This window comes from Hyperoodon ampullatus, assembly GCF_949752795.1.
Source record: "Hyperoodon ampullatus genome assembly, chromosome: 2".
Taxonomy (NCBI): Eukaryota; Metazoa; Chordata; class Mammalia; order Artiodactyla; family Ziphiidae; genus Hyperoodon; species Hyperoodon ampullatus.
In genome coordinates this window covers 20,934,597-20,991,559 of record NC_136915.1, presented here as the reverse complement: position 1 = coordinate 20,991,559, position 56,963 = coordinate 20,934,597, and the positions used below count along the sequence as shown (strand labels likewise).

The following is a 56,963-nucleotide window of genomic DNA, read 5'->3' as shown; positions in this document are numbered from 1 at the left end:
CTTCCCCTGCACCCCATTACTGCTCCTGAGGGCCTGAGGATGGGGGGGAGAGAGGCCGTCCCTCGCATGGGCAGGCACAGCCCGCTTGGTGCCAGGCCCCAGGTGTCCGTGTTGGGGGAGGGTGGCGGACACAGAAACCCAGCAGAAGCGGTCTCTCCCAGGAGGGGGACTCTGCAAGGGGCAGCAGAAAGGCCAGGCTGCCATGGAGAGTTAGAAAGAATGAGCAAGGGGCCTGGAGCAGGAAGGGCTGGTGGGCAGAACATTTGCTTCAACCACCCAGGCTAAGATGGGGGCTCTGAGGCCCGAGAGGACAGGACGTGGCCCCAAACCCATACCCTTTAGCCTGTTCCTGTCAACTTCCCGGCCCCCGCTCTCTCTGTGCCTCCCCTTTCTCCACCCAGCCAGACAGTGGCCTCCTCCAGGTCCTGCTCCAGGAGCTTTCTTTTCAGCCTTTGCTCGGAGACATGCAGGAAGGGAAAGCCATCCTTGACAGAAGTTTTCAGGAGGAGGGGGAAAATAAGGTCATTTCTTCTTTGTAGCTCATTAATTCCAACCCACTAAATTCATTCATTCAACAAAGATTTATTGTGTGCCTGCTATGTGCCAGGCACTGTTCAGTAAACAAGTGGACCTACTATGATCATGCTTCGTATTGCCCCCGTTTGATTGCAGAGGAAAACTGCAGTCCAGAGAAGTTAGGTGACTTGTCCAAGGTAACACAGCAGCTAAGTAGTAAACTGGGATTAATGTGTCTGATACCTGAGTCCTTGCTCTCTCCACTGTCGACTCTGTAGAGGTATGGGGCACAGAGAATAGAAGGAACTAGTTAGGTAAAGCCCACATAGATTACCAGCAGTCCCCGAGTCATTATAATTTTATCTCCTAAATATCACTGATCATCCACTTTGCTCCCTTTCAATCACTAACCCCCAGCCCCACCCCACTCCCCCGTCCAAACCACCTTCAGCTCTTGCCTCAACACCTGCATTCATCTCCAGGCTGGCTCACCTCTCTAGCTCCCCCTCCAGTCTGTTCCCCACACAGCAGGCAAGGTGATGCATATGAAAGGTAAATGCCATAGTGTCACCTTTCTACCTAAAATCTTTCCGCAGTTTCCCACTGCTTTTAGAATAATAACAAAACTCCTAACCATGGCTTACCAGGCTCCACATAATCTTCTCCAGCTTCATCCCACTTCCTCTTACTCCATCTGCCTGTACACGTCAGTATTTGCGTTATCTATTGCTGCCCCAAAAATCACCCCACATCTTAGTTCTCTCATGATTCTTGGGTTTGACTAGGCTCAGCTGTGTGGTTCTTCTGGGTCTGGAACCATCTGGAGGCATGACCGGGCTGGGCTTCCAAGGTGCTCACTCACATGTCTGGTGGGTGATGCTGGCTGTTGCCTGGGAGTTCAACTAGAACTGTCAAATAGAGGCCACACAGGGCCCTCCATGTGGCTTGGGATTCTCACTGCATGCCAGCTGGATTTGGAGAGAGTCTCTCAAGAGTGAACTTTCCACAGGGAAAAAAGCAAAAACTTCCCCCTCTTAACTTCAAGGCTTGGCCTGGAATTGATAGCGTATCACTTCCACCACTTTCTTTTGGTAAAGAAGTCACAAGCCAGCCCACGCTGAAGGGGAGGGGAAACAAGCTCCATTTCTTGATGGGAAGAGTGTGTGGCCTTCTTTTGTCCACCACAGTCCAGCTCAGCTTCAGATCACAGAAACCACTGCAGTTCATTTAAGCAGAAAGGAATGTAATACAGGGAAACAGTTGTCACACACTACTGGGAGGGCTGGAGAGGTTGGTCCTAGGCTGAGCTTCCAGAAATGATCCCCAGAGTAACACTGCAGCCTCTGTCATGACTGGGAAGCCGGGAATCTGGATGCTGCCACCACCACTGCTGGCTGCAGGACTATACTCTGCCCCGATCCCTGCCAGCAGGAGGGGTGCCCCCAGATCTTCTTCTGCAATCACAAACAAGGGGCTAGACACTGAACCCTCTGCAACAGCAGCTGCAGAAAAAAAAACAACCCAGTACTCCGCTTGACTGAAAATCAGAAAAGTATGACCTCAGCCTTCCAGTGTTAACGTCCATGGTTGATAGAACCTAAATCGCATCTGCATGCTTGGCTTCAGAAGTCTAGCTTCTAGGTCTGTCTAGTACAGGAAGGCACACTACGAAAGATGCTGAGTAAGCCAAGCTAGGGCATCTCCACAGTCCTGGGCCTTCTTTCAGTCCCAGGTAAAGTGCTCTGTTTCCTCTTGCCACAGGGCCTTTGTACATGCTGTTCCCTTCTGCCCACAATTCTTTTCCCTCTCCCCTTCTCCCCCTCTTCCTCAGAGCCCAGCCCAAGGAGCTTCCTATTATTTTATCTCTCCATTTTTGCAGATGAGGAAGCTGAGGCCCAGAGAGATTAAATAATTTGCCAAAGAACACATAACCAGTAAGAAATGCAGGTGGAATTTGCACTCAGGTGGCCTGATTCCAGAGCCTGCTCTTAACAGATGATTCTGTTATGCAAAGAGAGTTTACCTGCGTGAAAAGGCCAGGGGCAGGGCATAAAGCTGACCTGCAAATAAGCAAGGATGACACTTCAGCAAATGTTGACGAGCCCGGAAAACTCTGAGAGTGACAGGAGGCGCAGGTGGAGGGTCTCAGGACAAGGTCGGCGCTGTGGAGCTTGGCCCCGCCCCTAGAGAACGTCGATAGGTGGCATTTCAAATACTGCTGAGCTAGAGGAGTCCACAGAGCCCTGCCACTGCCGCCATCCACTAGGGAGTGGAGAGCAGCACACGCTGTGTGTCAGGGGAGGAAAACATCTCGTGTCTCTCCCAAGAGGGATTATCCGTTTCAGTGGCAAAGTCCACAGTCACAGTGGACAAAGTGTGCTCTGTGCCCATAAGCTTAACAGGCAGAATTTGGTAGAGCAAAGAGATGCTGCTGAGGAGACGGGGGTCATCATAAAAGAGAGGTTGGGGATAAAACTGGTGCCCCTGCTTGCCTCCTCTTGGCAGCCAGTTCCCAGTGAAGGGAGCCAAGGAATCCAGAGGACCACAGTTAATTTTTAAAATATAATATGTCCTCAGTCTATAAGTAGTGATTGGGATCATTTGCCCTCCCTAGGAATTCCTGGGCTAGAAGAATAGTATTCCTTCTTCCCTGGCTGCCACAACTCAGGTCCCTCTAAAGCCAGCAGATGCTCAGCAAAGGAAAAAGACAAGGCCAGGAAACCTGGGTTAGCACACTTGCTCTGCAACTTACCTGCTGTGTGACCTTGAGCAGGAACCTTCTCCTCTCTGAACCTACTTCCTTGTCCATAAAATGAGGGCACTGGTTGAGAACAAAGGGTTTAAACATTTTTTTCCTCTTAGCAGCAAAACCCTTTGCTCAAAAAAAAAAAAAAACCCAAAAAACCCCACATACTCCCATCCTCTAGTTAAGTAGGGCTGTAGGGAATCGGAGACTAGACCACTCACAATACCCACCCTGCGAGGCCCATCTGGAAAACCACTCAGAGATGATGTCTAAGGTTGCTTTGAGCCCTGACTCTTTTTTTTTTTTTGCAGTACGCGGGCCTCTCACTGTTGTGGCCTCTCCTGCCGCGGAGCACAGGCTCCGGACGCGCAGGCTCAGCGGCCATGGCTCACGGGCCCAGCCGCTCCACGGCATGTAGGATCTTCCCGGACCGGGGCACGAACCCGTGTCCCCTGCATCAGCAGGCAGACTCTCAACCACTGTGCCACCAGGGAAGCCCCTGAGCCCTGACATTTTAGAAATGCAGGAGTAGTTTATGGGCACCGGAGGATTTATCTTGAGAAATAAAAAGGTTCCTGATACTGTGACTGGCTCATCCTGTGACCTGCCCACTCTGCTTTCCCATCTAGAAACTGAAAGCTTTCTGCTCAGTGGTCTCTGCTGTCCCTTTCATCTTTGACAATCTAGGACTCTGCCCTGGTAAGGTTATAGGAAAATAAGACCCCTGGTGAGGAGGAGTGTATGAGGGGAAGAGGTCAAGGGCAGCAAGAATAAGGTGATTTTCAGAGATTCCATTTGGGAACAACCCAAAGGGAAGCTCAGGGAGGACTGAAGCTTGTAAGAGGCAATGAACACCCAAATCAGAACTCAGCTAAAGGGGTCATAGCCACGGTTTCTATTTTAGAAGGAATAGGAGAACTAGGGGTCAAGACGCTAAGTGTGGAATGTAATGTATGGGATGGATGGAAGGATGGATGGAAGGATGGATAATAAGTAGATAGGTAGACAGGGGAGTGGATGGGCACTGTTCAGGAAAGCAGTTGTATGGAGGGAATGGGTGCATGTATTTGGCAGGTGAGAAGATACTCAGGTATATGGGCAAGCAGGTGAACAAGTGGGTAAGTAAATGGATTTGTGGTTGGGCAAGCAGATAAACAAAAAGGTGGGTGGGCATATGGGCAGGCTGGTGGATGTCCAGGTGGTGGGTGGGTGGATGGATAGGTTTTACAATGTAAGAGGAGTGAGGGGATACAATTTGATTGATGGGCTTTTTCCATTTTCTTGGCCATCTACCCCATTTTGTCTTCCATACCCTACTTCTGTTCAGTCAAAGACATCTGAAAGGTTTACAGCGAGTCTCTGTGGAAATCGTACCACTGGTCATGTATAAGATTATTTTATGTCATTATGAAATAATCTTAGAAGAAATCCAGATACAGCTGAAGTAACACTGCCTCACACAGTAAGAAAGATATTAATATTTCCTTTGAATCCTCTTTGAATCTTTCTGATGATCTAGTCAAGGAGGAAGTCCCGTTTGGTGCTGTCTCATCTTTAGCACCTTGCCGACATGTTAATCTCTTTTTTTAACAGGAGAAGGTAGACTTCGGAATTAGAACCTTAGCAGGTGGTGAAATGGAACATTATTTCATTTTCATTAGGTTTAGTTTTACTGTTAGTTTGTGTATATGACACAAGTTAGGATAGTTTACAAAGGGTTTCCCTTTTAAATGAATGTATTTAAGTAAAATGAGTCAGTTACATGTAAAGTATTAAGTGAATAGTATTTATCATTGGGTTAAGAGATGCCAGACATGGCAAAGTTCCCAAAGATTATGAATGTTTAGAAAACACTGGTAAGCAGAAACATGATCTGGTCGTGTTACTTCCTGCCTTGTTGTCTGCTCTAGATGCTTTGTGAGCTGACCCCCGCCCACCATCCAGTCTCTTCTGTGCCTCTTCCCCCTCCCCACTCTGATCCAGACACACAAAACTTGTTTACATTCTATCAACTTTCCAGGCTCTCTCTTGCCTTCAGGACTTTAAACCTTTACTTCCCTCTTCTGGAATGCTCTCCTCCTCCCTCCTAGTTGGAGAATTCTGACTCGGTACTCAGGTCTTGGTTTAGATGTGGCCTCATCCAGGAAGCCATCCCTCATCCTCCCAGCACGGTTCTATGCCTTTCCTCGCTGTCCCTCCCCCCCAGCATCCCCCACGCCTTCATCGCATCACTCAGCGCATGACAGAGAAACTGCCCAGTTAGCTGCTAGCGCTGCCTATTAGAAGGGGAGCCCCTTGAGGACAGGGACTCTGTCCAGTTCACCCCCCACTTATTCATTCAGCAGTTTGCTGAGTGCCTACTTAAGGGCCAGGTGCTGTTCTAGGAGATATAGCAGTAAACAGGACAGAAAAATTCCCTGTCTTCATTCTAGAGGGGGGAGTTGGACAAAAATACAAAACAAATAATGTTTTAAAAGGCATATATATTCTATACACAATTTCAGGTTGTAACAAGTCCTCTTAATAAATTAAAACAGAGTTAGGGAATTTGTTTTTAAAGATGGGCAGTGATGGGGGCAGTGGCTGCTCTTTTAGATTGGGGTCAGAAAATGCCTCTCTGAGGAGGTGATGTTTGCACAGAAACCTGAAGGAAGTGAGGGGAAGAGGGACAATAGGAACAGCAAGGGGGAAGACCCCGAGGTACAAACAGGCTTGTAGCTTGGTGTGTTTACGGAACACAGAAGGGGCCAGAGGGGCTGGAGTGGGGTGAGCTTCCAGGAAGCATCTGGGCAGTAGCCCCCACTCAGGATGTAGGGATGAGGCTCCCCCAGGGCTGAGACCAAGCTCTGAGCAAACAGGAGGGAGGATGCCTTCTTTGCCTGCGTGCCAGCCAACCCCGAGCCCTGCCTGAGAGACCGCCAACATTTGCAGAGGTGTTTCCTGTTAACATTTACCTTGGCTGATGTTTATTAATTGAATCTATTAATAGACTTTTTTTTTTTTGGCCTCTCCTAAGGAATAACTTCTAGAAGAAGCCTTTCTCCCCAGTTATCCCCTGCCTCGCATAATGCTTCAGAAGTGTAAATTGCTTTTCCATCCCTTATCTCTTGATCTATTTATTTATTCATTCATAACACACATCCAATTTATTGAGCAGGGAACAAGCCAGACTCAGCTCTTACCCTCACAAAGCATATATTTTTGATGAGAGACAAGTCTGAAGAGCCTTGGAGGCTCATTTTCTTCCCACCTTTGGTAGCTTAGCAGAGAGCTGGCTCGGCTGCACCAGACTAGTCTGCAGGCAACAGCCAACCCCAGCTTTGGTGTGTATCTGTGTTCCTGCCTGCTGACACTCTTCAAGACTCTTCCGCGTCCTTGGGGTGCAGCCCTGGGCCTTGGCAAGCATACTCCCTAGTGTCACTAACACCCAGACATCCCTTGTTATATTTCTTGCTACTTGGAGAAATTACACATTCCCTCTTACCTCTTTGGCCAACAGTCCGGAGTGGGTCTTTTCTCTTGGTGACGGTTGCATGTCCAGCTGGCTGGCTGGGGCAGGCCCCTCTGCAGGAGCACTGGCCCTGTGGAGGACATGCCTGCCATGCTGAGAACCCATGAGGGGGATGATGAGAGCTCAGGGCACTGCAGACCCTACTACGTCTCTGCCTCTGCGTTTTCCCCTGCGATCTCCATATGCACCGTGTGCTGCTAGTGCTGTGTCCATGCCCTCTGCATGACAATTCCAGTACAAGGAGACAGGAAAAAGGAAGGACTCTACATTCTCATAGGTGTTCTAAAGGAGATGACCAAGTGCCATGGGTGTAATTTAGGACTTGGCCTGGGGGTGTCACAGGCTGTGTTCTCTGGAGGCAGCATCTGAGATGGAGGTCAGCATGTAGGTGCTTAGCGGGGAGTGTTCTGAGATCCACACCTGAGGAAGGGAGGGACAGGAAGGGAGGGGCAGGAAGGGAGGGGCAGGAAGGGAGTTGCCTGGAGTTGGTCGGAGCCGGCTGCAAGGTCTTTGATTCTCCTCCTGCCATCAGTGCCTCATCAGTCACTGGATGTGGGCAGCCCTGAAGCGGGTGACCGCTGAAATGTGAAGGCTGCCTGCAGACAGCGCTCCAGACCCAGGGCACCAGATCTTTCACTGAAGGGTGATCAGGGCTCATGTTATGTCCACCACAAAGCACTTCAGGAAGGCTGCCTAGAGGAAGGGGCATTTCGCTTTGGGGATGCAGGAGTGGGCAAGGAAAGAAGAGTGGTCCAGGCCAAGGGTCAGTATATGTAAGAAGACCTAAAGTCAAGATAGACACTACACTCTCAGGGAACTACATGACCCAAGAGGAAAGCAGGTGGATCCTTTTTTTTTTTTTAGCGATTTAAAAAAAAATTAATTTATTTATTTATTATTTATTTTTGGTTGCATTGGGTCGGTTGCTGTGCGCGGGCTTTCTCTAGTTGCGGTGAGCAGGGCCTACTCTTCTTTGCGGTGTGTGGGCTTCTCATTGCGGTGGCTTCTCTTGTTGCGGAGCATGGGCTCTAGGCACGCGGGCTTCAGTAGTTGTGGCTTGCGGGCTCTAGAGTGCAGGCTCAGTCGTTGTGGAACACAGGCTTAGTTGCTCCGTGGCATGTGGGATCTTCCTGGACCAGGGCTTGAACCCCTGTCCCCTGCATTGGCAGGCGTGTTCTTAACCACTGCGCCACCAGGGAAGCCCAGGTGGATCCATTTTAAGATGAAGAAGCAACAACAGAGAGGCCAGCGGCTTCCTCCCAAATTAGGTTACAATAGATGAGGGAGCCTAGCTTAGATCCACAGCTATGGATTCTGAGTCCGGAGCCCTTCCACCCTCTCCCCATTTGGACAGCAGTACTCCCCTGGCCACTCCCTTCTCCTCTTTGAGATGCCATCTCCTTCTCCACTCTCCCCCTCCAGCCTCCGTGCACATAGTCCCCACAGCTCTGCCCAGTGAAGCACTAACGTTCCTTCTAGGTCCAGCACTAATTCTGCTCTGTGAAGGGCTCCCGGGCTCCCACTTGGGTTACATTTCAGGTCAAGGGTTAGTTTGTTGTTTGGAAAGTAGAGATCAGTCTGTGGCCATGGTCACAGTTCAGTCAAGGACTGAGGTCAGGACTGAAATTAGAGCTGGCTCATGATTGAATTTCTGACCAGAGTCAAGTTGATTGGGGGCTAGGTTTAGAGCTTAATCTTTGGTAAGTGCTCAACCTGGAACCAGGGGCAGGGCTCAGTCTGGGACTGTGATCAGGGCTTGGAATGGAGCTGGGGGCAAGTCTCAGTCTAGGGACAGTTTGGGATCTTAGCCTGGAACCTGAGTCAAGGTTAAGCCTTGGGCTGGGGCTCAGGGATGTGAATCTGCATCTGAGACTGGATTAAGGACCGTCAGGTCTCTGTCTTCCCAGCCCCTGAGGCCTGGAGGCAGAGCCCTGCCCAGGAGTGGGCACGAGAGGCCCAGCAAGCCCAGACACAGCCCAAACTGCAACGCCACTGCCATGCTGGGCCCCAGATTCCACCACGTGGTGTATGGGATGCAGGGATCTGGGTATGAGACCTTTGGGAACGCTGTGGCACTGCTGGAGCCTGGTGTCTGTGGGGAACGGTCTGCACACATCGATGCGGCCCCAGGGCAATCGGAGTCAGCTCCCAGACAGGCCCAGAGATGGGTGCAGAGAGGGGAGGTGGCTCAGGCTGCGGTCCCTCCAGCATGACTATCATGGGAACCCCAGTGCCACTCATCTTCAGAAAGCTGGACCTCCGCATCAACTGCCCACTGTGAGTCCCCTGGGACTGGCCCAGCCCAGACCCCTGAGAGGACAAAGGCCAGGGGTAGAGGAAAGAGCCCTGGGCTGGGTGTTGGGGGCCTGGGCGCCACTGCCTTGCCTCCCCTCTCTGGGCCATCTGTAAAATGGGAATAAAATAAATTAAGAAAGGTATTTGACAAATGAGGAAACTGACAATCAGAGAGGGGAGGGGCTGACCCCTCAGGACCCACTAAGAATGCACACACATGCAAGGCGGTGAGCCAGCATTCAGACACCTGCCACGCTGAGGGCACCGGCTGCCAGAAGCATCAATCCACAGAGAGGAGCCCGGCCGTGGGTGGTAACACGGAGCTGTTGCCTGCTGAGCCCTGATTCCCTCAGCCCCTACACCAGAGAGGCTACACCTTAAGAATGGAGAGGGAGGAATGAAACACCGACACCTGCTACCACATAGACGGACATTGAAGCCATTATGCTAACTGAAAAAAGCCAGACACAGAAGGCCACATGGTGTGTGATTCCATTTGTAGGGAACGTCCAGAACAGGCAAATCCATGGAGACAGAACATAGATCAGTAGTTGGCTAAGGTGCGGGGCTGGTGGCGGAGGATGGGGTTGAGGTGTTTCATGGAAGGGAATGTCTTTTTGGATGATGGAATGTTTTCAATTTGATTGTAATACTGGTTGTACAACCCTGTGACTGGACTCAAAACCACTAACGTGTACACTTTAAATGGGTGAATTGTATGTTATGTGAATCATGTCTCAATACAGCTATCATTTTAAAATGAGGGAGATTTACCCTGGGATGATAAAGAAGTTCTGGAGATGGACAGTAGTGGTGGTTGCACGACCGTGTGAATGTACTTAATGCCACTGAGCTGTACACTTAAAAATGGGTAAGATGGTAGATTTTATGTTATGTATATTTTACCACAATTTCTTAAAAATAAAAAATTTCATTTTAAAAAGATGTGGGGGGAAGTATCCCAGAAGAAGACCATGGAACCCCAAATACTCTAAGATACTAGACTCAGCACACCAGGAAAAAACGAGCATCCCTGCTGCCAGCCCCCCCATGCGGGGTAACACACACACACACTTGCGCGTGCATGCACGCACACCCACACACATACACACTACTCTCCAAGTCCCATAAGCCTGGTGGCTGGGGACAAAGGAAGGAAAAGCTTTGAATTGCCTCTGGGACTGGGATTTCAAACAGATGGCCTTGTAATAACAAAGTGACCACAGCACCCTGGGATCTGCCACCGCACAGCTGGGGCCAGAGATTGGAGGAAAATGAAACCGCTTCCTGTGAAGCCCCCTGTATGCCGAGAGCTCCATAAACTGCTACAGATGCTCGATGTCAGCTCTCCAAGGAGCATAAACTACTTGAAGGCCGGGACCGCTGGGTCTGGTTTGTGCTCGGGGCTCCACACAGAGCCGGGCACATTGTGCCCGGGTCCTCAGTCAACATCTGATGAAAGAAGGAAGAGTCTCCCCCATGAGACAGAGAAGAAACTGAGGCCCCGGGAGGCCACGGCCCTAGCCAGGGCCACACAACCAGGTAGAGGTGGAGGCGGGGACCAGGACCCAGATTCCCAGCTCCCTGGCCCAGGCCGGCACCGGGCAGGACTGGATTCCACCCAGAGCCCCTCCTCCAGCTGTGCACATCTGTCGGCCTCCATGGGATGAGGCAATTGCCCAGGAACCTGGCCAAGGATGCAAACATCCAGGACAGAACAACCGGAGGCGTTTCCAAGGGGTGGGGTCGGCAGCCCAGGGCCAAGCCTTGGTCCCCACAGAGCTGCCCCCTCCTGCCTGGCTCTGGGAGCTGCATTCCTAAGGCCACACTTCCCCTGTCATCCCAATTCCTCCTAGCTGGGAGGCAAGAGTCCTAGGCTATTGTCTTGGACAGCTACCCACTGGGGGATGAACTCCGCAGGCCCCTGCCCCTCCCTGGGTCTCAATTCCCCTTCAGTGTAATCAGGTTCCATCCAGCTCTGCTGGTCCTGCTCCTCCAAACTGCATGGCTCTCTCTGACACAGACTTCTTAGAACCCTCAGCCCTGCCTTCAGGTGCCCCTAGTCTGAAGGAAGAGACACTCCTCCCTTAGAAGCTCCAGTCGGAGATGGGGGACATAGCCCTGCACACAGGACCTCCTCATATGTTGGAAGAGATAACACTCCACTCGCAGGAGCCTCGTCTAAGGAGGGAGACTCCCCGCCCCGACTCAGGTTCAGAAACTCCTGGTCTAATGGGGGAGACCTGGGCCACCAGCAGGAGGCTCCTGGGTCAATGCTTGGGCTTTGGCTGGCTTCTCTCTCCCTTTCAGATGCCTTCTCCTCTTCCTAGTCGTGGGGCGATGGGGCTCACGCCTCTGTTTCTCAGAACCCAGCATCTGTTTACATAGCAGTGGGCACCACCTCAGGCTGTTGGCTGCAGCCAGCTTCGTGACAGACGGCCCATGTGCTGAGGTCCACCAGAAAACACACGTTCCTGACACACCGTTTGCTTTTGGTGGCTCAGCTGTGTCTGCCACCGTCCCCAGGATGGTGCCCCCTTGGTCCAGGACCTGTTCCAGGCAGGCCAACAGCAGTAGCATCTAGAATTAGGCAGTGCTCAGGATGGACAGGTTCCTCCCACCTCTGTGATGCCCCATTTAGGGCAACCCCTCCAGAAGCCTGGCTCTGAGGCATCCAGGCTGGTCTTCACAGTACCCCAAAAGTCTGGGGTTATTACCGATAAAGAAGCTCAGAGCTTGTTTCCCTAACTGTAAAGTGAGGTTGATAGAAGTAATACCGCTCAGAAAATAATTGTGAAGATTAAGAGATAATTCAGGCAAAATGTTAGCACGGTGCCTAGCCAAGGTGAATATTTGCTGTTTTATGATTGTGTTTTTTCTCCTGCTCAGCGTTCAAACTCCTTTCTTGTCTGGGGGACTCCCCTGTGGGGTGAATCTTAGAGGAAGGCAGCTCTGCCCTCCCATTTCAGAGGCTGACATGCCCCCGGGTCAGTAGGACCAGGCACGTGACCAGACTCCATCCGTCAGTCAGGAGCCCACCCTGAATTCAGGGACCACTACGGTGCTACAGAGGACAGTCGGGGCGGGGGTCATTCCTGGGGACCAGAGGCCGTGCCCAGGCCGTGATGCCCAGCGAAGGCGGCCCTGGCAGCAGCACCAGAACCAGACGCTGCCTACGCGGGCCCCTTTCCTGTGTCCCGAGCTGCCAGCCTCCTTCACATCCGCCCTTTCCCTGAGCCTCGCTCCCAGTCGATTCTGTGAGCTCCTTGGTGTCCTTCCAATAAATTCCTGTTCTGCTTAAATTAATGAGCGTCAGTTTCCATTGTTTTCAACCAAGAAACTTGACTGGTTTGGAAATTGGTCTGAAGGGGCGGGTTTCAGACAAGACACCCTCAGGGAAAGGAAGGAAATAATCATCTATTCTAGTTGGGGCTGAAGGTGGCGAAAATCCAGTTAGTATCCAGGATGAGAATCTAGCAGCCTGTGGTATGTAGTGGTGAAACAGCTAATTAAGTTAAATTAATTAATTAAATTATGGCCTGTGGCCATCTGGAAAAAAGTGCCATTGAATGCAAAGCTGTGAGGGCCTCAGTGGCCACGGCCACTGAACACAAGAATGGCACGATTTCAAAGATGGGGTGGCTGCTTCTATGACATTAGAAAAGAAATTTCATAATTCTGTGACACAATTAAAAGAAAAAGAATAACAAACGTCAATACCTAAATTCTTGACTCAAGGCATAAACTGGAGCCTAGGAACTTTCTATAACTGGACTAAAAATTCTCTTATCTTTTACTGCAGTAGGATTAAGTCTGTGGAAAACCAGAGGCAAAGCATGATCCTTTGCATTGTCAGACTACAGTGGCAGTTGAGTTCACAGCCTCTTCCTCTGCCCGCTGCCTTCATGCCGGTGGTTCCTTGAGGCTGAGCCTGGGTCCTCTTCTCTTCTTACCCTGCATCCCCACAGCACATGGGATGCATTTGGCTGCAAGCAACAGAAAACTCTGCGACAGTGGAGGTCCAGGGAAGGCAGACTCCTGGAATGCACAGCTCCCAGGGCTGTCAGAGGTGCCCATGCTTTTCTCTCTCAGCTCTGCCATCCTCCCGGTTGACTACACCTAGCGGTGCTGGAGCTGGTTCATGCTGGCTTGCAAGGGGTGATTGTGTGTATCCTAACTCTGTGTTCAGTGGCATCATGTTGGCAGTTTGAAATTGGCTACGGAGGAGATATTTACACCATGGAAATCAGCAAGCGCTACAAATCAGGGTTGTTTTTTTTTTTTTCTTCAGTTGGAGAGGAAAAAACACCAGCACATCACTGGCTTTATCCTAGCTCTCATTCCCTAAGGGGTGGCAATGGAGCCACCTGCTTGTGTAGGCTCCCAGGAGGGAGAGGAAGAGGGAGAGTATGAGGAGACAGGGAGGGAGGGGGAGGGGGGAGATGGGAGAGGCAGGAGGAGGGAGGTGGGGGGAGGGAGAATCTCCCCTGACTCTGGAACCAGGCCGGCTCTCCAGCCTCGCTGAGAACCAGCAGCAGGGGAATGCCATGACCATGCCTGGCTGAGTCTCACCAGAGCCCCTCTGGAGCTGGGGCGTGGGATCAGCTGCCATGAAGAGCAAGGGCTCTGTTGGGGGCAGATCTCTGAACAAACTGGGTCCTTCAGGGAATGAGGAAAGAGGAAGTGGAGGTGATGGGTGGCAGCAGTGCCCACCATTCTCTCTTGAGGTGCCCACCCACACCAGTGGCTTCACTGATGACCATCAGAGCTAGACCCCTGCCCAGACATGTGTAACTGACCACCCCTGAACATCTCACCTTGGAGGAGAAGAAGAAGAATCCTAAGAGCTCGTGCACATAGCATTGACCATGTACCAGCTGCTGGTCCAATGCTGTCCGTGTATCAGCTCATCCACCTACACAAGAGCCCTAGGAGACAGGTTCCGCTGTGGATCTCGTTCACAGGTGAGGAAAATGAGGCTCCGAGGGGTGGGGTAACTTGCTAGAGCCCACAGAGGTGGCGCTGGGATGGGGAACCAGCCCCCTGGATCCAGGTCCTCACTCTGAACCTCCACTCTCCCCTGCCCCCCACAGGAGCCTCCCCCCAAGCCTGCTTGAAGCTCTTCTCTTCCTCATCGTAACTGCAATTCAATGTTCAGGTGTCACCACAGGCAGGCATCAATGTTCTAGAAAGATTTCCACCCCCAGCCCAGGTGAGACACCCGTCTATGGCTGCTGCAGTGAACTCTGCCCCCCCGGGGGGCACTGGGCGCTGTAACTGTCTGGCTTCTTGTCTATTTCCCTTGAGGGCAAGAAACAGGTCCTACTCATCTCCACAGGCCCAGTGTCCTCAGGCCAGGAGCCGGCACATGGAATGGGTGGGTGAGAGCCTGGCCCCAGGCCCTCAGCTCCCTTCTCCCCACTGCCAGATCCCTGGGCCCTGGTGGTCCCAGAACATGCAGACCCCTATCCCCAACCTTCCAGGCAAATGTCCTGGCAGCCCCTCCGCCACTCCACTGCCCAGCTGGGTCTACTTCATACACTCAGCACAGATTTGCTTACCTCTCGCTTCTCAGCCTCCTTCCTGTTTTACTCTTTTATTAAGATTCTAATTAAATAATTCTAATTAAATGTAATGAGCTGAATCGACAAACTTACTGCAATAAAGCTGCAGCATTCAAGACATCCTCTCCCGATCTTTCCTGGGCAGTGGAATTGAGATGACGTTGGGCCTTTTCTGCCTGGGGGTGACTCAGCAGGGCTGGGACTGAATGCCATGCTCACAGGACATCGCCATGGGCCTGAGCCACTGGCAGGACACCCACGGCCCAGCTTAGGCCTCCCCTGACTGAGGCACCCTGCAGCCATGCTTTAGGCAGAAGTCAGTCTGTTCTTAGAGCCCAAATACTGGCCTGGCCACACTGGCCCTCTTCCAGTCTGTGCCTCAGGCCAGCCTGATGCCTCCGCCTGATAACACATGGCCTCCTCCACACCAGGAGGGGCAGGCAAAGGCTCCAGACTTATAACTGGGGTTTGCTAAACACGTGGGTGTCCGCCTCTCCCTTCAGCCCTGCTCTCTGAAGAGGAAGAAAGGCCTGGGCCTGAGGTCCGACCCCTGCCCTTCCATGTGGCCTTAGTCAAGGTCCATCCCCTCTCTGGGCCCCACCCCATTTTCCACCAAATGTCAGGCTGACAGGGTGTGTTGAGTGAGGCCTGGCCTCAAATCCTGGCCCTGCCCCTTCTTGGCTGTGTTACCTGAGGCAAGTCACGTTGCCTCTCTGAGCCTCAGTTTCCTCATCTGTAAAATGGGACCAACATCACCTACTCTGCAGAGAGCTGTTTAAAATTACCTTAAAACAAAAATTAGGCACAGACTAAGTGTTTGATAAATTATAACCATGAATCATCCTAATCCATCTCCCCTTTGCCACAGCAACCCTAGGGGGCTGAGAGAGGACCCAGGTCATGGGAGCTGAAGGGGGGAGGCAGAACTTTTAGAATCTTCCCAAACCTGGCTCACCTTCCTTCCCACTCTGCCTTAAACCAGACCCACCAGCCAGCACTGGGGACACAGTGCCCTGGGGACCCCAGGCAGGACTTTATATCCTCCATTCACAGGCCCTGCCTAGGCAACAGCACCGTCATAGCAGTCTCTGAGCCTCTACCCACACCTGACCTCACTGTACCTTTAGACCACCCTTCAGGGAAGGCAGAATTTCGTTCATGGTCCCATTTCACAGACAGAGAAACTGAGGCTCAGAGAGGGGGTTGGTGACAAACTCAAGTCAATCAGGCAGCGGTGGAGTCAGGACTTGAACCTGGCTCTCTGGCTCTGACACCAGGGAGCCACTAACTGCCACCTCCCAGTGCAAGTGCCAGGTGGCCGGGGATACTCTGTGTGTCCTAGTGACCCAGGTCGTGAGACCCAATAGCCCTGGAGGCAGGCAGGGCAGGGCGACTATCCCAGAGTTCAGAGGAGGATGGGGAAAGGCTGCAGAGCAAAGCTGAAGAGCCGGGCCCCCGTTCCTGGGCTGCCCCAGGCTTACCTGGTCACCTGGCCTCCAGCCTCAGGCTCTGTTCCTCGGCAGAGTAGCACTGACTTTGGGGTCAGGAGGACCCTGGTTCGGTCCTGGCACTGTGTTCACCTGTTGTATGATGGGCTGATGACCTCACCTCTCTAAGCCTCAGTCCCTTCACAGCGTCAATGGGGTGCATGCTTGTATCCCCAGAAAAAAATGGTGGGCATTATGGATCTTATGTCACAGGCCTGTTTTAGTTTCCTGGGGCTGCTGTAACAAGGAACATGTATCCCCCGCTTTTCAAAAGTATGCTTTATGCCACTTCGCGTTTACAAAAGACCTATGTTAGTTCCTGTTTTCCCTAACTGAAAGACATCCAAAGAGAATTTTCGGGGATTTCTCTGGTGGTCCAGTGGTAAAGAATCCGCCTTCCAATGCAGGGGACACGGGTTCGATCCCTGGTCAGGGAACTAAGATCCCACATGCCACAGGGTAACTAAGGCCGTGCACTACAACTACTGAGCTTGTGCGCCTCAACCAGAGAGCCTGCGTGATGCAAACTACAGAGCCCACATGCCCTGGAGTCCCCGTGCCACAACTAGAGAGAGAATACACGCACGCCACAACTAGAGAGAAGCCCGAGCACCGCAACAAGAGAGAAGCCCCTGCGCCACAGCAAAGAGCCTGCGCCACAACGAAAGATCCCGCATGCTTCAACGAAGACCCTGCATGCCGCAACTAAGTCCTGATGCAGCCAAAAAAGATGAATAAAATAAATATAGAGGATTTTAGCATTTACGAAAAAGCGAGAATAGCGTTCAGTGTTTGTTTTGCAGCAGCCGTCATAGAGGCAGCGTGCACCCCGAGGGGTGAGAGTGGCACCGCCAAGCTCCTTCCCGGGAAACTACCCTCGGCATCTCAGCATCAAAGCATCTCAAGCCACTTTAGCTTTGAACTGTCTCTGAGAGCATCTGTGCTTTAACTGGATTTATGTTTTGCATCCGTTAGCAAGATGTGTCCTAAGTAACTGCTTCTTCACTTTACACCATTTCAGCTTACAAAAGGTTTCATAGGAACTTTGGGATAACGGGGAAACCTATACCGCAAAGTGGGTGGCTTAGAACAACAGAAATGTATTGTCTCACAGCTCTGGAGGCCAGAAGACCAAAATCAAAGTGCCAGCAGGGCCGTGTCCCTCCCTTCACCTGTAGGGGAAGATCCTGCTTCGCCTCTTCCACCTTCTGATTGCCCTGGATGTTCCTTGGCTTGTGGCAGCATAACCCTGGCCTTCACATGGCCTTCTCCCTGTGTCTCTTCACACAGCCTTCGCTCTGTGCCTGGCTGGCCCTGTGTCCAAATTTCCCCTTTTTATAAGGACACCACCCTGATAACCTTGTTTTAACTGATCCCCTCTGTAAAGGCCCTGTTTCCAAATAAGTTCACATTCTGACGTACTGGGGGTTTGGACAAGTCTTTTGGGGAGGACACAGTCAACTTAGGCTGCAGGCTCTTTTGCACACACCTGATCCTTACAGGCAGGCCAGAAATGAGTGTCCTCACTGTACAGATGAGGAAAAATGGAGCTCCGGGAGGGGAGGTGACTAGTACAAGGTCACACAGTGAATGAGTCACAGAGACAGAGTCTGAACTTCAGTCTCCCGAGTCTGGTGCTTTTCCACTGCCCTCTTTAAAATTTAAAAGGAGAAAAGAGAGTCCAGAGCTATCCTTTGGGGGTCAAGAATTTGATAGCCATGTGGCATCAGTAATAACAACCACCACTGACCAAACTCCTACCAGAAGTCAGGCACTCAGCTTTATATTCACTGTGTCACGCGGCTACTTATTTATTTATTTATTTATTGCGGTACGTGGGCCTCTCACTGTTGTGGCCTCTCCCTTTGCAGAGCACAGGCTCCGGACATGCAGGCTCAGCGGCCATGGCTCACGGGCCCAGCCGCTCAGCGGCATGTGGGATCTTCCCGGACCGGGGCACAAACCCGCGTCCCCTGCATTGGCAGGCGGACTCTCAACCACTGCACCACCAGGGAAGCCCCACGCTGCTACTTTTGAAGTCACACTGCCTATTTCAAACCCAGGCTCTCCCATTCCCCCTGAGTGACACTGGGCCAGTAACTTCACCTCTCTGGGCCTCAGTTTCTTCTTCAGTAAAATGGGGGCAGCATCCACTCTAGAGGGTCATGGTGAGATTTAATGAGGTGATTCATGCAAAGCCCTTAGCACAGGGCCTGGCACATAGCAAGTTCTCATTTAATCCTCATATAATGACATCATGAGGTGGGTCCACACTCTACAGAGAGGAAACCAAGCCAGCATTTGACCACGGTTATGAACTAGTTACTATGTCTAGTAAGTGACAGAAGTGGGATTTGAACCCAGGTCCCTCTGACTCCTAATTCTGTGCTCTTTCCACAGTGCTGAAGTCCTGGCTTCTCCTGAAGGCCTGCAGGCTTAGGAATCTGACTCTTACTGAGGGCTGGCAGGGCCCAAACTTCAGACAGTCTTCCTAACTGGGTGGTGAAAGCCCTGGTCCAACTCGGTCCCTGGGGAGGGAGGGGGCCTCTGGGTTTAAAACACTGCCAGTGCGGGAACCAGGGGCTGGGCGTCCTCCCTACTTCAGCTGTCGGATAACCCCACGGGACAGACCTTCAAGCCAAGTCCCCAAGAAGCATATGCCAACCCCCCTGGGTCCCAGGGGCATCTGTTCTGATTTGCTGTAAAAATTAGAGCTGAGCTCTGCAGAACGTCAAGAAAGCAGGGGAACTAGATAGTAGTGAAGGGGCCAAAATCAAAGACATTCCCCATTGCTGCCCCCTACAGACAAGCAGGCACCCACACATGCACAAAGAAATACACAGGCCTGCTCCCCACCAGACCAGACGTCCACATGCTCACGTTCAGATACGCACGCCTGCAGCACAACACAGACCACAGGGCTGACACATGCTCACTCCACACTCCCAGAGGAATGACACACGTGCCCGGGGACACTCGCACCACAGCCTGACGCCGGCAGGGACCTGGAGACACCAGCCCTCCACATCACACAAGGATGCACAAGCCCGGGACACAGACCCACAGACTCGGGGACACCTCAAACCCGGGCCTCTGTCGGAAACAGAGGAGGAAGTGCATCCCGTTGTCAAGCTCCCACCCGCCCCTTTTCTAGCCCTGAGCCCGCTTTCTCTTGGGCCTGACCCTGGACGACTGCCCCAGCCCCTGGGGGTCTCTGCAGCCTCTGTGACCTTGTCTCTCTCTGCACAGACCTCCCACTCCATCTCAAGCAAGTCAGAAGCCCCCGCCCCTGCCCCAGGTTCCCGGTGCCCACCTGCTCTCTGACCTCATCTCCCAGCTCTCTCCTTCCGGCCACACTGACCTCCTCGCCCCTTCTGTTCTCTCACATCTCACTCTCCCCCCTGCCTGGGGCGGGGCCGAGGAGGGGGTACACTGCTGTATCTTCTGTCTCAAGTGCTCGTTCCTCCCACTTCCGTTAGGTCCTTTGCTCAAAACTCCCTGACCTTCCACCTCTGTATAAAGCAGCACTGCCCGCCTCCCCCTCTATCCCCAGCCCTGGCTTTTTTTTTCTTCCCAGTACTGAGCACCACACAGATTACTTCTACATATTTGGGGAGCGGGGAGGGTCAGTATCCCCCTCCCCCAGTGGAATGCAACTCCGTGGGATGGGATCTTTGTTGTTTTGTTTGTTGCCATGCTCCAAGCACCCGGCACCCAGCCTGGTGTGTATGGTTGGTGCTCAATCAATGGGTGCTGAATGAATCACTCCTGACCGCCAGCCTGGCTCAGGGAGCATCCAGAGGCAGGGCCCCAAGCTGATGTGCAGACAGACCTGGGGTCCAGCCCTGGTCCTGTCACTTCACCTGTCAGTCTTGTCTCTCACACGGCTGTCGTGAGGATCAAAGATAACATGTGTCAGCTCTCAACACAGCATCTGACAGTCCCCATGGTGGTGAGGTTTCCTCTGGCCCAGCACCCTGGTTTCCCTGTCCCCCACCTCCCATAGGAGTGTCAGGGGTGGATGGGGTGCCCGGTGGTCTCAGCGCCTTCTTCCTACCTTTCTACGTGCCCTCTCGGAGGCTGGACGCCTGTGAACCACTTTTCGCACCTCCCTTGGCCAGCAGGCTTCACATCGGCTTCTGCCAGTGAGATCGGATCTCACAGAACCAACCTTAGGAGCAGAGAGCCGCCGGGCCACTGGCTGCAGCTCCCTCGGCTCCAGCCTTTCCTGATTCCCTGAACCCTTGCGGGGCCTCCTTCACACCCCCAGCCCTCCCAGTGGTTTCGTGAGCCGAATCTATTAAGAGATTTATTTCCTACTTGAAACAGCTAGAGTGGAAGGTATTCTTGCATGAATCCTGACTGGATATTGAAGTTTCTGGAGTCTTTCCTGGGGTACACTTTGATGGTAGGGAAGAGCCAGAGCGTGCACTTGGGTGGCATCAGGGTGGAAGCTGGTGGGACGTCTCCTCCCCCTTTGCCATCTTTTTTATTTTTCGGGCCGTGTCGTGCAGCATGAGGGATCTTAGTTCCCCGACCAGGGATCGAACCCATGCCCCCTGCAGTGGAAGTGTGGAGTCTTAACCACTGGACTGCCAGAGAAGTGCCCGCCTTTGCCATCTTGGGTGGGGCCACAGCCCTGCGGTGACACTGGTCCTGCATGTCCCCCTCCCCCAGCAGCCCTCACAGCAACTTACAGCCACAGTGGGCAGAGTTCTCAGCACCTCACAAGTACCAACTCATTCATTAGCTCCTCAAAACATCCCCGTGTGGATGGTGTTGTTATCATCCTATTTTATACAGGAGTAAACTGAGACCCAGACTATTAAGTCAATTGCTCTTCAGTCATTTACATGCCTAATAAGTGGCAAACCTGAGATTCAAACCCAGTCTGGCTCTAGGGGCCGTGCTCATAATCACAGCTCTCTGCTCTCTCTTCCAGGCGTCTGTGCCAGCAGCTCGAGCAGCAGATGAGACCTTGGGGTCCTCGAGGAGGCGCAGTGAAGAGACGGGTGATGAGCTGATGCTTATTACATGCTTGAGAATTCACCAATGCCCTTTCTCCAGCCTCTTCTTATCATAATCATTTCCACTTCCCCACAAGCCCTGCAGACCTCTCAAGCACATTGGCCCTCCCAGCACACGTGGGGAAGGGACCTCTCTCTCTTCTCTATGGGGTGGATGGGGGACAGGGCATGGGGTCCCTGGAAAAGAATAACACTCCCATCTCAGCTCTGCTTCTCAACTGCCCACATGGCCCGTCCCTCCGTGGGCCCCAGTCCCCGACTGTAAGCAAAGAGGGTGGGCTGGAGGACCATTATGGCTCTTCTAGCTCTGGAAATTCTAGACTCCTGCTTTGAAGACATTTTGAAAATCAAGATCTTTGGTCAGGGCAGAGAAGTGGACCACACGTTTTACTAAACCAGGCTGGGATGGGAGTGCTTGGCTGCTGGCTGCGTGATGGAGACCCAGAGAACCAAAGCCCAGTGTGCATGGGGAAGCTGACCATCGAGTGGCTTTGCCTTCAGAACAGATAACCTGCAAAGTGGATCTTTGGGCTGCAGAGACTCCAGCCTTGCCTGCCAATCTGAGGCTGCCCCTGCTCTCAGCAGGTTCTCACAGGAAGCTGGGCTCGTTGTCCCCCTATTGATGAGCTGACTCGAGTCACTGACGGTCACTCTGTGCCAGGTGCTATGCTGTGCACTGAGGTTCAGGTGAATCGGACCCAGGCCCTGGCATCTCAGAGCTCCCAACCTTTCTCCCCTCCTTCAAGGCCCAGCTGGAACACCCCTCTTCCAGGAATTCTCCCTGGCTTCCAGCTCTGACTTCTAATGTCCCCCTGGCACAGTATAAACCTAGCCCACGCCCAGGAACTTTCCAGGGCACCAGGACCCGCAAACCCTCGACTGTGAAAAGGTCAAGACAGGTCCCCGCAGCCCTACCCCGTGCTGGGGCTCAGGAGTTGTGGTCAGAATTGTCGCTTGGCAATAAGGACTTATGACAGCCCTCATCTGTCCTGGCTGGAAGCAAAGGCACCAATTTGACCCAGCACCCATGTGTTGGGCTCAGAAGCTCCTAAGTAAGCGAGGACATTGTGTTGTCCAAATGTTCCAAGTAATCTGCAGAGGGGCAGGGTCACCTTGTGACCGTGGAGAACACAGGGGCTCTGCATCCCAGGCCTGCCTCTTCCCAGCTGTGTGGGGCTGGCAGGTCACATAAACTCTGTGGGCCTCAGTGTCATCGCCTCTAAAATGGGCTAATAATGCCTCCTAGCACAGTCACTGTGCAGCAGCTTAAACTAGTTAACGGGTTCAGATGCTGCCAGTGTTCCAGAGATGTGCTCCCCTCCTTCCCGGGCCCTCTGGGGCTGGCATTCACCACCCCGACACACTGAGTCTGCTCCCAGAGGACACCTTCCCCCTCGGAGGAACACCAAGGCTCACTCTGGGCCTCCGCCCACCCCACACAAACATAGGCTGGGCAATGCTGGCTGGGGGCAAGACAGGGCCCTGATGTGATGAGACACGCCCTGCCGAGTCCTCAACTGGTCATGTCCAGAGAAGCAGCCCCAAGGGCACCCCCTAGCAGTGGGAAAGATCTGTTTCCACCAGTCTGTGAAGACGGCCCCTGCCCCAGGTACCTAGCCTGGCCTGGGCCCTGCCGCTCCCATCTGTGCCATGGCAGAGGCTCCCCAGAACAGGACATGGGCAGCTCTGCTTGGGTTTGCCCTTCACTCTACAGGGTAGGTAGTGCCGTGGAAATACACGAGCTCTGGCGTCAGGCAGACTGGGGTTCAAATCCAAGGTCCATTCCTTACTGGCTGTGAGATTTTGGTCAATTCACTTATCCTCCTTGACCCTCAGTTGTCCCATCTTGAAAATGGTACTAGGACCACCCACCTCCTGGTATGGTTGTTAGACTAGTGTCTCTGATGTTAGGTGTAAAGGACTCACAGGGCCTGGCATGTACGCCCTGGGGAAAAGCTCACTCCCTGATAACAAAGAGGCCACCTCTGTACTGCGTGCACAGGGAGCGGTAGAGGGAAGAAGGCCAGGTGAAGAACAGACCCCAGACAAGCACCGAGGGCCCAGAATTCGCCCAGATTTGCTGTCCGGGCTTGTCAGAAAGTCCTTGGAGAGATTTAACTGGGATGGGCTCTCCCCCTGGGAGAGGAGAGCCCAACATCCACCCAGTGAAGCTGAAGGTCACATCAAATCTGAAAGGCGACTTTGTTCTCTGCAGCTTCATCCGTTATGCATGAAAGAGCAGATGGCGAGTGCTCAGGATTCATAATTTGAGACATCCGGAGACTGAAGGCATTGGCCAAATTTAAACCGAAAGACGGACTTGTTGAGTGTCTTCTCAGATTATGGGAGAAGAAGAAAGGAGAGAATTTCTTAGTCATCTACCATCCACTCAGAATTCACAGCCAGTCTGCCCAACGGCTGATATCAGAGGTCTCCACCCCTGGGTTCCGGATATTTTTATGATCACTGTTTGAAAGGAACAAAGAGATAAATGTCCGAGAAGACCCCCACTAGAGCTTGAAGAGAGCGGCCCTTCTGTGCGGCTCTACAGGAGGCCACAGGCAGCATGACTGCAGATGTGGCTCCCGGGGGATCAGGACGTGGCAGAGTCAAGGGCCACAGAGATCTGAGTCTGGGCTGTGGTCTGTCAAGCACTGGCAGCAGCGCCTGCAGCCTCGGTGCCTGCAGCAGGAAAGGGAGCTAGTACCACGCCGCGATGAGCTGGAGTTGAGAGCCTGGCACGGCCCTGGGCACAGACGAAGAGCTCAGTTAACAGGAGCCCCCGTTATTATCAATTTTACTTTGACTTCCTTAAATGTATTTGGTCCAAATTGCCTTTTGCTCTGAGATAAGCTTTGAGCCATCTAAGTACATCACCAACAATATAATTGTCACCCAAATCTCACAAAACCCAGGGGGGCAGAAAGGGTGGTGATTGTTGTACCCTTTTCCCAGATGGGGAAACTGAGGCTCAAGGAAAGAAGTGACTGATCCAGTGTCACAGCCCCAGGTGGCAGAGCCAGAGCTAGACCTTGGGTCTCCCAAGTCACGAAAACACACTTTCCTTCATCCCCCACTCTAGTCCCCAGTCACACCCAAGCCACACGTTCTGAGTCCACATGGACAGGGAGGGTGTCTGGACTGCTGTCCCCAGCACTGAATCCCAGGCCTGGTTTGTGTTTAGCACAAAGTCTGTCAAATGAATAAACGTCACGGACTCATTTGAGAATGTGATGGAAATGAGAGACACCAACCCCAAGAAAAATGTATGTGTGGCCACACGCATAATGTACATTTCAAGGGGTCACAGACCCTGGTTAGGAGGCCTTGACCTAGGTTTTCAGAGGCCTCTCCAGTGCTGAGCTCACTAAGCTATCCAGAGATGACCTCATCGCACAACCCATCTGCCTGGTGGAAAGGGGGCCCTCGGGCTCCATCTAGGGGATCACAGACCGTTATCCCCCATGTCTGGGTCTGTGGCCACCACTGCTCCAACCACCCAGGGCAGGGGCTGCCCAAGGCCACGCTGCTACGTGGCCACCACGACACTCCATGCAAGTGCTCTTTGTATTTCAAAAAGAGAACATTTATTACTTATTTTTTTCCTCATTAGAACTTCCTTTACAGCAACACAAAGTAAAGCACAACAAAACTTATCTGTAGACACAAGGGGAGCACACTGACCACTGTTGGCCAGAGACCAGATGAAGGCCCCATGGAGACTCACACAAACACAGCACAGCCTTTCTCAGGGCTCCTGGACCCTCGTGCCAAGGGTGGCCTGTGTCAGGCCCAAGCCCTGCTGCCTCACAACAAATACAGGGGCTGATACCAAGGAGATCTGGAGTGGGCAGTGGGGGTGCAGGAGCTGGGCCAGGGAAAGGAAGTTATCCTCACATTTTGATAAAGGCAATCCCACCCCACCTCTCACCCAGGCACTCCTGTCTCTGTGTTTTGATTCAGATGCTTAGTTAGATACGTAGATTCTAAGAAACGGTGTGTTTCCTGGGCTGGTGAAACCTGCTCCAACTATCACCAGAGACTTAAGCTCGGTAAAGCCAGGCCTGGGAGGCACCTGAAGATGAAGAATGTGCTGGCGGCTTTGCTGGGAGCCCCATGGGGGTGAAAGGGGAGGAAGGGAGACTCTGAAGACAGGCTGCTGCTGGTATGTCCCCGATCTGGGGTCGGAGCATCAGGAAGGAACAGCGTGATGCTTATGAAGTTTGGTTCTGTTTCACCCTCTGAATTAGCAGACTTCAAACACTTCCATTTCCACAGAAATCAACAGCGAGACAGCTAGCAGGGCACACAGGCTCATGCCAGTTATGTGAGTAAAGGCACCAGATGGTTTGTTATGAAACACATTTTGGTCAGAAAATAGCTGGGGCTTTTTGGTTCCTGGGAGGACAACAGAGCTAGAAAAAAGGAGGTGTGAGTTGTGAGAGGTGTGGGTGAGAAGGCAGCTTTGGCACCAGATCTGGGTTCTACTCTTGACTCTACCCCGTCCACGCGTGTGGTCTCAGTTTCCTCATCTAGAAACTGGCAACCAAACATCCGCAAACAAATCTAGGTGTTAGGTTTCACGCACGATCTCAGGGAGTATGGGGAGGTGGGGCTCAGACCAAACAGCAGCGCGGGAAAACTTGATCCACGTGGAGGGGGAAGGGCAGGATGGGAGCTCTGCAGGAGGCGGTCACACAGATGACCCCACGGTCGCAGGCAGACTCTGGGAGTCCAGGGCAGCCAGTTACACCGGTTCCAAGCACTGACGGGGACTTTGGGCCTCGTCTCTCGGAAGAAGGGCAGAAAGAAAGCTCTACGCGACGAAGCACCATCGAGGAGCTGGGGGCCACACCTGCTGTGTGTGCTTTAAAGTGCCTGCCACGTGTTCTCTTTGGTCAGGGGCTGCCCCTCTGCCTCTGAGAGCGCCCAGGGCCAGGAGCCCAAGCCCTGGCCCGCTGGGCCCCCCACGGAAGGCGGGCTGGATGTCACAGTCTTCTCCCGCGGCCGTGTTGCCCTCCTGTGCTCAGAGGATGACAGAAATGAACGAACCGACTACTTTCAGTAAGGAGCGAGGGCGCCTCCAGGGAAATCTGGGCCCTTGAGAGAAGGGACAAGAAATGCTTTGGCCACCATCCTGACACCCACGGTGGAGCAGAGCTCGCTCAGGAGAGAGCGGAAAGCTGGTTGTAACACTGCGCTCGTGCCTGATGCAAAACCAGCTTCTGAGTTGAACCAGGAGTCACTGAATAAATATTCAAGGCATCATTCAGTTCTTAGAGAAAGAACGGGGTTAAAAAAGAATCTCTCCTTCCCTCTGCTTGACTGGCTGCAGCTCTGATCTGCGGACTGACAGTGCTGCCGACTGAAGGACAGTGGCTGGGGGTCCTGGAGCTGGCCCCCGCCCCCGACGTGGGTGGCTTTGGTTTGTCACATGTCCTGCCAGCCCCAGGCCTCAGAAGTTGAAGAGGTCGTCCGGCTCGGCGCCACTGCTGTCAGGCTTGTCCCAGTCGACAGGCGAGAGGCACTGGGCGTAATGAATGTCCTGTGCTGTCAGTCCAGTGTCCAGGACCTGAGGGTTCGTCCGAGATTGGGCAAGCCTGGAAGGCAGAGCTGTGTGAGCCGGGGGTCCAGGCAAGGGGCTGGTGGGGCCCCGAGGAGCCGGTCCAGCCTGGCCAGCACCAGGGTCAGAAGTGAGAGGACGTGGGTGGGAAAACGGCAGGACACATGGCCAAAGAAGCAAGACCCGGATGTCAGGAGAGGTGGAGCCTCTAACCAGAGAGCCTACCCTTGAGGGTCAAGGGGCTCAGAAAACTGTGGGGCAGGCAGTGGCGCTCCCACCACGGAGAGGCTGGGGCACCCACACCGTCCACAGCTCCATCAGGAAATGCCAGGAAAGAGGAGAAAGGGCAGCGCTGCCAGCGCAGAGAGGGACATGCGTGGGAGAGAGCCTGCGGCAACCATGGAAGACCACTGGCTTTAACTATGTTCAACACAGTGCTGTTCACAAAGTAAATTCAAAAAGGGGCACAACTGAACATACCAAGAATAGGGAGAGTTAAATAAATTACGGCGCATGTCCTTAAAAGAACATGAGGCAGTGAATGAGGTGTTTACAAGGAGTTTTTAACAGCCTGGAGAAATGCTCCTGATACACCAGCAGTAAGTGAAAATCAGGATCCCCAAATGCAAATATGACGAGCTGATCAATGCAAAAAAATGTATATGTATAGGATTAGCGTGAATTAAGCCCCAAAGTCAGGGCTGTGGGATTATGGGATGGTGTTATTTCCTGTTTAACGCTTTGCTGATTTTCCAAGTTGTTCATTAAGGGCACAAGACACTTTAGTAATCTGGAAAAAGTGAATGAAAGATTTCCTTCAAACAAGGGGGTTGTAGTCAGCCAGAGAAGCTGGGAAGATGGTAAAAAGAATCATGAAGGGGCCACACACGCCGCTCCCGCGACCTGGGCTGCGTCGAGAGGTTTCCACTGGCTCTGGCAGGAAGGGGATGGGGAAGCGGGGGAGGGCTGTAGGGGGCTGCTGAGGGTCCCAAGGGAGAAAGGAAGGCCTGGCTGACCAGGGTCCAGTGCTCGGAAGCCTGAGCTGCCCGGGCCTCTCCTCAGCCAGCCTTCTTGGTGGCGTGTCCCCAAGCTGAAGGCAGCCATGAACAGAGATGGCCCCTGGGAAAAGGGGAAGTGCCACCAGCCTCTGGTTAGACCAAATATCTCCTAATGGGCCACATATCCCTCCTCTACGTAATGCTCCACAGGCTTAATTAAATGCTGCCTTCTCCCTGCCCCTTTCCATAAATGCAAAACCTCTGGAAGGAACAAAGCCTGCAAAAAAGCCCATTTTTGAAGGCTACACCAGGTGTAGGAAGAGGAAGCCAACCTGAGCTGTAGTGTGTTCAGTTCAGCTCAACCTGTGGTAGAGCGGTCACAAGGAATAGCTTTTGATTCAACAGCAAGAACTTTCTGGCAGACCTAGCCAGATAGTGAGCTCCCCACTCCTGGAGGTATCTGAGTTGAGATTTTTGCTCTGGGGAAGGTCAGAGTTCACATTCTCAGACATGGCAAAGGGCCCTGGAGACCAACCCCCAAGTGCCAGGCCTCCTCCCCCAGCACCAGGAGTCCACCTAATGTTACCTTGAAAATGCTTCATCCAGGCCATCATCCAGCTCCTTGGGGAAAACAAAGCAGGAGATAAGAACCCTCAGAGGGGGAGCCCGTGCTCACAGCCGGGGCTTGTCCCAGCCCTGGGTAAGCTATAGGGATGTGGCACACAAGCGTAGGAGTCTGGTGGGCGCCTAGAGGAACAGGCACAGGCAGGCCTTCCACCTGGCTACTGCCACCAGCATCTCAGCACAGGGACCCAAACCTGGGATGTGGGACAGGAGAAAGGGCACCTAGGTGCCTAAAGACCTGGGGGTTCAATTCCCAGCTCTGCCATGACTCAGCAACACCTTAGGCAAGTCACTGCTTCTCTTTGAGACTCAGCTTTTCCTTCCACAAAATTAGGGGGTTGGACCAGTCGATCTCTACAGCTTTCAAATTCCAAGAGGGAGGATGGGAAGAAGGTTTTCTTGCTTTCACCCACTTTCAAAAGCTGAGCCCAAGTTCCAAGCTCACAAGGGATAGCTGATGGCAGGAATGCCACAGCCTAGGTGGGAAAACAATGGGCAAGGCTCCCTCCACAGACTCCGGGAGGACGGGCAGGTGGCAAGGCTGGAGAACAGGTTCACAGTGCCTGCGTGGGGGACACTGGGTGGCCCCCAACAGGCAATGGGATTTGATAGGTTTTCAAGTCCATCAATGTTCCAGATTTTTAAAATTAAAGAGACGTGCATAGCACCGGGAGATCAGCTTGATGCTTTGTGACAACCTAGAGGGGTGGGATAGGGAGGGTGGGAGGGAGGCTCAAGAGGGGATATGGGGATATATGTATACATGTGGCTGATTCACTGTGTTGTACAGCAGAAACTAACACAACAGTGTAAAGCAATTATACTCCAATATAGAAAAAAAAAAGATTTTGCAAAAACGTAAAAAAAAAAAAAAAAAGAGAGACATGACAAGTAAAGTAACATGTCATTCTGCAATAGATCCCGGACTAGAAAAAGGACATTGGAGGGACAGGTGGAGAAATGTGAATCAGGTCTGTAGATTATATAAGTGTTGCATAAATGTTAACAATTTTGATCTTTGTAACGTGGTTATGTAAGATGTTAACAATTGAGGAATCTGTGTGAAGAGGAACAGGAATTCTTTGTACCATTTCTGTAATTTTTTTATCAGTCTAAAATTATTTCCAAATGAAAAACATTTCTAATTTTTTAAATAAAAAAATTATGTTCCTCTGGGAGATTCTGCAGGCAGAGGCCATCATCGTCACTGAGGAAGTGAAAAGGCTGAGACAGAGAGAGGTCAGGGTGCCTGGCCCGGGTCACAGAGGGCGTTGCGGGCCAGGCTGCCTGCCTGAGTCTCAGGCTCCTCGTTCAGGGGGCCGAGGGGGAGAGGCCTCAGGAGCGAAGTGCCCATGCCGAGAACAAGGGGGCCTTTGGTTGGTCCTGCAGTGGGCAGAGCCACGGATGCTCAGGCCAAGAGGCCAGGCATTGTGAGGAGACAGCTGTGCCGGGAGCCAAGCCTGTTGGGGACGCAGCCCTAGGTTCAAAGGGGACATTGTTCATCCCCTACCCTGGGTCTGGCTGCTGGGCTGGGTCAGGCCCTCCTAGAGGCCTGCAAGACACGGGCGCCAGGGTCTGTACCCTGGAGCTGCCTTAGGCCTCATCCAGGGATCAGGCCAAGGCTCACTGGATCGTGGGGGGGCCCCAGGCCACACGACCACTCACCCAGACAACGCTGCTGCTGTTTAAGGCTTGAGGTCGCAGTGCCTCGTCCACGTTAGTGGTGTTAGCGCTGACCGTGGACAGCGGGGCCTTGGCTGTCTCTTCCAAGTCCAGCAGGTTCCCAGTGGCGACCACTATGAGGGGTCAGGTGCGTCAGGAGGAGAGGAGGTTCCTGCCTCCCAGCCCCATCTCTTGGCCCCAGCCTGGAGCCTCCTGGGCTACCCTGGTCCTGACTCCCTCCTTGGGCATGGCCTTTCCAGGCCTATCACCCAGACCACCCAGAGCCCCACCCTTGCACCTCCCAAAGCAGCTGGACAGCTGCCCACAGGGTGGGAAGCTCTCTCCCACTCATGGTTTAGGCTGAAACCCATATTCACAACAGGTATTAAGTTTTCAAAGAGATCACACAACAAGATGTAAAGTGTATAGGGAGAGATGTATACACAGATTTATATACCTGTATAGGGACATATCTGGAGGAACATGCACCAAAACAAGTAATTTTTCCCCTTTACCTGCATTTGCTAATTTCTCTATAATAAACAAGCATTATTTATTTAACAACAAAACAAAGATAAACACCCAGGACTTTACCCCAGCCCAGGAGGGAGGGGGGCCCTCTGGATGAAGGGTCCCATGCCATGCAGCCCCTCCCCCGCCCAAGACTCACGGCTCTTCAGCGAAGGGGTGCTGTCTCGGCGGCCCCCACCCAGGATGTCCCCTCCGTCTTGGCTGGTTTTCTCCCTCTTCTCCTTCTCTGTGGGATCAAGGCACAGTGCGTTGGAGCCCCCGACCCCAGCACTCCATCCCTAGCCATCACTGGGCAGGGGTAGGTTGTGGCCAATCTCAGGGGGCAGGTGTTAGGTCTCCAGAACCGAAAAAAGAAACTTTGCATATTTCATTTAATCCTCACAAGGACCCTGGGGGAGGGAGACAACTGCTCCCAATTCTTCAGATGGGGAAACTGAGACTCGGAGGTGAAGGGGCCTGTGCAAAGCCACAAACCAGATAGGCAATGAAGTTGACATTCAGTCCAGGCCTGACTCCAGAGCCTTTACCATCCTCCCCGCCCCTACTGCTCTGCTGGTCTTCTTCAACGCCCCTGTACACCCCACCCACCGTGTCCACAAACAAGACTCACCTTCCTTGGATACCTGCCAAAACTCAAAGGCGACTTTGAAGGCCTGGGCTACTGTGAGGGTGACAGCCTGGGCCTGAAAAACAGGAAGTGGGGTCGGGGGAGGGATACAGTGTTAAGCAGGTAAAAGCAAGTCTCAACTGGAGGCCCAGGGACTCCAGGCCAGGCCCACCCTGGCTGTCCCAGGCTCTGGAATGCTTGATGGGCGGAGGCAGAGTCCTGGCCCCTCCCACATCGCCAAAGCCGATATAATGAGGCCACACCTTCCTCAGGCAGCTGGGCCCCATCTTCACTACTTGGAGCCCAGCCAAGATTCCCACAGGTACTCCAATCCTCACCTTGGCAATGGTTATTCACCTCTACTTTTTTCCTTCACCTTTGAGTTCCCCTAAATGCAATTAACTGTGAGGCTTATTTCCTCTGAGAAGTCCTCCCTAATTACCTGAGGACTGCACACAGTAACTTAGTCCTTAAAATGAGAGAACAGAAAAGCCAGAGTTGGAAAGGGCCCCACCACTGCCTGAACGAGCCACAGCTGGAGAGGCAAAGGTTAGACTCTGGTTACTACTATGCTGGGTCAGAGGGGCGTATAACTGAATGCCAGAAAGGTAGCAGGAGGCTTCTACATTTCCTGGCAGGAGCAATATGTCAATGAGGGCCCAGGGCAGAAGACTAAAACCATCCAGTGCCATAGCCCACCTGTAAAGAAGGGCCACACCTTGTCCCTCAACCCCTGGGGGACTCCCATCTACTCCTTCAAACCCAACTCAAATGTCACCATCTCTCTCACGTCACGTCACGTCACAGGCACTGGGCTCCCACAGCCCTGCCTACCTCTCTCTGGTGTCATGCATATGAAAGTGTCACCAGCTCACATGCCTGTGTCACCCCACCTGGGTGCTCCCTGAAGGCAAGCATCGACTATGAACACCCCTGATTCCCAGAGCCCTCCAGGGGTGTCTAGGATGGTGGCTGAATTGCATTTGCCCTGGGGCAGGTCTCCTGAGGCCTTACACTCCAGCCAGGACCTACCCTTAGCCCACCTTCAACTCAGCCCTTTCCTCTCTGATTCCAGTTCAGGGTTACTCAGCTCAGCTTCTGGGAGTGGAAGTCCCAGAGCTCGCAACTGTAGCCAGAAGCGACATGTAGCCTCCTCTGCAAGCTCGGCCTGGGGAAGAAAGCGCAGACTCTTTCAAGTGTACAACAAGTTCAGGCCTAACCAGCCTCGGCCCCACTCCCTTCGCCTCCGCCAGACAACTCAATTCAATTGAGAAATGAATCTGTGGCTACTGCCTTTAAAAAATTTTTTAAATTTAAAATCCCTAAACAAGCTGACTGATCCATGCCAATTAAATTTCACGAAGTATAAAATCTCATTTGAATGTCTCTGTCATTTACATTTTTGATGGAAGTACTGGCGCTTTATGGCAAAACTTAAATATGGTAATTAAGTATGAAACTCTTCACAGCTGTTTACAATTTAAGCTGTCACGTCTGGATCATGTTTAATAGACCCAGTTACCATTGAGAATTGCCCATGAAATAAAAATATGGGCTAATTACCAGCCAGAGTCAGATCACTATACACCCAAGCAAGGGCTGGTCACCCAGTGTGGCAGGGAGATGGGAACGCCATTATTTTTGCCTCCAGGAAATCTGAGGACACAAGCCTGACACTGTTTTTGCATAAATCTGCTTGTTCATTTGCATACACCCCGCCCTTTCACCCTGAAGTCCTGAGCTGCAAGTTAAACCAAATATAACTCAAGATGCAGATGCATGCAGGTGGCTGAAAGCCCAGGCTGGGCAGAGACTGGGAGGGGGTGGGCCCCGTTTTCCTGGGCGACTGCAGGAATCTGGGCACTAGTGATGGAAGGTCTGCTCAGGCCTGCCCACTGAAAAGCCCTCCTTGACTCCGCAGGCCAGGAGCTTGCCCCTCCTGAGTGCCTCTGGCTGTGGGTCTGTCTTATTACCCTGACCAGGTACTGCCTTGCCCAGTTTTTGACGTCCCTGTCTTGTTCTGGGTAACCAGACTGTTAGCTTCTCACGGGGACCAGGTCTAGCTTAGGGCTGCAGACTTGGGCCAGGACCCCGGAATCCAGGACCCCAACCAGGTTCTCAAACCAAGTCGGGCCAGGTGCCCTGTACAGCCCTGCTGCCCAGAAGCATAAATCACTGCACAAAAGGATGACCTGAGGAATGCCAGTGGCCTGGGAGGGAGAACAGCCCTGCCGCACCCGACCCCAGGTAGAATTAGGGAGTCCACCTGTACTGCAACCCTGGGCTCCCCACCGATGCCAGCAATGGCACCTTCATTTCAGAGCCCAGAGGCTGAAGTGCTGGCTGAGGCTTCCCAGGTGGGCAGATGGAAACATTTCTTTGTACAGAACCTTATCCTTGCCATGCCCAATAGAAGCCACAGGGAGAGAGGCCAGGTGGTTGGGCTGCCTAAGCTGAGCTGAACTGGTGGGTGACCCAGAAAGGGACCCATTTGCCCCTCAATTTGGGTGGGTCCTAGGCTTCTTGCTCATTCAGGCAGCCCAGCAAGGAAGGGTGGGGATGTGGAGACTCTGGGCCCTTGGCCAAAATGACTGAGGGCTACGTCAGCGTCCAAATTCAAGGCTCCCCTGAGGCTGACTCTGCCTAGCCATCCACCCAGGCTCTGGTGACATGTGAATCCCCAATCCCCAATCATACCACTTCATTTTGCACCTCTGTGTCTTTGCACGTGCTGATTCCTGTGCTGGAGTGCACCCACCCTCTCACCACCCTGCCCCACTTTTCTTGGCCTGGCAAACTCCTACTTACTACTCATCCTTCAAAGCCCACCTCAAAATGTCTCCTTCTCTGAGAACTCTTCATGTGCCACCTCCAGAGTGACTTAATAACCTCCGCCTGAGAACCAAGCTCCCTGAATGCCCATTACTGAATCCCAGCTCTTCTCTCCCATTGCCCCGTTCGCATCTTCACGGCCACCCTGGGTCCCCAGTGCCCGACACAGAGCTCAGCCTGGGACAGGCAGCAGCAAGCATGTGGAGAGACCTGCCAGCAGGCAGGATGCGGACTGAGGCACCCACTTGACCTCCTGCCTCCTCCTCAGAAACGTGCGCTCTGCCCTGAGAGTCTCAGGGTCTCCAACGTGGCCAGACCACGAGGCCATAACACACTGGCAGCTTGGGCTCAGCTGAGGCCTTGGGAGCCACAAGGACACCACATGCATCAGGTGGTCTACTGACACCACCCTGGGCTGGGCTGTCTCTCCAAGGGGCCTCCCCAGGGCTCCTTGAAATGGGGAGGCCAGGCGGGAAAGGCTGCAGATGGACAAGCCAATATCCAGCCGCTCCTGATGCAGATGAGAATGGGCCAAGAAAAGCGAAGAGTCTGGGCCCTGGGTGTCCAGCAGGAGCCCGTCCCTCTGCCCGATGGCTCTGCTGTCAGCACCAAGCAGTGGCTGGCTGTTTTCCCCAGGACCTGACCTCTTGGCCTGGGGCAGACTGGTTTTGTTCAAGCCTGTCTAAAGTCCTCTGGCCCAAGGCCAGGCTCCCTTAGCCGCTGGGCCAGCATCCACTTTCTTTTACCCCCGACCTCCCCATCCCAGAGGAAGCCTCTACATGTTGGGAGCCCCTGCACTGCAGCAGTGGCTGAGGGCCAGCTGCCCCTGCCCAGTGCCTGCTCTGGTCAGTGGGGAGGAAGAGACAAACAATGGGGACATAATGAGCTTGTTCTGTGGGAACAAGGCTGTCACGGGAGAAGCCACCGCAGCTCAGGGACCTAGGGCATCGTGAGGCCCCGGGTGAGTGGCTGGCGACACCGAGTCTGCAGGAAAGAAACAAGGTGCACAAAAGAAACTGAGACCTTTCAGAACAATCCTGGAGGTCACTGAGGTGACCTCCTCATTCTGTTGATGGCATGCAGCCCAAAGAAGGTCAGGGTCTTATCACAGAGGATCAGGCCCCTGGTCTGTCTCCTCCTACAGTGCTCCTTCCACAAGGCCTGTGGAGGCTGCATCGTACTCCCTCCACCCCAGCCCACCCCCGGTGAGATGTCCACATTCTGATCCCTAGAACCTGTGAATGTTACCATACATGTCAAAAGGAACTTTGCAGATGTGATTAAGTTAAGGACTTTGAGATGGGGGATTATCCTGGATTACCCAGGGGGCCCAATCACAAAGGGCCTTATGAGAGGGAGGCAGGAGGGTGAGAGTCAGAAATAGCAATGTGATGACAGAGCAGAGAGGGAGACTGGAAGATGCTCCACTACTGGCTCTGAAGTTGGAGAACAGGGCCCTGAGGTGTAGCAGAAAGCCTGGGTGGGGCGGGGGTCACTTTAAGACTGTGATGTCCTGGATATGTCCTTGATGACATGGGGAGGGGAAGAGATCCTGTCTCCTTGGCTACAAGGACCATAGGGCACAGGAACTGGGGCTCTGGGCTTCGTACACAGAGGTTAACAGAGGCCAATACTAAATAAATGTCGGGAACCTCCTTACAGGGCGGATGCTCAGACCTCGAGGGCCTCAGAAACAAAAACTTCAATGCCAAAGGCTGACTCCCTCCAGCTGCTTGCCACGAAGTTCAAGACAAAAGCCCAGAGACCACTGAGGTCCAGCTCGTCCCAGCTAGATGTGTCAGGGCGGCCTGGAAATAGGGTGAGGGACTCCTGGCTCCTCACAGCCATGCAGGGAGAGAAGAAACGTGGGTTTAGACCCTCTGCTAGCTAACGGCACCCTCTGCTAGATGACAGCTAGCTACATCATCTTCAGCAAGAGAGCTGACCTCTGTGTGGCTGTTTCCTCATTAAAAATAAAAATAAAAACAATGAACGCAGTTACAGCGCTCACCTTGCAGAGTTGTTCCAAGAAGTAAATGAGACGGTACCTTAAAGATTACCACTGAAACAGGCACAGAGTAGGTACCAAGATACGGCCATTTCCCTCCCTTCTCTGGCCACAACAAGCCAGGTTCTCTGAGGGCCTTCGCCTTTGCCTTTCACACTGCGCACCTCTGATCACCAGTCTCTATAGACTAATCCCTATAAGGCCCTGCACCTTATAGTGACAGGAGACCGCCCCGCCCCAGATCTCAAATCCATCAAATCACATTATAGAGAGGAAGCGGCTCAGGGCACTCACTGGGAATGAGGGCTTGTCGTGGCCCACAGGCCAGCCAAGGGCAGCCCATCCTGACAGGTGGCCCACCTGATTGTAGCCCTACACAGTGCCCTCAGCTCTCAGCACCCACCTGAGGTTCCCAGGGACTTCAGACTTTAACTGATGTCACCTTTGGGTCCTGCCTTCCCCCCAGTCAGGGCCCCCAAGGCAGGGCTGCCAAGGCGAGGCTAGAGCCTGCCCAAGCCCAGCCTCTCCCCACTGACCATCTTCCGCTTGGTGCAGAGGAAAGCGTGGCACTCAAGATTCTCGTTGTGCTGGCTCTGTGCGATGTACGCAAACACTTTGTCATGCATCTTGTCTGCTGTGCAGTAGGAGATTCTGAAAGGCAAGTGGCAAGTGTCACCACCAGACTCCGGCACAGGGGCCTGACTGCATCCCGAAAGCCCCTTAGAGCATCTCCCCTGAGTTCCAGAAAGCCTGCCATCCCACTCCACCAGGGTGGGACTCTGGGCCTAGCATCCTGGGCCATCCATGGGGTGCAGTAGAGTGGGGAAACCCAGGCTAGGCAAGAAGGAGTGGTGGTAAAGATGGGAGGAAGGGCTTCCCTGGTGGCACAGTGGTTAAGAATCTGCCTGCCAATGCAGGGGACACAGGTTCGAGCCCTGGTCTGGGAAGATCCCACATGCCGTGGAGCAACGAAGCCCGTGCACCAAAACAACTGAGCCTGCGCTCTAGAGCCCACGAGCCACAACTACTGAGCCCGCGTGCCTAGAGCCTGTGCTTTGCAACAAGAGAAGCCACCACAATGGGAAGCCCGTGCTCCGCAACAAGAGAAGCCACCGCAACGGGAAGCCCGCGCACCACAACGAAGAGTAGCCCCCACTCACTGGAACTAGAGAAAGCCCACGTGCAGCAATGAAGACCCAACACAGCCAAAAATAAATAAATTAAAAAAAAAAAAAAAGACTGGAGGAAGGGCACATCCCCCCTCTACTGAGCCACATCCCCAAACAGTAGTAGGTGAGCCCTTACTGTACACCAGGCAACGTTCTAGACATCACCTCACTGAATTTTCAGAACTGCCCTCTGAGATGGGTTCTAGTACTATCCCCACTTTTCAGGTGAGAAAACTAAGGCTAAGAGTCTCAGACCACCAGGCTACTAGTTTCCGGAGGCCATAACCACTGCCATGCTGCCTCTTTAAGAGTTTATGCTAACCAGCTGGAAAGGGGGGCAGGACACTACCCTGCTCACAATGCCCTTCACCTGAGTGTCCCCCACCTGCCCTCCCTTTGATCACTCCCCTGCTCACAGGTCAGATGAGTTACAGGCCCATCTCTCCCAGGGTGACTGAGACTACTGACAGCTTCCCTGGGAGCTGTGGCCAGGGGAAAAGGAGCTGGGGGTAGGGCGGGGGCCTAGGAGGGAGACACGGCAGCTCCCTCCTCTTGAAACACCCTCTCCCCCCTCGTCTGATCCCTCCCCACTGTCTCCAGTCGTCCTGGGGATCCCAATCAGAAGAGGAGCTGGTAGCCCAGAAGTGGGACAGGAGCTCAGCAGACTCCTCACCTCATGCGGCCCCAGTTTCAATCACAGGCATTGACAAAGGGAGCAGCACCACTTAAAACCCCCAGGTGGGCAGAGGGTGCCAGGTTCCCAACTGCCTCTTCTCCAGCCCAGGGGATCCAGCCTCCTGTCCTCAATGCCCTGGGTCTTCGGTATCAATCAACGAGATCCTGCTATTTTTCAAGCCCCAGCAAGGCGCCACCTCCCGTGAGAGGCCCTCCCAAGTTTCCCCAGGCAGGCCTCTCCTTCTCTGCCCTCTTGGGAAACACTTCTACTCTATCTCCCATGTCCTCTGCTCCACCCCCTCCTAGACTAGAAGCTCCTTGAAGGCAGGGCCTGGGTCTGATTCCTCACCCGGCACAGGCCTCAGCAGAGCAGGTACTTGGACACCAGCTAGAAACTCTAAAACCACGCCCTCAACACACATCCCCCCGCCCCCTCACCCCCAACCCCAGTACTGGCTTTGCTCCAGCCAGCTGAGCCACCTGCTCGGAGACAAGGCAAGAGAGTGCAGGGACGAGAGGCTTGACAGAACTCTGGCCTCGGTGTCCTGGGCGAAGCTCGGCCACTATCTCACCACGTGGCCTTGGGCAATTCCCTCTCTGGGTCTCAGCTACCCCACCTGGAAAATGGACCTGAGCTGCCTGTCTCTTCCAGCTCTGAAATTCTACAACTGACCAGCTAAGAGAGAGACGAGGACAGCCTGAGGCTCCAAGGGCCGGGCCTGTTGCCCTGTGAACAGCGCTCTGGCCTCAGACTCTGCCTGAGGCCTCCCTGGACGCCTGGCCAGATGTCCAGAGCTGAGCTGCTGCATTCCCAGCGAAAAAGACTGTGCAGCTCTCTGTTCCAAGCCTGACTCAGCAGCACACTTGAGGGGTGGAGTGGGGGGCAGGGGTGTCCCAGGCCAGCTGCAACTAGTGATAATGGCAGCAGCAACTGCCATTTAGCCACATGTTCATTGTGAGCCAGGCACTGGGCATCCAGGGCTTCGTAACCGCACACCGGGCGGGATCTGTTTCCAACCCTACACACAGATGAGGGAACTGAGGCCCCAAGGTCACCCAGATAGGAAGTGGTAGAGTCTGGATTCAGACAAAGCACTCCATCCACTGCCCCGAGCAGCAGACTGAATGCGGGCAATGCCGAGCGTACCTGTAAATGGACACGTTCTCAATGAGCTGGTTGGTGACGTTGTCGGTCAGGATGATCCCCCGTGGCGACACCTTGAGAGTCACCTTCTGCAGCTTCTTCCCACTGGCCTTGGCCTTGGGGCAAACGTGGGTCAGAGGAGCCTACCTGCCTCACTTGGCACCCACCCTCGTGGGCTACACCCAGCTGCTCTGAGCCCCAGACGCGAGGCCCACGGGAGGCCTCACCTTAGGTGACTGGTAGACATGATGGGGAAGACAATTCAGCCCACACCTTCTTCTAATAAAAATAGGGACAAGTGTCACTCACTGAGCACCTGCTGTCTGCCAAGCACGGGACCTCGAGTCATCCTCACAGGCAGCAGGGCTTTGCCTCAGGAGAAAACGGACTCAGAGGAGTTAAGGGAGTTGCCCAAGGACACACAGCTAGGAGGAACCTCAGACTCTGAGGGCTGAACGCGCTATCACAGCCCAGCAGGATGGGGACTCCACGCTCCACCCACTGTACCTGCCAGGGCCTGAGCAGAGGGGGCCGAGACCACCAAGAGAGGTGGACTCACAGGGCACATGCTCACTCAGAGCTGGGAAGGAAATCCAGTCCCTCAGGCCACAGGGCAAGTGGCTGGGCACCAGCAACCCTCCCACTATCCCTCCCTGGCACTAAGTTACCAACCCTAGGCCGGTGGCCTGAGCTGAGGGAGGGGAGGCTTAGAGAGGCCACGGCCACAGCAGCTGGAGAGGAGGACACTGACCGGACCCTGCCAGCCCAACAGCTGCCCTCTCAAGTATCTAAGCTGGAAGCAGGGGGATGCAGGGCAGGGCAGCTGCGACACATTCAGTCAGGGTGATGTGCAGGCGATGAGTGCTGTCCCCCCAAGCCCCAGAAGGAGCTACCCCTTCCTCGTGCTCCCACATCCCACCCTGACTGCGCTCACCGTGGCCACGATCCTCTTGACGGCGGCGGCCGACAGTTCCTCACCCTTGGGCTGCTCCACCAGCGTCATGCCCAGGTACTTGAGGCTGAAGAGCATGCCCTCGAGCAGTGTCTCCCGAGTGTCTGTCCAGTTCTCGGGCAGCTCTGCGCAGAGGAGGATAGGCGCTCAGACCCCGCTGGGCAGGGCCCACCACAGCGACAGCGTCTGCAGCCCCCGTCTCCTAGGAAGACCCAGCAGGGACACTGGGGTCCCCCCATCTATCATTACTTTTATCTTTAATAAAGGAATAACATTTTCTAGTACGTACCAGGCACCATGGTAGGAAGCGTTACACAGAATCTTCTCATTGACCCTCATGAGAACCTATGAGGCAGACACTTTTATCATACCCATTTACAGACAAAGACACTGAGGCCCAGGGAGGCGAAATCACATGACCAAGTCCACAGAGCCAGCGAGTGCAATAGCCAAGAATCAACCTCTTATTTTCAAGTCCAAAGCCCAAACTCTTAACTTCAACGTTAACACTTGCTGAGGGCAAACCATGCCATTTTCTTATTGAATCTTCAACGCAATCCGGTGAGATGGGTATTATTCCCACTTTACGGATTAGGAAACTGAGGCTCAGAGAGGTGAAGTCGTCAGACAAAGGCCACATACAATGAGTAAAGGGTTGGAGTCAGAATTCAAAACTGGGTGGTTCCCATGGCCCCAGCCTGGCCTGCTTTCCTCCATCTGCACAGCCACAGAGACCAAAAGGTAGGGAGGAGGGGGACCAGGAACGAGACAGCAGCCCATGGAGGGTGGGCATGGGGTAAGGCTTAGTGGGGAAAGGGGGAGGTGACTGCTCAAAAAACATCATATGAAGGCCACTGAATCTGGAAGACCTGGGTTCAAATCCCAGCTCTGCTTCCCCCAGCCTGCATGGTCTTGGGGAAGGCCCCTCTCCTCTGAGACTAATAATGCCCGGGCTACAGCAATGGCACACAGCAAGACACATGGGAAGGATCCTCTGAAAGCTCTGATCACGACAGAGGTCAGGAAGGTTGGGAAATGAGGGTATGAGCCTGGCTCACTGGGTGGTGAAACAGACCAGGAGGGAGAGTTGGAAAGAGGCCTCCGTTTCACCCCACCCACGTGAGAGAGGGCCCTGAGCAGGCAGAGGGACAGGAGGGGAAGTGTGGTCTTCACTGTGGGAGGGGTCATACAAGAATTCGCAGGAGTACCTCGTCCCCTAAACTGAGACCCAGGTGAGCAGGAATTTGTTAACCTGTCATCCAGAGCCCGGCATGCAGCTGGCATTCCTGAGTGAAGGAACCCAGACAACCCCAAGGCTTTCAGGCCTGCAATGCCTCCAACCCCATCCTCAGCTCTGGACCCTGGACCACTGCCCTCCAGCCTCTGCCCTTAGGCCTCCACCCCACATGAAGCCAGCCCCCACTGAGAAGACCCCAAAGTGACCCCATCCTCTGTCCCATCAACCATGAGTCTATTTCATTTGATCCTCCAAAGAGAATCAGAAAGTCCCCGAGGTGTCCCAGTCCTGGGTTTGGTGACGGGAACCCTGGAGCAACTCAGACATGGGCCTTGCTCTTAAAGAAACCAAGCATATTGCCACCATCAGGGCAAAACAGAGCTACAGTAACAACAAAGCAGCAGCTCTTACCATTACGTCTAACACTCATGGCTACCTTGCAAGCTGGCATTCTTTCATTCCCATTTCACAGAGGAGGAAACTGAGGCTCAAAGGACAAGTAATTTGCCAAATTAGTTGTCTATTTGACACTTAAAGCCCAAGTTCCTAACCATTAGGCAAACGCTATCTTGCCATGAGGCAGACTACCCTCAGTTTAGCAAAAGGTCATGGAGAAGTTCCTAGAGCCAGAGGTATTTCCCCCCATAATTCTTAATTCCTGAGGCTTCCTCTCTGTAGGGAGATGCCTAGACCACCACTTTCAACCCGATATTCATCTAAGCAAGGATGGCAGACTATGTGCTGCCAATGCCTGTGGCTTGTGTCCTTGGCAGACATTGCTAATCAACTGCAGCCCTATTCCCTCTGATTTAAAGGCTTTGAACTGTTTCTCAATAAAAGGCTCCTGGCTGGCAATACCAATCCATCAGGGGTGGCCTTGTTCATCTCATTACCCATCCCTGCCCCACAGCAAACATCCTTCCTCTCCCCATTTTCATGTCTTCTCTCTCCCATTTCCGCCAGCTCAGCCCTTTCCTGGCCCCTCTCCAAAGCCACTTCCGCTCCCTCCATTCCAAAAGGGCAAAAGCTTGCCAAGGTCACAGACGACCTCTTTGCTGTCAAAACATTCCCCAGTCCCCCCTGACCTCTGAAATGCTCGGCATTTTTCTGCAATCCTCCTTCCCTGGCCTGACCCTTCCCCTCTTCTCTGGCCTCCTGGAAGAGAGCCCTGGTAGACTGGCTGCCACTCATCAGCCTCAGAGACCCTCTGCCCAACCTCCTCACTTGACACATGATAAAACTGAGGCCCAGAGAAGGATGGGACTTCTGCAAGGTCACACAGCAATCAGAGGGACCCCAGCTCCCAAAGCACTACAGGCAACTCCCACAAGGACTGTTGCGAAGTTATAGGTTGCCCAGCCTTGTCTCCCCCACAATATCCCTGCACGCGAGCACATGCACACACATGCAGGCACGCACACAGCAGAGGTTCCCATCACACACAGCTTCCCCCCATGACGTTACATGTACTTTCCCACTTCTCTGTCTTTACTCAAGGAGCTCCCTCTACCAGAAATGCCCTTCCCTTTGCTTGACTGAAACCCCTCGCACCCAGCCTCCTCCAGGAAGGCCTTCTTTGAGGCAGTATAGCCTAGTGGTTAAGAGCAAGGGCCTTAATCCTAGAATCCACTGAGTGAGCCTGAGCAAGTTAATTACTTTCCCTGAGCCTCAGCTGTCTCTTCTGTAAAGTGGGAGAAGCAAAAGTCTCCAGCTCACAGGGCTGTGGTGACCCTTTGATGAGATAATAACACACAATAATAATGAGACAATAAAATGTAATGTGCTTAGCACAGGGCCCCACCCATGGTTTTGCCTCCTGGGGCCTGTCGCTCCTGTCAGGGGTTTCTCTGCCCCTCTTCCTCAGTATGGATCTCCTTCTCTTCCTCCCACAGCCATATCACCACCACCAAGCAGCTGCCTGCTGTGTGTTTTCCTCTTGAAGGACTGCCGTGCATGTCTGCCTCCCCCAGGAGCTAGTATGGAGAAGGAGCATCCCTGCTCCATGTTGCTGCTCTGTCTCATTCTACTCCTCCCTGCCGCTCCCAGGCCCAGCAGAGATCCTCCTGCCCCTCCAGGGAACCCTGCCTCCGCGCCTATACTTCTGGGCATGATTCATCTCTTCAGTGAGGTTTAAGTTCTCTCACACCCCACTCCCTCCCTGAAGAAACCAGAACCAAATAGCACTCAATAAAGACAGAGATAGGGTTCACTGCCACACTGGCCTGGTCACCATCCAGCCACCTCAGGCTGGAGGCCACATGCTCCTTCCCAGGAGGAGCCCAGGGTTTCAGGAAGAACTCCCGGAGGCCCCCAGGCAAATACAGGCCTGAGTCCACAGCGCTGTTCCGGTCCTGGTTATTTTTGGCCCTGTAGTGGGTAATGACTGCACTATTTTAACTTTATGATGTTACAGATGACCTGCGGTCAGAATTAGCTGGGGATGGATGGACCATATGCCCAGTCTAAGTTGTAGCTGCAAACATGTACTCTTTTCTTATTAAGCGAGCCCCTGCCCAGGAGTCAGAGCTCTTGTGCCCTTGTGCCCCTTCTGCTGCCCTGGGAGATCCAGCTTGGCTGGTGCCTAGAACATCAGAGCTGCAGCCAAACCCATGGGCCAGGGGGGAACCTCCAGCAGGGGTCCTGGCCTCCAGCCTCCTCCAGCCTGGTGGGGAGATGGCATCAGGAGCCACAGAGTGACATCTCAAAAGAGGACCCAAGCTCTGCTGTGACCTGGAGTGTGGCTGCTTCTCTAGGCCACAGTCTCCTTATCTGACAAATGGGCTCAGGCCGGCAGGAGCGTCATCAGAAAAAGGTTCAGCATGTGAAAAGTGCTAGGCAAATTTGAGAAGTTGTTAAGACTATCAAAAGAAAATAATAATTTTAAAAAGGTAATTCCCTGCGGTCCAGTGTTTAGGACTCGGCGCTTTCACTGCGGGGGCCCGGGTTCAATCCCTGGTCGGGGAAACAAGATCCTGCAAGCTGTGGGGCACGGCAAAAAAAAAAAAAAAAAAAAAAAAAGATAATAGCAACAGCTACCATTCCTAAGTACCTACTTATACTGTAAGAAAAAAATATGCTGTCAAGGTTAAAATGATGAGGTCTGGAGACGGGCTGTGGGGTTCATAGTCACTCTACCTCCCTGGGCCTTGGTTTCCTCATTTAAAAATGGGGACAACAACTGTACCCACCCTATGGGGTTGCTGTGAGGATGAAATTAGTATACACATGAAGTGGGCTTAGAACGGTACCTGGTAGATATCAAGTGTGAGTGTTGTGTCACTACCAAGGGTCAAGTGCAAAGAGCTTTAATGTGTACATAGCCATTTGCAGTACTTTATGAGAAGAGTCAAGGATATATTAGGACTCCCATTTCACAGATGAAGATGCTCAGAGGTGTCTGGCCATGACTCATAATCCACAGTGCTGGGCCTTGAATCCATAGCTGTGCTCGTTGCCCTCTCCTGCAGCCCGCCAAGCCCCTTCCCATGAGCAGGGCCAGGCTTGGGATCATCCAAGAAGAATGGGTAGCCTGTCCTGGAGGCTGCCCGAAAGGAGCGTCTGGCTCACTCTCAGTGGGCAGTGGGTGACCTGACTCCTTCAAGCCACACACCCCTCCCTCAGCCACCAGACCTGTGAGAAGCAGCATCCCAGCCTCCAGTTAAATGTCCCTTGCACTTGCTGTTCCCTCTGGCTGGAATGCTGTTCCCAGATTCCTCCCTCCTTGTACTGTATTCATATGTGTGTTCCACACCTTCTCCGAGAGGCCTTCCCTGACCCCCTGCACTGACACTCTCAGTGCCCCACCTTTATCTCCTCGGTGGGAACCATTTCCACACGCGCCACCTGACACGCCACTCTCTGGCTGCCAGAGACTCAGATGCCCATAGGGGCTGGGGCAGGAAGAGCTCCTGTTCCCAGCAGCCCCCTCCCATCACTGACAGGAACTGCCTCTCAAATGGAGTAACTGCTCCAGAGCTCCCCACAGGTGGTGTCCCAGCCGCCCACAATGGAAACTGGTTTCATGTTGTCCACTCTTTGGATTCCTTTCCCTTCTTGCTTCTCCTAAGAACATTTCCTGGGATCTCTTCCCAAATAAGTGACTTTACTCAGATCCCTATCTCAGCATCTGCTTCTAGAAGAACCCAAACAAAGACACCACCCATCATTTCCTCACCCGCTTTATCTTTCTCCTCTTGGCGTCACCACTACCCACAAGCGCCCCACTCATCTGCACCCGGGTCATGCTGTCTACCTCCTCCCCCAGAGGGCTGGCGCTATCCGAAGACAGATGGACGCATTCCCCAGCCTCGCCGACACCTCTAACAGTGCCCAACATACAGTCAGTGCTCAATACATATTATGGTTTGGGGTTTATTTATATTTTCCATTATAAACATTATAAATAAGGATGAATAGATCTTCCGTCCCCCACCTACCACCATGAACCAGCTCTGTTGAAACCTGCACCTCAGATTTTTCTACCCATTCTCATGGAGTTCTCTGACAACCCATGGAGGAGCCCGAGGGTCAGAGGGACTCCTCTTGGAAATAAGGGTACTGAGGGGCCAGGGTGAACCACCCTTCCAGGCAGCTGGAAGAAAGGAAAACCCAGGCCAGGGACTGAGACAGAATGTTTATGGCTCCCAAAGAGGTGGGGGAAAAGCCATGTGCGGGAGAAGGAGAGAGCCCTCCTTCAAAGTCAGCACTAACCGGGAGACAGGGGGCCATGAGGTTCAGGGCAAAAAAAGCTGTCTGCTGCTGCCTTTGCTCTGGGACCTCAGGCAAGTCCTTCTCTGGGCTCCAGTTTCTCTGCAAATAAAACAATGATCACGCTAATCCCAGCTTAGGACCTTGAGGGGTGAGGAGCAAGTCACAGCCGCCAGCGGGTGTCAAACCTAACCTTGTAGACACTGGTGTGTATGAAATGGATGACTAATAAGAAAAAAAAATAAATAAAAAATAAACATTAAACAAAAAATCTAACCTTAACTCCAGTGGCTTCAGTCTGGCTCCAAAACTCAAGCACAGGGCTCAGACCTTCTTGAGGGTTGGGTCCAAGGCCTGGCTGGGACACCACCCCAGGCCAGACTGCCCCAGCACTTCCACCCCAGACACACCCCATGGCTTCCCTCTCTACTTGTGGCCAAGTCAGGGCCAGTGACTCCACTTCCCTGAGCCTCAGGCTCCTTTATCTGAGAAATGAATCTGATGAGAATCCCTGCTCTGTCACCTCAGAGGAGCAAATGCAGTAATGGAAGCAAAAACACTATGTAAAAGGTAGAGGGCCAAAAGCAGTAGTTACCATTTATTGAACTCTTTCTCTATGCCAGGCAAAACATGATTTCAGTTAACCTGCACCCCCCAAAAAAATCTGTGGTGGGTACTCCTGTTATTAACAATGTACAGATCAGAAAACGGACTTAATAACCAGGGACAGGTGGGGATTCGCCCTCGCTTATTCTGGGTCCAGAAGGCTCCAGGATGGCACTCTGGGCTTACTGGGGTCTGACTAATAGGAAAGGGGCTCTCCTCTTCTTTCCTCCACAGACGTAGACAGGCTCTGAGCCCCCCAAACTCTTTCCACCACATTAAGTGTCATGTTCAAGGTCCACATGACAGGCAGCGGGAAGGGGAATGAGGGAGAAGGAAACCACCAGTTAGGTGCCAGAAGGAAGTGTTATTGTCAACAACCTTCTCAACATCCCTACCGGGTTAGAATTGTTATGCCCATTTTGCGGATGAGGAAACTGAGGTTCAGAAAGGACAAGTGACTTGTCCAACATCAGAGCAGGCAGGAGACACTCTTTTCCACCATCCAAGGTAGCTAACTCTCACCCTTCCCCATACTGAGTGAGGGATACCAAGGGAAGGGGGGCTCCTAAGTTTCCTTCCCTTGCCCAGAGCCCCGCCCCCCTCCCTTATCCCTAGAGAAAACTGCAGGGTTCCCCCACTGGAACAGGCCGTCATTCTCAGTCCTGATCAAATCCCACAAATATTTAAAGGAGCTATTTTGGGAGTCAATACATGTGGGAGATGGGTGCATCCCTGGCCTAGTCCAGTCCTAATGGTCTCTGACCCCACCCCCACCAGTAGACACCAGCCCACGTTCCCAATGCCAGTCTTGTCTTGGTTTAGGAGGCAGGCACAGCTGGAACCACAGAGCCGGGCAAGAGGCGGGGCAGGGCAGGCTCCCTAGGCCCAGACACGCTGGCACTCCTGGGCCTCTTCTGGGCCTAGCGAACTAGGGCTCCCCTGGCGGAGCCCTGGAAGGCCAAGAGGGAAGGGGTTGGGGTGTGACTGTACTGACAGCGGCTTCCTGGTGCCTGGAGAGGCCAGGGTCCCAGGCGGTTGGGGCATGGGGGGCAGTGTGCAGGAGTCCTGGCTTTGGCTCCATATCTACCAGGAAGGCTTGAGTCACCCCAGACAAGCCCCTCCGTTTCTCCTCGTGAAAAGGGCTGGGTTTCTCAGGCCTCAGGGGAGGGTGCCAGGTGACGGGCTCCCTGAGAGTAACTGGAGACAGGGAGAGGAGGGGGAGCCGGGTGAGGTTCCTCCCAGGCTCCCAGACGCCCCTGGGAGAGGTGGTGGCAGAGTCTGCCATTCGACCAGGCGCCCAGGGACATCGGAAGTTCAAGCGGAGAGGTGCGAGAAACAAACAGGTTTCAAAAATAGCCAGGAGGCCGGCTGTGGCACCTGGACCCAGCCAGAGGAAGGGACAACGGGGTCTAGATGGGCCGGTGTGTGGTAGGTACCTCCCGAGACGCCAGGTTAAGCCTCGCCCCCAACTTCAAGTAGGTACCTGCAAACCCGGGCTCACACTGAGTCAGCTTCTGGGCGCCCGGGAGTCAAAAGGTAACCTCGTGGGTTGGACTAGGAAAAGGGGGCAAGGGGGCTCCCGCCGGCCGCTGACCTCGGGGCCAGAGTGCTGGGGTGCGGGATGGGGGTATCTTCCCAAGCCCCTGCCCCCTGCCCCCTCCCCCGGGTCCCGACGCTGAGCTCCTGCCTCCCCTGGCTGTCCAAAGAGGGGACGTGCTGGGGTCGCGAAAGTCTCTTCTTCCTCTGACCTGCAACCTCCCTCCGACTGCAGCCCGCACCTGGGGACACCGAGCTCCGGTTTCTTCCCCCAGCTTCTGCCCTTCCTCCCCAGCCGCACAGAATGGGGACGGGAGTAGGAACGCAGCTTGACCCTCGGCGACCCCGAATCCCGCAGGGCCGGGTAAGGTCGCTCCGGACCGCAGGGCGCGACTCAGGCCCTGCCTCTCCCCTCCCCGGGGCTCTGAGGAGGAGCGTCCGTGCGCCCCGACCCCCGCCCGGCCCCCGCCGGGCCCCGGTGGTCGCGCACGCACTCACTCCGGTGCCGGCCGCCGCCCCCCCAGCTCTGCTTGGCGAGGCTGGGGCTCCTGATCAGCGCCCGCCCGGCGGACTTGAGTGCGTCCATGGCCGCTCGGGCCGCCGCCGCCGCCGCAGCCAAAACTCCGTCAGGGAAAACTTTCCGCCGGGGCCAGGCGGCTCACGGGCTCCGCGCTCCTCCCCTCCCCGGCGCGAGCTCCGCGCCGACGTCCGCCGGGGCGGGGCGAGGGCCGGCCAGGCTCCGCCCCCGGCCCCGCCCCGCCCGGTCTCTGCCCTATTTCCCCAAGGCTGTCCAGACAAAGGGTACCCCTGAGGCAGCGAGCCGAAAGCCGTCGACGCCCCCTCTTTCCCTCTATCTCCCCAAACCCCTTATTTCCCACCAGGTAGGAGGCTGAGGGTCCGAGAGCCGCTTCTCCCGCCGCGGGAGGCGCTGGCCTAGGATTTCTAGACAGCTGAAAGTTACTTGGAGACCATTTTACAGATGGGGAGACTGAGGGTGGGAGAGAATGGGCTTGTCCAAGAGGAAGGTGATGCCCATTGCAGTGGGAGGCTTGGAAAGAGAGCTGACGGTGGTAGAACTTTGCTGGGAACAGGGCCGGAGTATAAAGTTTGCCTTAGCAAGACCCGTTGGGCACTTTACTCGCCCAACAGACTCAGCCTGCTCCCTGGCACCACCTGGGCACTCTGGGCTGCCCCCTGCCCACCCTACTCCCCAAGTCGCCTCAGAGGTGGTGTGGCCTTGGTGTTATGCTCTGAGGGGTGGGGAAAGGAGTCTTAGTTCTAGCACTGACTTTCAGTGTGACTGACCTCAGGCAAATCCTTCCCCTCTCTGGGTCTTAATCTTTATCTGTAAAGTGAGATGAGATCCTGTCTCTAGTGATCCTTCCAATCTACCAGACCTTGACCCAGAGCCTGCCCTGCTTGATAGGAGGCACTTCAAGAGGAGTCTGGATTCTAGAATTCCTCAAGCACGGATGTTCTAAGTCCAGGATTTAGAATTCTCTCTAGAATCCTGTACCTTCCTGTCAGGCTTTACCAAAGGGAGTCAAAAGGAGAGCACATATATCCAGGCCACAGCCTGGCTTCTGGGGGGTGGGCATGTTGCATCAGTAAGGTGACCTTCCATCTCTGGGATTGCTTCTGGCTCAGAAGGCAGGAGTCCTGTTCCCATGTTGGGGGAAAAACAGGACTGTGCTGTCACCAGCGGGACAGGGAGGCTGACATTCCTCTATAAGCTAAGCGCTTTTTCGGCCATTCTGTCCTTTGCTTCAGCAACACTGCAGCCATCAGTAGACCCACTTTACAGATAAGAGCCCAAGGCCTGGGAGAGAAGCACTCACTGCAGGTCTCTGCAAGTCAGAGGCCAGGATCGAACTCAAACCCAGTGCCTTAGGCTAGAGTAGAATGCCAGGAGTCTGAACTCAGCTTTCCTCCTTTTGGTGGTTGTGAATTCACCTTTCTGAGCCTCATCTGTATAAGGGGCAACAATACCTATTCCACAGGGCTGTCTGTAATAAATAACATGAGCTGGAAAGTCTGAGTCCTCTCCTTAAGAAGAACTCACCTATAAACTTGCCTCCTCCAGGAAGCTTTCCCGACTACCATCCGTCAGGCTTCTCCTTGTGGGATGCCACAGGCCTGAGCTTTCAGCAGTATTGCAGCTGCCCATTTCTACTCTATTTGCTTCCAGCAGCCTTTGTATCCTTCAAGGGCAATAAGTTTTTCTGATTTATTTCTGAATCCCAAATGCCTAGCACGGGGTCCAAATGGAGTTGGAATACAGTCAGTGTTTCTTTCCTTCCTCCCTTCTTCCCTCCCTTCCATCCTCTCTCGAGCTTTTCACCACATCAGGCTAACTTCTCCTGCAAAGGGCTATGGTGATGTGTAGGTAGGTCCGCAGGGCTGAGTCCCCCAGCCCTGAGCCAGCTAGGCCCTGGGACAGAGAGAACATTCTGGAGCCTGGAGGAAAAGTAATCACCCAGGGCTGGCTGGTGAAGGGCAGCTGGTGGTGTCCGGCTGGCAGGGGGCACCATATGGGCCCGGTAAGCAGGCAAGCCTGGGCACTCTGTGCTGCAGGGAAGGCTGTTTCCAGGGCCATCGCATCCTCCCGGAGGTGACCTGCTGGGAGCTGTCAGCCTTGCATCCCCCGCAGAGGGGCAGCCTGCTTGTGCCCCGTCTGCCAGTCCCAGAAACAGAAGCAGAAACAGAAGGTCAGAGCTGCGAGGGGCCTCCTCTGAGGTCACCATGTCCAAACCCTCATTTCACAAGTGAGGAGCCTGAGGCCCAGAAAAGGGCAGAGGCTTGCCCAAGGTCACACAGCAAGCCTGGACCAGAAGCCAAGTCTCTTACCTCCTAGCTTGGATGCTTATGAAAACAGAGAGGGAGCAAAGAAATCTTGAAAGTACACCAGTATTCAAGAAAGAGTTTTAAGGTGGCTTTTCTTTTTTGTTTATCTGATCTAACTTTGTAAAAATTTTTACAGTGATCATATGTTCTTTAATAATCAGAAAGGAAAAAAAAAAATAAATAAAAGGGAGGGAAAAGCTACCTATGGGAATAACTGGCTTTTGTATTTAGGATAATGATATCAGAATTGTAATCTTACTGTTTTCTCCCCCACTGGGCCCTCATGGGACCCCAGTGAGACAGTGGGTGCCAGGGAGCTGGGAGGGCTCTTGGCTTCTCTCCAGCTATCACTTGGGCTTGCAGTGGGACCAAGACCAAAGCCTTAGACTGGGATCAGGAGCCCTGATTTCCTCAAATAATCTGTCTCCCTGAGCTAGTCTCTTCACCTGACTAGGTCTCAGCTTTTCCATCTGTAAAATGGGAGTTTTTACAGCAGAGTGTGTGTTCCGCTGCCCACCCCACCCTGCAACCAGCAAAGCACAGTGGTGAAACCCATGAACACTGGAGTCTGGGATCCCATCTCCCCCATTTCCCTACTTTATAACCTTAGGCAAGTCATTTAAATCCCACAGTCCTCAGTTTCCTTATCTGTAAAAATAGGTGGCTGTAAGGATTAAAAGAGTTAACATTTGGGACATCTTTAGAATTATGCTTGGCATATAATAAGTGCTATTTATGTCACATATTTTAATAAAACTAAAATCACTTTCCTCACTGGGTGAACAGTGAAGATGGAGTGGTTATTATTACCATAATTCCTGACTGGCTCCCGGGGATGGGAGCTCTCTTGGGATTGGAACCAGCCTGGCCCAGCCTGAGCTGTGGGTAGTTCAACCTCTCCTCATTGCTCCCCCCACCCCCACTCCCCTCAGACCCAGGTGGGAGACAGCCCTTTCCCAGGGAATCTGAGGGAACCTGTGTTACTGCCCTGGGATTTCTGATTAGACTTGGCTCTGACCTTTCACCCAGCCCACAGGGCCTCCTCTCCTGCCTGCTGTGTCCCACCGTCCCAGCAGCCCCAACCAGTCGCCTCGGAACCCTTCCCTCCTCAGACCTTTTCCATGCTCCTTCCTCGTGCGGAAACATCCAGCCAGGTCACCTCCTCATCTTTGCCCTGAACATCTGGTTGGCCTCCTCCCCAACACCTACAGTCACAGCTACCCACACACCTGTCTTCCCTCCCCAGTAGGCGCGTGCGTGCACACACACACACACAGACAGACACACACACACACTCCTAGACAACTGTTTGACCTTGGAGTTCTATATACCTGGGCTCTAAAATCAGAGCCTCCATCTATATACACGCAACTTTAGCTAACTGGGCCTTGGTTTCCTCATCTGTACAATGAGGCTATTACGTGCTTTAGAGGGCTTTGCAAGGCTGCGGTGAGAAAATATATGGGAAATGCTTAGCCCCATGCCTGGCATGTGACAAGTGCTCAGTAAATGGTAACACTGGTTATCATTCATTGTTTATGGTTTTTGGTGAAACTGTTTGCTTTCCCCAGCAGCTGAGCATGCCTCAAGCACGGGGGCTGGAAACTGTCATTCACCCCAGGGTACTTGAGAGCAGCTGACCAGTGCCTGTCACAGGGGAGGTGCCCAATACACATCCAAGGGCTTGAGTTAAGTTCTGTCCTCTGGTTCTTAGAGTGCACCCAGCAAGTGGGTGACCCTCTGCAGTTGGAGAAGCAGCAGCACCTAAAGGGGCTGGGGGAGGTGCTCCTGAGGGGCCCCTACTGGCCCAGACTGCCCTCCTGGGCGGGACCAGCAGCTGTCTCCTTCTCAGCCTGGGCATCCATAAGGATGTCTCTGGCTATGGAGCTGCTGAGCTAATTAAGAATAACAAAGCACACGGGCTTCCCTGGTGGCGCAGTGGTTGAGAGTCCGCCTGCCGATGCAGGGGACACAGGTTCGTGCCCTGGTCCAGGAAGATCCCACATGCCATGGAGCAGCTGGGCCCGTGAGCCGTGGCCGCTGAGCCTGCGCGTCCGGAGCCTGTGCTCCGCAGCGGGAGAGGCCACAACAGTGAGAGGCCCGCGTACTGCAAAAAAAAAAAAAAAAAAAAAAGAATAACAAAGCACGGTGTAATTGCCAGCAACTGATGCATTCCCTGCCTCTTCCTGCCTCTCCTACCCCTGCCCTCCTGGCACTGTCTGGCCTGGAGGTCATTGCACAGACGTGAAGGTAGGCGGAGTGGCGAAACTGAGCACAGGCTGGTGTCAGGAGACCTGGAGGCTGGCCGCCTCTGCCACCCTCTTGCAGTGGACCCTGGGCAAGGAAGTTCCTTTCTTACCTTGACTCCATTTCCCCATCTGCAGGGCTCTTGACCTCGTGTTAAGGGGAGGGATAAGGCTAAGGGACTGGGACAAGGCTCTGCCGAGGGATTGGGCTGCACCTGCCACATGGGTCGAGTGCAGCAAGGCAGAAAGCCCCAGGTTTGAATCCCAGGCCCGTCCCTCACCAGCTGTGTGATCTTGGGCCACCCACTTACCTTTTCTGAGCAACAGATTCCTCATCTCCAGAATGGGATTTGTTTGAGAGTACTTAACTCTTACTAGGAGAACCTGTGCTGTCCTCAACCTGTGCCTGTAACAAAGATCCCTGGACAAGCTCATCTCTATCAAAGTGGGTGCAGAAATTAAGGGTTGAGAACTTGTAGAGTAATTTGATAGAGTAATTTTGTCTTGAATCTCATGAGAAAAATAGGCTTGTATTTAAAAATTTTTATTTTTCTAGTAATTCATTTTCCTTGTATTTAACAAAAGTATTTGTCTGTGACAGATTAGAAAATTTTAAAGAACAGTCCTTCTCCACAGATGGTTGGATAAGCACTGCTTCAGGGGATTTTGTAAAACAGACATCATAGAAACCCTGCCATAATATTTCCATAGTTCTAGGAATTTTCAACTCCTGTGGCTCCCAAAGCCTGCAGGATAAAGACCCAATCTCTTTGCCTGGCTTTCAAGGCCCTTCTCACTAAAATCCCAACCTTCCTTCCCCATCACACACTCTCATCAAAGCACCCTGTTCTCTCTTCCCTCAAAATTCCTATGCCCGCTTACAACTCCATGCCTTTTCCTTCCACCTGGCATGCCTTTCTCCACTTTGCCCTAAAACTGGCGAACTCCTATTCAGCCTTCAAGACCCAGACCAAATGTCCACTCCTGGGAAACCTTTTCCCATGCCACCCCTGCAGCTGCCCTAGGCAGGGTTAGGTGCTCCCTGCTCTGTGCTCCAAGTGCAACGTGAAACGTGGAGGCGGGACGTTGCAGCGGTTAAGGCTCAAGGCTCAAGGGTCAGAACAATGAGGATTTTAGACCTGACCTTGCCAGCTGTGTGATCCTGGGCAGATGATTTCATACTATTGGGCTTCATATTTCCCATCTGTACAGTGGGGTGTACAGTGAGGAGTAGAGGTGATGTGTGAAAAGTTCCCAGCCTCATGACACATGGGAGAGACTGTTGTTAGTGTTATCCCTCTGGTCTAGAAATCCTCAGGTTGTCTTTTCTGTCTCCCTACTAGACTGCTTGCTCCCTGAGAGCAGGGATACTTGAGAGCATCTGATGTACCTGGATGTGTCCTGGGCCCAGTGCAGGGCTTGCCCAGAGGCTGTGTGTGGGACAGGCTCCCTGCCCTGAGGTGCCCATGGCTGTGGCTCCCTTGTCGGTGGAGTGCTGATCAATCAGCTCTGCCAATGTCCATGGTGTAAATACGCCCACCGTGGCCAAATTTAAGGTACCAAAAGTTTAACAACCAGCTTGCCAATTTCCTGAATATTTAACAGTCTGCTCTTGTGAGCCACCCAGCTCCAGCGCCCATCCCAGTATGACTGCTCTGAGCAGAAGTGCAGCCATCACAGGTGGCCTCCCCTGCCGGCCGCCCGCGCCAGGCCAGCACATCAAGGGCCACCCGGGGAAGGGCTATAAGGTCAGTCATGCCCCACACAGAGGTCCTTACTCATCCCCCTCCCCCAAGCCTCCAGACCCTTTGTTCTCTGGGATAAAAGCCTGCGACCTCCCTCAGAAGGAAGAAGAGAAGCTGGGGTAGTGGGCCCAGCTGACCCATCCATCAGTGGCTCTTGGGGGCCTAAGTGAGGTGGGGGGCTACCTCTGAAGCCAACAGGGGCCAATTTACTATAGTCCTGTCCCCCCAGCTGTTGCAGGCTAATAAAACCAAGCCCGGTCCCAGTGTCCCTTGGTCACAGTGGGATCCAAGAAAGCTTGTGTACAAGCTCCTCTCACCTCCTTCCCTTCTCTCCTTTAGTCATGCCAGCCTGTGCCCGGGCAGCTCCCTCCTCTTGCAATGCCCTCCCCTTCCCTCCCCCAGCTCCACCCTGGCAGAGCCACCCCCTTTCAGTGCCCAGCCCAAGCCATTGAGCTATACTTCCCAGGCCAGCGGACGTGGTGGATGTCTGTCTCCCTGGGGGCCCCTTAACCGGCTGCTTGCCCACAGGCCTTGCCCCCACCCCCTACAGCAGTGGTTCCCCTGGGGTGCTTGTTAAAAGTGCAGATTCCTAGGCAACGCTTTCAGAGTTTCTGTATCCACAGGTGAGGCGCACGAATCTGTGCGCCAGGAAATTTGGATTTAGAGGACTTGAGAACCTGAGCTTGAAAAGCCCTGTCCTCACTTGCTGGGACTGTGCCCGATTTACACTGAGGCCTCACAGGGACCCTCATCAGGACGAAGGGCTCCGTAGGCCTCGGTTGTATTGAATCCAGTGGCCGTTACTGAGGCCACCATGTCTGGAGGACCCATCTTCCTGGTTCAGCTAAGGTCCCTTCTGTCCTCACCTCCTGGGGGCCTGAGCACTGACAGGTAAGTGGAAGGCGTCTCCATTCTCCGAACACTGCTGCTCCAGCTTCAGTCTCCTTACCTGTAAAATGGGCAGAGATAATATCTACCTCCTGGGTTCACTGTGACGATGAAGTGAGATCATGCCCACAGGGCTGTTAGCACCATGCTTGACACATAGGAGGTGCTCAGAAATGGTCAGCACTTAGAGGAGAATCCCAATGCCTGACTTGCAAAGGCTGCATGAGCTGCCTGCTCCCTGCCTCTCCCACCTCAGCCTGAAGCACTCTCCCCCTGCCCCTGGCCTTCTCTTTGTCTTGCCTTGGATTGACTGAGCTTGTTTCCCAGCTCAGGGTGCTATGGACTGAATTATGTCCTCCTCAAATTCACATGTTGAAGCCCTAACCCCCAATGTGATCGTATTTGGAGATAGGACTTTCAGGAGGAAATGAAGGTTAAATGAGGTCATAAGTGTGGGGTCCTAATCTGACAGGATTGGTAGCCTTGTAAAATGGGAAAGAGGAATTTCTCTCTCTCTTTGTGTGCACACACTTGGGAAAGGCTATGGAGGGCGTAGCAAAAAAGGTCTATAAGCCAGGAATAGAGCTCTCAAGAGGAACTGAATTGGTGGGCACCTTGATCTTGGACTTCCCAGCCTCCCAAACTGTGAGAAAAATAAACTTCTGTTGTTGAAGCCACCCAGTCTACAGTATTTTGTTATGGCAGCCTGAGCTGACTAAGACACGGAGCCTTTGCACATGCTGTGCCCTCTGCTTGGAATAATTTTCCCCTGATCTCACAGTGGCTCCTTTTTGTCTCTCAGATTTCGGTCTAAATGTTATGTCAGAGAGGCCCTCCTTGGCCACCCATCTGAGGAAGTATTCCAGTCACCTGATTTTAATTCTATGTAGAGCATTAACATGTCCAATATTTTTCTTGTTCTTCCTTTCTTTGCTTATCATCTGCCTGTACGTCACCAGAATGTCATCTCCATGATAGCAGGAAACTTGTCTTTCCTGCTTGGACCATAGGCAGCATACTGGGGGCCCAATACATATTCGTTAGCTTGTTCTTGTTAAATATCCAGAATCTGACTACTCATCCTCCAGGCTGGGCCGAGTCACCACCATCCATCTCCTGGATTATGACAGTAGCCCTCTGCTTGCCCTCCTGACCCCCATAGTCTACTCTCAACCCAGCAGGAATCCTTGGAAAACCTAAGTCTGATCGTGTCACTCCTCTACTGACAACCCTTCCTTGGCTC

At 53.4% G+C, this 56,963-nt stretch overlaps 1 protein-coding gene across 1 annotated transcript; it reads right to left on the bottom strand.

Annotated features, from left to right (window-relative positions):
• Positions 1–26,601: 26,601 nt before the first annotated feature.
• LDLRAP1 (low density lipoprotein receptor adaptor protein 1) lies at positions 26,602–48,594 on the bottom strand (the record flags this gene model as incomplete). The annotated part of the gene is made up of 9 exons (XM_079728039.1): positions 48,496–48,594; positions 39,894–40,036; positions 38,963–39,075; positions 36,508–36,622; positions 31,135–31,207; positions 30,664–30,750; positions 29,997–30,127; positions 28,294–28,328; positions 26,602–26,746 (listed from the first exon to the last, which is right to left on the bottom strand). Exons 1-9 carry the CDS (start codon positions 48,581–48,583, stop codon positions 26,602–26,604), a joined length of 930 nt encoding a protein of 309 aa, XP_079584165.1. The 5' UTR covers positions 48,584–48,594.
• Positions 48,595–56,963: the final 8,369 nt, after the last annotated feature.